Raw genomic sequence first — 71,253 nt, 5'->3', positions numbered from 1 at the left:
CCTTCATTTCACGCCAACACCTGCCCACCTCGTTACCTTGCCAACGGATGCAGAGTCTCCTTTCAGGACCCACACAGATGAAATTGATTCCCTGGTCCATGTGTTGGGCCCTAGGCATTTAGAGACATCCGTGTTCGAGTCTGCCACCCTTCTCGGGCCACCAGCCTCTCTGTTCCTTCGGCTTCTCAGGTGACTTAGTTTTGAGACCACTTTATCATTTATTGAATAGACAAAACGCACCAATGGTTAAAAAATAAAATGAATCATCTTGGGATTGGGAGCCGAACAGTGCAGGCGAGCAGCGTGGACATGTGTACGCACACGTGTGAGTGGGCGAAGGACAGCTCAGCGACTACTAGGAGGGGACACGGTGGGCCACTTGCCACTTGTAGGACAGGAGGTTTCTCCCAGTTTCCAGAGACTTATCTGGACTCTCAAAAGGATTAACAGTGAATAACCAGCAAACTAACAGGCCATTCTTCTCCATAGGTTGTCTTGATTAGACTTCTCGTTGCTGAGGGGGAAGTGTGTGAGGCTAGTGGATGACCTGTAAGAGAGACCACGTCTCCACTTGTCTTGAATCCGGCAAGCCTCTCAGCTGGTAGCGTTTCTTCAAAACTTTATTAGCTGTGTGACCTAACTAGAGATTCGATTACGCTAAGCCTTCGTTTCTTCATCTAGCAACAAAACTAGGCTAGTAAAGATGTGAGGAAGATTTACTGAGATAAGATTGCAAACACTCAGCATAGGGCCTGGCATGCTCCTGATAAATGGGAGCTCTTAATAACCCCAGTAACACAGTAGTACTGAAAGCAGAAAAGGTACCGTGGGGAATACCATGTGGCTAAGATACGGTCTGTGCCTTCAGTTAGCCCGTGCAGACACAACGGAGCCCAGTGACTAAGAGTGAGGGCTCCTTAACTTTATCACCTTTGACAACTGACTTAACCCCTCTGAGTTGGTTTACTCATCTGCGAAAGGCTTAACAATAGCAGTGCATACTTCAAAGCATTGTGGAGAGCATTGCATGAGATTATACACTTAATATTCCTAGCATCGGGTAAGAATATTACCACTTAGAGAGAAGAAATAGAACACTATTTCTGGAAGAGTGTGACTGCATTTTTTGCGCCAACATGCTGGCAAAGAGAGAGCCGTGTGTCAGTCACTTCTAGCAACAGGAGGGAACAGAAGGAGAGAGGGCGATAGTGATATTGTGGAAAAGCACCTATGGATCCTGCCCTGTTCCCTGTGCTAGTGGCCAACCCGAGGAAATCCACAAGGCCGGACGCGGGGATGAGGAGCTGTAGGCACAGGTCAGAGTAGTCGACTGGCAGCTAAGTGCTGGGAGGTGGTGAGCCAGGCAGGGAGGTGCTGGAGTGCAACTCAGGAGTTTCCCTGGGAGGGGATTTGCATGGGCATTTAAATAATTGCCTTTGCTCGGTGGTCCTGGAGCACCTCCAGGTGAGCACCTGCCACTGACCAGGCGTCTGTTTCAGGCAGTGGTACAGGCCTCGCACTCCAATGTGCTCTGTGCTGGGGGTAATGCTCTGCTGTGGCTGTCTTGAAACTCTTAATAATTTTTGAACAAAGGCCCTTATGTTTTCATTTTGCATCAAGCCATGAAATCATGTAGCTGGTCCTGTTACTAAGAGGAACCAAGCCTGCAGGCATTCAGGGGAGAAGGGGGAGAATAATTCCCCTCTGAGGTGGGCAGGAGAGAGGAAAGAAGCTGTCATGAATGAGGATGCATTTTGAATTCGACCATGGAGAATGAGCAGGATTTGGACAGGTAGAAATGAGAGTATGGCTGTCTGGTTGGAAGAAATATGCTGGCGAAGTTGAGAGGTAGAGCAGTCTAGACTGTGTTTGGGGAATGGTAAGAAACCCTTGCGAATGTGGGGCCCCCGTTCCTGAGCTCTGCTGGGACAGCGTGGTGCTCCGTGGGCCCTTCACAGGGCAGCCTTTACTCAAGGCTTTTCTTGGTCCTTTCCTCCAGGTGCCATTCTGCAAGATGCTTGTTCAATGAATACATTAAATTTAGCCGTATTATTCATAGAAACCATGAACCAAGGCAGGGAGGCAGGAGAGGCAGATATAACAAAGAATCAAATAGAAAATTTTCGTTGGAAAGTATGCTTATTGAAATAAAAATGAAAAATACTTCAACGTGTCAAATGGTAGATCAAACACAGACCAAGAAAAAATTCAATCAGGAAGCCCTATCTTCTAACTTGCTCTCTCTCTCGGTCCTTTTAGAACACAGTTCTGTGTGGGGATTTGCACAGCAGGCACATGGTGGAAGCAGAATCCTGACCAGGGTCCACATCCTGTCCTCTGCCTGCTACTCCATACTGCAGTGGTCCTCATTTCAGTCCTTAGTGGTGGGTTTCCCCAAACAGAAGCCTGGAGTGGTCCAGAAAGCACGTTGGCACTTCTAAATTTAGCTATAGTCATACCCTGGCCATGCCGAGGAGAGACAGCATAAAAGGAAAAAGGCATTTTTCTTTTAAGCATCTCACAGTCTCTATCCCCAACCTCATTACCCTAAAATATGCATTTAAAGTTCTATTTCTAGTTTTTGTTGTATTTTCATTTGATTTTCATAAATATTACACTCTGCCACTTGATCCACATGCCTTGATTTTTCTTTTCCTATATAAATGCACCATGGCTTCTAAAAGTTGGAGCTCCCGTTCCTCAGTTAAATGAGACAGAGTTACATAGATAGCTAGTAGGTTTTGTGTAGTCCCAGAGCCTCAGCCTCCTCCTAGGCTGTGTTGCTGTGTGTCTGGGGATTGGTGAGACAGGGCACCACCTGCAGGAGGAGTGGGGAGCCTTCTGGGGCAGAACCCACCTCCTTGAAATAGAGCCAGGATCGACAGGCCTGCCTGGTACTGAAGCCTCCTGTCTGTCACTCAGATTTGTCTCCTGGCCTGGCCCTGCTTTGAACTCATTCTCTGAGATCTGTTAAGAGAAAGAACTGAAAAGGGGCTGTCCCCAGAGGACTTCAGGAAGTTCAAGCATTTCTGTTTTGATGCGTGTTTACAGTCTATAGCACAGAAGAGCAAAGAGACCTTCTCCCACGGTCTGCACAGAACTCCACATGGCCCTGGGTGCTCTGTGGCCTCAGCTGGGGCAGGAGAGGACAATGTCCATCAGTTGGAGTGGTGCCCAGGACAAGGACCAGCAGTTCCTGGGAGCAGACAGCAGTGTCCAGGGCAGGCAGTGGTGCCCAGGACAAGGGTCAGTGGTGCCCAGGGGCAGGCAGTGCACTCTGCAGAAGAGAGGTATGCTCTCATTGTCCCCATGTCATTTGATTGCTGTTAGAAAGTCAATTCCACTCGCTGCAAATAGCTAATATACAGCATATCTTGAGAAGTGAACAGAGAATGTAACATTTAACCAAAAGAAATTTGGAAGCATTATGTTTAAGAAGGAATAGGAAGATAAACAAACGTCCTACTGTATAGCACAGAGAACTATATTCAATATCTTGTAATAGCCTATAATGAAAAAGAATATGAAAAGGAAGATGCATATATGTATAACGGAATCACTGTGCTGTACACCAGAAATTAACACAGCATTGTAAACTGATTATCCCTCAAGGAAAAAAAAAAAAGGAATAGGAAACAGTTATGCAGGAAAGTGTAAAGCAACAGAGACCAGGTTGGACAGAGAGGGACGGGTGGCAGCATTATCTCTTTGTGAAAAATCGGAAACTAACAGTTCAAGGTTGATTTACTTTCTGATGTAATATAATGTAAGTCCACATTCAGTTTGTTATTCCTATGCCTCTGTCCAAGAGCTCAAAGATAAGTCCAGGGAAAAGTTATTGACCAGAGGACCTGGAGGCAGGGCAGGAGGGCACACAGTGGAGTGGATGAGGGCGGGGCTTCTGCTCTAATTCCACCAGCAATGCCCTTCCTTTGATATGAATGATTAATGTTTCCTCAGTCTAACATGAAATGCTGTGTGAGTTCCACTGTGACAGGCCACCTGCTCTGCCTGCTACATCCCACCCGTCAGGTTACCCTGAGCCATAAGCAGGGTGGCTGTCCAACCTTGATTTTTGCAACTACTTCAATTGCTTAAAGGTAATTTGCTAAACATTTAAATAAGTATGATTTAAATTTCAATCCATTCTAACACTTTCCACTCGAATAAATCCGCAAACCAGGGAAAAGTCATCCTTCAGAGCACCTGTGCTGAGTCTGCAGCAGCCACAATGCACCTGGTGTCCCTGATGACACAGGGGCTGCTTTGCTGCGGCTCTTCTGCTCCCCCAGCTCTTTGTACTGCAAAAGGCAATGGCAGGGTCTAGATCCGCAGCTCTGTGGTGTAGGTAGGAGAGGCACATGAGAAGATTTCCAAAGAAGAAGGTGTGCAAAGGAGGAGGGAGAAGATGATGGAGGCCACGCTCCAGGAATGGAGGAAACAGCTCAGTACTGGAGCTAGCAGCCGTTAGGAATGGTCATTCCATGAACCAGAACCATCTTCACAAACATGGGACCAGGGATGACCCAAGCTGTCTCCCTGTATACCCACCTCCATCCCCTACCCCCATAGATTGAAAAAAACCATAGGGTACTGTGCTGATAAGGAGTCTGAGCCCAGGGTCAGTGGGGAGGGTACGAGGGAACAAGCCTGCACCTCCACCAGCACAAGCTGCACCCCCTCAACCCCACCCCACCAGCAGAGGCTGGACCCTGGGCTTTAGTGGTTCTCCAGGGCCTCCAAAGTTCACATACAGAGAGGCTGCTTAATCAATGTGTAATGAATCAATAGAGTATATTGTTTTCCTCTTATGTTTCCCTTTGAAGAAGCCTGCAATTGCTCCTAATTGTCTGAATACCAAATTAAGCCAGTAAAGTCTTCCTCAGTTGAACTCTCTCCCTCCCGTCTTGGTGTAAGTTTGCCCACTCCCTCTCTACACCAGAGACCTCAGGCTTTCCCCTGGAGGGAGGGAGTCCCCGGAGCCCCTGACTGAGTCCTGGGGGGAAGGGCCAGATTGATTCAATCAGTAGGGAGAGCTAAAGTGACTCTAGAATAAACTGGAAACCTGGCAAATAGTCAAGTTTCCTTACCTGACTCCTGTCAGCAGTGTCCCTGTCCCTTCCACAGTAGACAGCGCCCTCTCGTGGAAATAAATCTTCCGAACGATATTCCTTGGTCTGGACTTTCCCTCTGGAGGGTGTTTGCAGTCTGTGCCTGCAAGCTCGGGCTGTGACAGGGACTCTGAGACCAGCCAGCTGGCCAGTGCCCGGTGTCAGCAGTCAGCGTAGGCTGGAATTCTGAAGTGGAATAATGCCACCACTCAGAGAAACAACTAATGCATTTTACTATATGAAATGAAAACCCTTAATACATGTCTTAAGAAGATTCTTGGCTCAAGACTCACAAAACAAATAACCACACAGCAAACAAAAACAAAAACAGACAAACAGAAGTAAAAAGAGGGTAAAACAAACAGGCAGAAATGGGAGAATTTTGCCAATATACAATCAGAAAAATAATTGTAAAGCTATTTCTAGGGGACTCTAAGCCCAGAACCACGTAAGTAGCCTATATTCTTAGTATGCATGAGTAAGTTATTCATTAAAATAAATGGAAAACAGTGAAATGGAAGACAATTCAATGAAGTTTACACTTTAACCATACAGTCAGTACATTCAATAATTTCTACATCTTCAGTATAAAGGACAAGATACATATACAACTTTTGCCAAAGAAACCCATCTTCTCCCTGTCCCCCTATACACATGTCCAAAGGGGAATGTTTTTCCAATGCATGCCGCTGTGAGTCCATCCAGGAAGGACCCACCAGGAACTCGCCAGTCACTGCCCACACTCTCCCTGTAACAACTGGGCCTGTGCCCTGCTCCTCTAGGTCTCCATGCACATTTCTCAGATTCCTCCTTCACGGAACATTCTCAGGACTCAGCCTAGCTCTACCCACTCCACAGTCCCTTAAGCCATCGTTCTGCACTTGGCCATGGCCGTTACACATGACATGAGCTTCAGGGGCTTTCATGCAAAGTGTTCCTTCAGTGCTGGATCTTAGGCTGACCAACCATCATGGCTTGACTGGGACTGAGGGGTTTCTGGAATACGGGACTTCCAGTGCTAAAACTGGAAACAAACAGGGATGAATTGGTCACCCTAGTGCTGGTGTGGGTCACACCAAGTACTGTGTGAGTCTCCACTTTCAGAGCACCAGCTGCAAAAGCCCCATCGAGGCTTCCTGCTGTCTTAGCACCCTGCCAGGTGGCACATTGCAGGTCAGCTCTGGAAGCACCTGTGTTTATTTCTTGTAAGGTTCTGAGGTTGGTTTGCCTTTCCCCCCTTTAAATTTTAGTACTGTTGACCTAAAACAAATAAACTGAAGATATTTCTCCTGCAAAGATGGGTTTATTCAAGATCAGCAGAGAATTGCAATTTGGGGTCTGCAACCAAGGTGAACCACCTGCATGTCTCCACATGGCAAGGGAAGGGGAACAATTTTACAGAGAGGAAAAGGAAGTTGGGAGGGCTGTAGTAACGGAGTCCATGATTTGTCATTGGCTGGATCCCTACCAGGAAAGAAAAGTCTTTCTTCTTCCTGTTGGGCTCTGCTAACGCCACAGGTGAGAGCTCCCTCTTCTGGTCTCCCAACTCAATTTAGTTGAGGTTTCCGTTTATTAATTTTTACACTTTCCCCTTTTGATCAAGACCTTTCTCTGAAAGCATCGCTGAGTAAGAGTCAGATTTTCTAGTTTCAATGGCTTTTTGCCCTTCCCTCAGTGTCAGGAAGGACCTTTCCTGGGTGTGGTGTCTCGTGTTGAAAGGAAAGTGCACAGATTGGAAAGATATTAAGGTCACATTTGAGTAATGAAGAGGTAGGAGGGAGAACTCTCAGGCCCCTTTCTATTTAAAGTCCATATTTTATCAAGATCATAGACCATGGAGATCATCTGAAGTGTTACATCATCATCAAAGATTTGGTGGCAGACTTCCAACAGGCCTGGCCTGCGTATCTTGGGAAAGCCATCTCATCAGATGTTGTATGCTTCAGTTCCTGAAAATCTACTTTCGGGTCACCAGATGTGTGCAGGTCCAGTCAGAGTTCGGCACTTTCTTTAGGTGTGTCACGTGAATCCAAGAGCATATTGCTTGGAGTTTGGCAGCACAAGAGTTGGTTAGCAGAACCTGATAGGGGCCTTTCCATGAGACTGAAGAGAATTCTTCTGGAGATGTCCTTTCCAAGAGTCAAAATCTCTGGGTTGCAAGGTGTGAAGCTTAGGGTCTTTGTCTCCAGGGGTACACTGTGAAAAGTGCTTTACCAAAGCATGGTTATTTTTAATAGAAGCAATTAAGCCTTTACAATATTGGGATAGCTCCCTTTTTATCAATTGTGGGCCAAAAGAAGCAGGAGCCAAGTGTGTTGGATGTCCTGTGACTCTCTCAAAGGGTGAGAGTTTATGAGTTCCAAAGGCGGTGGAGCTGAGATTTAGAAGGACCACAGCAATGCTTTTGGCCAAGGTAGTTGGAAGGCCTCTACAGATTTTGCCAATTCAATCTTAATGATGCCATTAGTGTGTTTGACAAAACCAGAGGACTGAGGGTGGTAAGCACAATGGAAGTGTTGTAAATGCAGCCAAATAGCATAGACTTATCAAAGCACCTGGCCAGTAAAATGTATTCCTTGATCACCATGAAATTCAAGAGGGGTCCCTCAGGTAGGGATAATCTTTTTCAAAAGGACTTTAGCCACAGAAAAGGAAAGCTTGTCTGGAAGGGAAGGCTTCAGTTCGGTATGAAAACACACAGCCCATGGCTAAAATGTATTAATCCATTAGATGGAGGAAGTTGAGTGAAATCCATTTGCCGTAACTTGAGTTGTCCATCAGGCAGTTAAAAATATCTGGGAGCAGTGCAAACAGGCTTCCCTGCGTTGTACTTTGCAGAGGTGAGACAAGCAAGGTAGACACTTTTTTACAGCCTTGTTCATGTTTCCCCACCAATATTGATTCACAAAGGTTATAATTTTGTCAGGAGACAAATGATTTAATGCATATTCAGTGGTGAGGAGTGGGAATTTTAGAATCTCTGGTAGGACTGGGTTCTTAGAGCTTTCTTTTTTGATCAAACCAACAGTTGTTGACTTTCCAATCTGTTTGCCTTTTCTGAGCACGATTGTCAGGCCTCTTTAGCCAGTTTTTCTAAATTATCATTTGGGGAAATATCCGTTTGGCTGCTGTTGGTTCCTTTAAGGGCAGCACCCCTTGCAGAAGTCTCAGCGAGAGGAGTTTCCTTAATTTTCAGAGAGTCAAGCTTAGAATGCCCCAGGATCTTAACAATAGCTAAAACAGTGGGTAAAAGTATTGCATTCAATAATTCTTGAGCATAGGAGCCATTTAAAATTTTATTTCCACTGGAAGTAAAGAAGCCACATTGCTTCTACAACATTCCCAAATCATGAGCTAATCCAAAAGCATACCTAATATCAGTATAAATATTGGCAGTTTTGTCCTTGGCTAAAGTACAAGCCTGTGTAAGAGCGTAGAACTCAGCCTGTTGGGCCAAAGCTGCTGCAGGTAAGGATGCTGCTTCAGCTACATCAAAAGGAGTTGTAATGGCAAACCCAGCACACAATTTGCCATTGTCACCTTTTAAATAGGAAACATCAGTGAATCATGAGAAGTCCAGGTTTCTCAGTGGAATTTCCTATAGATCATCACGAGGAGTCAGGACACGGCTCATCAGTGTTAAGCAGTTGTGAGGGACTTTGTCAGTGATGGAGGGGATAAGAATAGCCAAGTTACAGTTCTAACAATGTGAACTAGGGCTTTAACTAAAGACAAAACTGCTAATGTATATACTGGTAGTAGACACACACTCAGTGTTGCCCATGACTGTGGCATGCTTTAGGGACATAGAATATTTTTAACTTCCTCAGGGTAAAAGGTTAAAAACAGCTCCCATTTTCTAGGACTTTGGGATGCTATGCAGCTGCTCAAATTCTTGGTGTTAATCAAAATTCCTGGTCACTCAACAACGGACATAGAGGAAAGCAAAGGAAACCATTTGGCTGATGCCACTGTGAAATTGGCTGCCCTGAAAAGTCCCAAACTGTTGTCAGCACGACGTTGCCTGCTTACAGAATCAGAGTATGAACTGATTACTAAGATATTAGAAGCCTCACAATGCTCGTTCAGAAGGACTGAGCAAATTGGATTAGGCCAGGCTACACACATAAATTAAAAAGAAACCTCTGGGTAGGGCAAATGGCAGACCTGTCCTCCCTGACCATCTACAGAAGTGTATCCTAGAATATATGCATAACCCGACGCACTGAAGCATGGACGCAGTGATTCAGTGCAGAAAACAGTACTACTGGAAACATCTCAGGTGGCTCACCAAGTACAGCAAAGCCCGAGATCCGCTCTAAAGGTAACCCAGGGAAGCCTGCTCACACTTCCACGGGCCACTTTCTTTTACCCTCAGGACATTTTAAGTTATAGCAAGTAGACTTTATCCAGCTGCCACCATCTTAAGCCCATACATATGTGTTAGTAATGATCTGTATATTCCCTCATTGGATGGAAAGCTTTCCTTGTCACAGAGCCACATCCATGGCAGTAAGTAAAGTTTTATTCGTAAGAAGTACTCCTACTTGGGGCATATCCTCTGAGCTTCAAAGCAATAGAGACTCCCATTTTATTGGTCAAATAATCCGATCTGTTTGTAAAATTTGACCCACCTTACAACACCTCAATTGCACTTATCACCCCCAATTATCAGAACTGGTGGAACACATAGTGGAATAAAAAGAAAAAAAACAACCCAGCTAGTCAAATTTGTTGAGTTGCTCCAGCTACCCTGACCCAAGGCATTGCCTATGGTTTCCTCAACCTAAGGTCCATTCCTGGCTTTAAAGAGCGGTTATATTTTTTCAAGATCATCACTGATAGATCCATGAGGCTTGATGAAGGCATGTACGAATTTGCCCTTATTGAAGGACACTTCTTGGTTCACTGTAAAGAACTCACCAGGGCCTTAAAAGCGAATTCACAGTTTGTGGAACAATCCTTTCACAGCACGTTCCCAGGAGATGAAGACCTACATCAACATAACCTTCAGCCTAATGACTATGCTTACTAGGAACGCCCTTCAACCTCAGTGGAAGGAACACTACCAGATATTGTTAAACTAATCCTCATGCAGCTAAACTCAAAAGCATTGGTCTGTCGATTCATGCTTCTCCTTTAAAGAAGGCCCCCTGCACTCATCTGGGCCTCGCCAGTTTCATGGTGATAGTAACTGGGACATCACCCTTATGATCATCAAGCTGCTCACCTTGCTTCCTGTGACCCTAGCTTCTCTTTTGTAGCAGTTGCTGAGCAGAATTAGGGGATGGTCCCAACTCCCACTAGTGTCAAAATTTCTTTACCAAACCTCAAAACATCAAAGCATTCAACTCTTACAATTTGAGGACATAGTTTCTCACATGGCCCTGATGGTGTAAAGCTTTTATTCAACTGACTCTTTAGTTTGTTATAGTTAACTTGCCTGCAAAATTTAGTACAAGTTCCCTTGTAATTGTGTTGGGAGCCATCGATTCAAGTGACACCTTGACAGTGTTGCTGCCAAATCATGCCTCCCCATCCATGCTGTGGGTGAAACCGGTACAGCCCAACCCTCTCCATCCAGGTTAAGTCGCTTCCCCTACCCTTAGCACTGTGCAGTAATGTGGCCGGTTTCTCTCCAGGGGCATTTTGCACCCACAAGCATATAATAGCTGTGAAAACTGTTACTTACACACACACACACACACACACACACACACTAGGCACTTGGCATTTTAAAATCTCTTCTGAATGCTCATCACTAATAAAAGTGTTGAATAATCAGGACTGAGAACATAGCTGTGTTTGGTGTCAGCTGAGACTACCCCCCTTTCGGTTTGGCATTGATTTATTAATCAACAACATGTTCAACCATAATTAGTGAGTTACGAATCCAACTATATGCTTCTATTTTGTCCCGAAGGCTATAAAGAGATGGATCATCAAATGCCTTGCTGAAAACCTTGTCCATCAGTTTCCTGTTGTCCTAGGTTAGTGACTGTTAGAAGAGGCAGAGGCTTTAATTACCTGACTTAATCATCTAGTCTGGCTTCTCACAATGCTTTCCACAACTGGTATTGGTTCTCAGGAGCCATCTGTTACTTATTTTTATTTTTTTATTTTTTGGCAGAATTGTTCTCTAAATCAAAATCCAGCCCACGTGGAACCTACCTTCTCCACGCTAGGATTAAGTGAGGCTAACAGAGGCGGGCAGGCACAGTCAAGGTGCATTATTTATTTGAGTGTGCACTGAAATTTATCGTTATTGTTGTTTTACTTAAGAGCTTGATTTTTGGTGGCAATGACCAGAAAATGACCTTTTAAAAAAGTCCGAAGTCCCAGGGCTGACTTTGAAGCAGCACAGCACTATTTTCAGTGCCACCTGGGGACAAACATCATGCATTGCAGAGGGGAGGAAGTAGGGGGGAAAATCATAAACTTTGCAAACCTTAGTTAAGCAACATACAGATAATAACTCGCTCCTTTTTGCATATCTGTCCCCAATCCAGGAATTCCAGTTGTGACTTTCCAATTATCCCATGACCCTGTGAAATAGGTACTATCATTATCACCATTTTACAGATGGAGAAATTGAAGCACAGCTTGTAGGTGGTAGAACTGGAATTTTATTCTAAGCAGTTTGATTCTAGAGCATATACATTTTAACCACTATACTACATAAAACCTCCAATTTTGCATCTGTCAGAAAGAATGATGTTTGAAATGTAGAGAATGAACATTGGTAAGACGAAATGGAAGCCCAAGAGGGAAGTGCTGATTACAAGAAACACTTTAACACTTTGAAGGAAATTATGTTTTCTAGACTAGACAAAATCCTAGAGTACTGGAAGGAATATAGAGGCGGTTGCTAAACACATCTGTGGTTTTAAGACACAGAGAAGTAATGAGAGGCTGAAAGACTGGGGATGGGCAATTTTTCCAAAAGTTAAGAACATCTCAGTCAACTTAGGCATCATTTGTAAACACCTAGATGAGAAAGTGCTGGTCCCTAGGACCCAACATGGGCTCACTACGAATAAGTCATGTCAGATGCACCTCATTTCCTACAATAGGCTATTGTGTAAATGGATTTCAACAAGGCCTCACAGCGTAACCTTGTGGCCATGATAAGAAATATGGCTACATGCAAAATTATTTTCATGGCGGTCGATATGACTATGTGCTGATGTTTTGGTGAATAACAACATGGAGAGAGGCGTTCAGTGGCAAAATCCAAGAGTGAGCCTTCAGTTCTCTGGTCAGCACTTTTCTCCACTGGATAAAAATCTTGACGTCTCAGCCGGCACAGAGGACAGACAGCATCAGGTAGGGAGGCACAGACAGAGTATCGGATGGTTGAGATGGGATCCTGAAATATCTTAAAACAGTCTGGACCACTGGACTGAACTGGAAGAGAGGTCATTGAATAGGGATGACTAGGAGGCCCTTCATCCCAAAGTCCTAGTCAACTTCTCCCATGTTGAGAAGTAACCTGGCATCAGCAGCACCAATAAAATTATAACATGAACTACACACGTAGTTTTAAATTTTCTAGTAGACACATTTTAAGAAGTAAAAACAAAACTAAAACCACCTCAGGTGAATTTTAATAATCTGTTTTATTTATCATTTAAAAAATATAGTTTACCAAATATACCCAGAATACTATCATTTTGACATGTAATCAATATATAAAATGATTGAGATACTTTACATTCTTTTTTGTAGTAAGTCTTCAAAGTCCAGTGTGTATTTTACACTCATAGTTCCTCTCAGTTCACGCCAGCCGCATCTCAAGTGCTCAGAAGCCACGTATGGCTACCATATCGGGCAGAGTTCTCACTGATGCTCAGCTGTGTCCACTCTGCCCTCTAATTATGTCATTCTCAGGCTGGCTGCATCAATAGAGTTACTATACCTAAAGTTATAACATTCAGAAGTATTGCTTTCATTTAGTGGAAGGAGAAAGGGTCTGGGCTCTTTGATGTATAAATCACTGTGGAAGCTGTACCAGTGTCCACTGCCTGTGACCGCAGCCTGTGACCTGTATTCAACCGTCAATCATGAGTACTGGAGCAATTTCAGTGACTAAAAGTCTAGAATGCTTAAAAAGTGAACACTCACCGAACTGTTTTTCCTTCTCTGCTTATCTCATGGAGTTCTTGGATATGCCTTTTGGTTCAGGATAGATGTTACTAGAGCTAATTGCAGCTTTTTTCAAAAGACAGAATAAAATCTTCCTTCCATTTCTAATAACAACCAATGCAACTTTTCAAATTGGTTTTAAGTTTCCATATCTTGTCCCCTTTCCTAAAAATAGTGATTTCTGAGCACTAACACCCATCTAGGATTCTGGAATCTGGCAACCTAACCAATAGTGAATGCAGCTGAGGACCAGAAATAGACATAAATAAATGTGTAGCCACAATATGTTAGAAATGCACAAAAGTTCATGTTAAAATGTATCACTCTTCGTTATTTCCATTTTGCAGGTGAGAAAACAGGTTCAGGGGGGTTAACTGGCTTGCCCAGTGTCACAGAATTGAGTCTGATCCCAGGCCAGTCACCCTTTCTGCTTCATTACATATCTCATCGGAATGACATTTTTCTCTGTAGGACTGAAGATCCCATTACCTAGTCTCCCACCATCACCACCTAGACTCCTTCCATACTGCTTATTGTCTCTAAGTGGCAATCATGAGTTCCTGGCAGTTGAGAGCACATTCTCTGTAGACTGCTTGGGTTCGAATGCCAGACCCACCACTTTTAAGCTGTGAGATGTAACTCAGTTTCCTCATCTATAAATTGAGGATAACAGTCCTCCCATATAAACCACCTAATCCATATAAAGCACGTGAACAGAAACATAGTAAGGATTCAGTAAGTATTTTTCACTCAGTAAAGAGAACAAGTTTCAGTTCTTCACATGAAAACTCTATAACACATAGAATCTTCTGGCTTGAAAGGAACTTGCATATTGACTATTACAACTTCTCAAGCCCATTCCTGGACAGATGGACATCTTTAGTCTACTTGGTAAGGAGTGTGTTGCCTTAGGGACCACAGCTCCATTTCGGGGCAGCACTAACTTCTGGGGGGGGGGCATTGTATCCTAGTGCAAAAAGCTTGGGCTTTGGAGCTTGGTTTTAGGATCTTCCTATCAACTCCAGCACCCCACCCTGTTGTTACGGTTTATCACAGAAAGATCTGTGGAACTTTGGTACAAGTCTTTCCACATTATACTGTGCTTCAGAGAAAGGACTTAAAGTGAACTGAAGCTTACAGAGAGGCAATGGTGAAAAAAACATACTTTTTTTTAACTTGTTAATTCATGGCAGTCTGGGCCATGGATAAATAGCAGTTACAAAGCCCCTTTAACATTCTCATTTGTAGCAAAAGCATTCTCTCTAAGGGGAGTTTCTAGATTAGTATGTGACTGACTCTTGAAAAATCTTGGAAAATGGGGTATTAGCAAGTGCAAATAATGATCAAGAGCTCTCCTGGGCTAAGATATAGACGGGAAATGTTGATAATTATTTCTAAGAAATTTTTAACTACAGCGACTCACTATATAATGAATATTAAACGTACAAAAAGTCCACGAAACTCACATATGTATTTACGTGGTACATTTGATTTCCAAGATAGCTTTTCAACATTTTAAATAAGCCTCTTAGTTTTGTCCTCTTCCTTCACAAGGGAACACACAGTTGGATTACTCAAGCCCAAATAGTGTCCTATCAAGGTTACAAGGTGTGCTGATTTTCACCTTGTTCTTAACTGTTTTAAATGGATAAAATTTCCCTTTTCCACTCATTTTTGTAAAATAGGGCAAAATACTGTGAAAAGGCAGTAGTAGCACTGGCTGTTGTATGGCCAAAGGTGGGGCTGTTGCTGGAACCACACTGCTAGGTAGACGGCGGCTCCCACACACTCAGCAACAGCAATTGTTCAACCACATTGGAACAGTCACTCACTAAAGTCATGAGAAGTGGAGTGTGATTTGACTGTATAATGTAGAAAAGGGAAAGAGGCCCAGATGTCAAATATATTTAAGTCACGTACCACGTGAATTAGGTGCCACTGGGAAAAGCAAATGTAATTTGCAACTCTACTACTTAAACTCCTTTTTAGTGCCCATAATAATCTCAATTTCTAATATAAACCAAAGACTTTTTTAAAAAAAGGTCACTTGAGATTGGATATAGGAAAAGTGCTTTCTAAATAGTAAAATTTCCACATGAGATTTTATTATTCCCAAATTAAGTGAGAGGGAATATACTTTCTCAGTGACAATTAGTCTCTGTGTAACCTTGATTCACCTACTCCAATCTCTAATTTTCCTCAAGCTTCTTTCTAGAAGGTGCCAGGGATGTTTAATTGGGGGTGGGGACCGGATCTTCATCGCTGTTTCACAGGTTTGTGCATCCGTCTTGCTTGATGGGAGGACAGCCCAGCTAGCTCACAGGCCCCAAGGAGGGAAACGAGGCTGATCAAGGGGAAGTACCCCAGGTGGGCGTGGAAGAGACAATGCTATAGCTAAACCAACAAGAAACAGGAGTCAAGAAAAAATTAACAACAAAATGTATTTAAAAACAGACTTCTCCAGTTGGCATTTCAAATGAAATAGCTAGCAATTAACTCCAACCCTTTCTAGTGTGTCTTTTGCTCCTGGAGTCCTCTTGCAGCTTTAATTCTTGAACCTCAGGCGGCAGCACCAGACATAAATCCCCAAAGGGAGAGGTATTATTAAACCTTTTGCTGGTCATTCTTTTCTCAACACAAATGGACAGATTCGTAAGCCCTCTTATTCATTTCATGATGATCATTAGAAGAAAAAAATTAAGCCAAACTTGCATATTGAAAAAAAAAAACCACACAAAAAAAACCCGTAGATAATAAATATCGCTGATTCACTTCTTTTAAACAAAGTCCAATTTTATTCACTGTTAATATCCTTGCAGTCCATTGTATACCTTCTGCACTGATCCTTGTTTCAGGAGATGTTTGATACCTGAGGAGAGAATGAACAAATGACTCCATTAACAAAAATGTGACTCCCCTAGAGTTTAAAGTGTGTTCTGTGGAGAGGTGGCTCACAAAAGGCCTTATGACAACCATGGACCTGAACTGAACAAATGACTAACAGTGTCCAACTTCATCGCCAGTGGGTACCATACACACACATCCCAGATGATCCGCTGTCTCTCTCTCAGGCACACGTACCACACATACATCCCACGAACTCTGAGAAAGAGATAGTGAATGGACAGAAAGCTCTTCAGCTGTCTTTCATTCTTTCTTGTCTTCTTTCCAGTTTTGAACTCTTTCACCTCCTTTTTATTTGGGACCCACCAACTGAGCCCTCTTCAATCATTGCAGACTTCACCCCAGGCCTCTAATCCTTCTAATGTAGACCTCATCTTTCCTTGTACAGTTGGGTCCAGCTAATTTGTTCTAAGTGATTCTGTTTCACACCCACACAACCCATCGCTCCCCAGGTTTCAAAGCCCAGTTTATACAGCCTTTTGTAACTCAACAGGATTATTAATATTGCCTTTGTAGAGAGGCAAGTTCATTCCCAGTCTTGTGCTCACTAGTGTCAGTAACTACTGTCACTGTCTGATTTTACTGCCTGTCCTCTTTAACTGCCTTGTTCTCACACTCACATACAACACACACATATACACAAACTTTCCACCCCTCACCTTCTCTTGCTTCCTCTGTTAGCTGTTCTTTTGGAAAATCCACATCGAAAGTGATTATCAAAGAGCCCTTGATGTTGTTGTTGTCAAAGTTGGGGAGCCCTTCCCCTTTCTTCCATAGCTTGGCTCCCGGTCTGGTGATCTTATCCCGGGAAATATGTACCTGGAAAGCAAAAGGGGATGACTGGAGCAGGACTGGTCCTCTCAAAGTACGACGCACAGCGCCCAGTGAGCACTGGTGCCCAGAGCTCATGTCACAGCTCAATAGAGCAGCAGGACCAAGGCCCAAGGGAAACATCACTGGGACAGTGCAGGCCAAAGAGAAGGTTTTCAAAAGGAAGAGAACCAAACATGTGAGAAAGTAAGGCTTTCGCCAGTGGAGCCTGTAAGAATGAGACTGCCAAAGGCTGAGCAGCCACCTCCAGGGTGCTGGCGGGGCGGTGGTGCTCTCACCGCTGGACATTCAGCGGCAGAGTGAGGAGCGGAGGCGCTGTGATGCCTGAGAATTTAGTCCCTGTTCCTCCAAACGACTCAAGTGGCTGAAGTAATCTCAAAACCAGCCACACGGAGGCTTTGGAAGGACAGGAAGCAGGAGAACTGCTCTGCTCACCTTGTGACCATCCAAGTGAGTGATATCCATATCGAAGCCCACTAGGGACTCCACGAGGGAGATCGTCACATTTGTATATAAGTCATCTCCTCGCCTCTCAAATATTGGGTGCCTAGAACAGAACGAGGTAAAGATCATTAACTTCTGTCTTTCTTTGGGAAGAGTTCAAAAAGTTTTAGAAAAATCATGGAAAAGGATGAGTGCCACTCTTTCAAACAATAAGCATTTATCAGATGCTCCTTTCTGTGTAGTATTCGTCAAGACTACAAAGTTGCATAAGATTTATTAAACCCTACTCTTAAGGAGCTTACAATCAGTGGAAACCGAAGCATGTAAGTAAAACTGCATGTAAGTAAGATTCTGGAGAAGAGAGAAGGGCAACTTCTGGCCGCGGGGCTGGGGAAGAAGGGCATCTGGGACGGATCAGGAGGCTTCCAGAGCTGGGCTCGCAAGGCCAGGTCAGCTCTGGAGAAGCAGATGAGGCGGGTGCAGGGAAGGACAGGGATAGGGTGAGAAGGAATTCTGGCAAAGACAAGGACTTGAGAAGGTACTGAGTTTATTCAGGGAATAGCACCTGTTCCAGTTTCTCTGGGAAGTGATGAGAAAGACAAGGTAAGTGAGGAGCACTGGGGAAAGATCACTGAGATTAAGGAGTGCTGTGAGGGCCCTTGGCACCGGGGGCCCGTTTCTCCATATTTAGGTGGGAACCTTGTTTCAGTGAATCCTTAGAAGCAGACACATCACTGGTTTCCAAAGTGGTCACAAGAGACAAATAAGAAACAAGAAAGCTTGAGTCCCAGGCAAAATTCTTACCTAAGCAGCACTTCAGGCTGAAGAGAAGCCAACCAGAGAAGCTGCCCAGCAGCTGCAGATTAAGTAACACCAGGTCCTTTCTACAGAAGAGGCTCCCATTCTCGTGTGGGGCTGTATTTCCTCAGTTAAAATCTCAGGTCACCTTGTCTGCCTCTCTTTCACAGCTCCTTACCTGTCTCATCAATGCTTTCTTTCCAAATTATTTTGGACTTAAGTCCCCAGGAAATTAAAAAATGGGCTCAATCCTTGGTTCCAACCCCAAATTTTCAGTACTACTATAAAGTTACAAATAATCATTTAGGGTATTAAGAGCATAAAAAGGGGTAAAAAGTCTGGAAGTGCCCTGGTGGCTCCCCCTATTTCTCCAGTCTGACTCATCTGAAAAGCAAGTGCTGAAGAGAAGGCCTCTAGACTGCGATCACTTACTTGACAACTTTGATTCGAAACCGCAAGTCTCCTGGTTCGCCATCCACATGAGGCTCACCTGGTCAGAACAGGTTAGAGCACACTGTAAGTCACACAAGTCAAACACTGCCGATCAGTTGAGAACTGGCAGTTGAGAGAATTTCTTAAAGCCACCACCTAGCGTTGACTGGCAAGTCTACCTGTGAGAGCTGTGTCTCTACCTGGTTATATCAAGTTTCAGATTATTAGTAAGGATCACCTGTGCAATAAATAACTTGACCTACTTCCTAAACAAAGAAATGATTCACTAACTTCCTGACCCTGATGTTTTAAAGCTATCTTTCTTGTAGAATTTTAAATTTAACCCCAAATTGAGGTCTGAGAGCATCTTATTAATGCTAACTAGAGTTCTATATCCTCTTTCCTTGCTGAATTAAAATTAATGCATTAAGTTGTGAACGTACTAAACTTTGGTATAACCAGGGCTACTTGACAATAACCTTTGGCCATGATATTCCAAGGATAAACAGTAATGCTACTGCATAAGGTGACCAACCACGATGGTCATAAACGGCTTTCCATATTGTAAAACTGACTGAAGTGTGCTGGAAATGACATATGCATTTGCAATGTGGCCATAAGTTATGGGGTGAGGTGGGGTTGGGAGGTACTCATAAGCAAGCAGAGAACAGAAAGTTATGGTAACAGAACATCAACATCAGTATTTTACCTTCTCCAATAAAGGGGTACTCCATGCCGTCTCTCACCCCAGGTTCAATTTCTACCTCCAGTGTTCGTTCTTCATTCACCAGCCTGAGACAAAGAGAATTTAAAAAGAAAAACAAATGAAAATACAAATCAAATTCCAGATATAGATAAAGTTTTATCCACTCAATCAGACCTTTTTCTTGGAAGATTATCCTGTATCTTTGGATGACAAAGCCATCTGGTATTCACTTACACCTTCCCTGCCAAAAGCCAGGGCAAAGCTACTACGTAGCACATAATCATGCATCTGCTGACTCTAAAAAAGCCCGCAGTAGCCTGATTACTTTGAACTGAGTGATGAGTAACAGAGAACACTATTTGCACTTATATAATTGTGCACCTGTAAGGGCAGGGTCATGTTTACCAGAAACTCTAGCAGGAGAGTTTATCCTGATTTTTACCCCTGAGCCCACAAATAACTGAGCTAGTTTTGATATATATATATATAACTGAAGGTCCAATTAAATAGCTGTACTTGGAACAGAATCAGCAGGGGGAAGGTAACAGCTCAGTGGTAGAGTGCAAGCTCTGCATCGTGCACGAGGTCCTGGGTTCTATCCCCAGTACCTTCACTGAAAAAAAAAATTAATCAGCAAGTAGTACTTCTCTAAACTGAAATGTCAGCTGGACATACAAGATTGTGCCAATAGTCTTGTAGGAAAAAGGAAACATGAACATTTTTGTTAAGTATGTTCGGAAATAAAGGGTACTGCTTACTAGTTCATAAACATAAAAGCAGGTATTCAGAAGAGATACTTTTGGAAAAAATTAAAATGTACATTTCTTTGCTCTATGTTCCTGTAGAACATGGGGGAGAGAGAGAAGGATTGGGGGAGAGAGAAGGAGAAAACCTAGATAAGGACCGTTGGCATTTCATTGCACCAAGAAGATTATGAAAGTGTCCATCGGGAGGCCGAAGATGGCGCTTTCACTTACTTGACGTTAGGACATTCGTCACAGACCACCTCCTGGGTCATCTGGAAGCGCCCGGGGCCCAGCTGGGTGGTCCGCATCTCCTGCCGGCAGTTGCACTTCCGTTTGCCAGGGGCCTGCCTTGCCACGGGTTTGTTTCTAACCACCTAGGAAGTGCACAGACAACATCAGCTTCCCTCTCGTGACCCATGGCCCTTGGTTTCCTCACCTGATTGGGGACCTGCGCGTACCCGCCTTTCTCTGCCACGTTATCCCTCAGGGAGACCCAGAGCTGACAGTCTGGGAGCTACAAATCAGCCCCACACAGGAGTGGAGCAAACGGACCTTTAACTGACTCAGATTCTAAAGCTGGAGAGGAGACAGGGGAGTAAGAAAGGACTGAAGACAGTGTGTATGGGATCATCATTTCTACGCCACAGCTAAATACTCTGGAGTTAAAGTAGTCTGCAGAATTACTATCTCTTAAGAAATCTGAGCTGTGTAAAGCATAAGCCCTGGAGAACAACCACAGCCTTCAAAAGCTGGTGTGGCTCCCACCCTGGGATTAGCCACTATTACCCTCATGAAAACACTTCCTTGTTTCAGGCAACGCAATCTAGGAGTGCGTTCCAGTGTGGTCTGAATTCAGGTACTTGAACGCATGAGAAGAGACACACGGTCATCTCTTTGTTGCTGATTGCAATCAGACATTCTAGACATGTGGAAACTAAAATACATGAAGAAATGTATTCCTGTTTTTGCCTGTTTACTTAGTCAAACACCTAATCACAGGGCACGTGCTCATGCAGAAGGATGACGTGAATGCTTGGAGAAAAATCCCTTAAAGCTTATCAACATATGAAAGCCCAGGTCAACAGAATAAACAGCACCAATAACAGTCATTATAGCCAACACATCATAGCACTTACAATGTGCCAAGCAAGGCCCTAATCACTTTTATGTATATGAACTCACTTAATCCTCACAACAACTTTATAAAGTAGCTACTGTTACCATCTCCATTTTACAGAGGAAGTAATGCAAGCACAGAAGGGTTCAGTGACATGACCAAGGTCACATAACCAATGCATGGCAGAGCCTGGATCCTAAACCAGGGAGTCAAGCTCCAAAGTCCATGCTTTTAACCACTATGCTCACTCAAGGTAATTTTTTCTTGAAAAGACTATGCCATGGGGTCATTTAAATAGCAAGGTCATGTACATCCTTTACAAGAACTGGATTAAAAAGGAATTTGTTTAGGAGCATGCTGAAAAAAAGTGACACACATTGTGTATTAGCAATGACTGCAGCCAGTAGGTCTGGAGGAGAACAAGGGAGATGAATCTTTTCCTCCACCTGAACAACCTGTCCTGTGTTTGAAGGTGAGGTGGCCCAAATATCTTTAATGCCCTTTCCTCCCATTTACACTGAATAACAGTGTTACATGCCACCTGCACCGTCTGCAATTGTCTAGTCCTCTTCTGTCAACTATTCACAGCACAAGCCACAACTAAGAAGAAAATGCTTCTTGTCAAGATGGCACATATGCATAGGTTATGGGCGATCTCCTCCAAAATCCTGGAAAAACTCTAAGAAAACATGGATTCCAGGAAACAATATGACAACACAAAATTGGTATGAAACTCCTGAGATACAAGGCTGTTTTGAACTGGTATGTGATTAGGTGGTGATGATGTTAAAAAAATAAAAAGCAGTTGAAGTTCTGCTCTTCCCTCTCTCCTGAACTGCCTTGGGCCAAGATCTCTCTGGCCCCTCTCCCCAAAAACAATACACTGCAGACACCAAACAAAAACAAAAACAAAAACACTCCAAGAAGACAGACAAATAAAACACCGTTAAAAACCACTAGGCAAGAGCTGGCCCCAATATGTTCTACCAGGGAAACAGAGTTGCTAATACCCATGGGGAAATACGAGCCCAAAGGCTAAAGCAGCTAGACACCCAAGGAGTCCCATTATCTCTTCTGCCTTCCAGCAAAGACATCAGACTGGATAAAACATATATTTTAACCAAATTTATTAGAGAAGACAGACCAAGAATTTAAAATAAGTATGGTAGCACTTAAGGAGATAAAGGAAGACATCAGCAAACTGAAATAGATTAAGAAATAATATAAGAATCAAGTAGAAATATTATGTATAAAAATGCGAGTTGAAAAAAAAATACAGCCGGTGGGATATTATTAGAATAGCTATAGCTGCAGATTGAAGCAGTGAGCTGGAAGACCAAAATGAGGCATTCTCCTATAAAGAAGCAGGGAAGGATAAAGAAGAATTTTTTAAATATTTAAAAGAGAGTTAAGAGCAGACAGAAGTAGAAATGTCAATAAAGAGAATTAAATATTTGAAAAAATTATGGCAAAATTAAAAAGAGATGAATAACTTCAAATTAAAAGAGCCCGGGGGGAGGGTATAACTCAAGTGGTAGAGGGCATGTTTAGCATGCGTGAGGTCCTGGGTTCAATGCCCAAGGCCTCCTCTAAGAATAAATAAACAATAAATATACCTAATTACCTCCCCCAACAAACAAATAAATAAATAAATAAGTAAGCGAGCTCAAAGTTTCAGTAGAAAATACAGGTGAACTGCTTTCTGATTTTAGGGTAGAGAAGAATTTCTTAAACAAGAAGCCAAAACTAATCATAAAAGAGACTGGTAAATTTGATCATATTAAAATTAATTACTTCTGTTCATTTAAATAAATCTTCAATATAATGAAAAGATAAGCTACAAACTGTTAGGATATATTTGTATCACATACAGTCAAAAAAAGATTAATACTAAGAATAAACTTTTTTTAGAAATCAGTAAGAAAAGGGCAAATGAAAAATGAACAGAATATATGAATGGCCATTTCACAAGAAAGGAAAGAAATATGGCCAATAAATATACAGTAAAGATGTGTATCCTAATCAAAAATGCAAATAAAGACCACAATGAGATAACATATACCCATTTATTTATTTATACCCATTTGATGGGCAAAAATTGAGAAGTCTAATAATTCCAAGTATTAGAGAGGTGGCAGATCTGTGGGATCTCTCATTGCTGGTGGAAGTGCTGGTACCAAATAATTGAGAAACATTATGGTTCTGTCTTGTACAAATGAATATCGGTTTGCAATTCCAATTCCACTCTTACATACATCTACCCAAGAGAAAGTCTTGCTCATATATACCTGGATATATGTACAAGACTTCATAAAAGCATAGTTTGGCACTGGAAGAAAAAAAAAAAACAAACCTAGAAATAACCTACATGCCTACTGATTCAATGTGCTCACAATGAAATTCTATTCAGTAGAATTGTAGCTATAAGAAATAACATGGATGAATCTCGGTAATATTAGAGTGAGTGAAAAGGGCCAGCCCCAGAAAATATCATTTTTACCAAGTCAAAACAATAAACATAAACAATGTATTATTCAGGTATTGGTATATATGTAATACAACAAACAAATAAGAGTACCAAGGGAACAATAAAGACAAAACTCAAGATGTTAGTAGTTACCTCTGAAGGGAGTCAGGGGAATGGAATAGGGAAGTAGCATGTAGGCAGATGTAATTCCTGGTATTGTTTTATTTAGTTCTTGGGCTGAGTGATGAGTTCATGAAACAATAAAAGTGTATCATGAATCAAGGATTAGGATTAACTCAATCCTATATACCTGACCACTCTCCCACCCCTAAAAGACAAAGAAGGTACCCAGAAACCTCTTGTTTTTATTCACAACACATTCTGGGAGTCAATATGAACAGCTGTATTATTTGGACTTACTTCTACAAAATTTCCTGCATACACTTCTTCCAAAGTGACATCTAGGTCTACTATAATATCACTTCCTCTTGGAATATTTCTGTCTTGCTGGCGAGGGGTTCCTCCAAACATGAAACCAAAATCTCCAAAAAAGCTGTTGATAAATGTAAAATGATCAGGAAAAGAAATCAGAGTTCACATCTTATAATTTTAGTTTTATCCACACTGATAAAATATTGTGGTCTACCAATGAGCAAAACTGAAAGACATTTTTTATACATTGGAGTCATACATCATACATAATTTTTAATTTATATAATATCAGCTATATTGCTGCCTACCACAAAAAATTTACTTTTTAATATTGTCCAGACACAAGGTACGTGTGTGCATATATACAGTATGCCAAAGAATTCTAAGTTGGGCTTAATGAATGAAAAAACAATGTTTCAATACTGACAAATATCAGGATATAATGGAGATACTGAGAAAAAGAATAGTGTATATAAACCTATGTATTGCTGAACCTAATGATAATTTTGGACATACGTAGTGTTCATCTTTATGTAAGCTCTTTAGAAACTAACTCTGGTGAAAGAAGAAGCTACTGCTCTGTAGAAAAATCTTGGGTACATAATTAAACTAAAAAAGCATCAGCCTTAGTAAAATTCTAGATCTTAAGGAAAAGGAAGTTCTGGTCTCTAAAAGACCAAAATTAATTTTTGTAAGTAACAGAAGCATCACTTTGAGCTTCAGTGATCTTTCATTATATAGGAGTTTTAATCTTATTAATATAAACAGTGACCTTTGATTGTACAGGAGGTCTAATCTTAATGTTAAATTTTGGTTATTAAGAAACCTCAGATGAGGGGGAGGGTATAGCTCAAGTGGTAGAGTACATGCCTAGCATGCACAAAGTCCTGGATTCAATCTCCAGTACCGCCTCTAAAAATAAATAAACCTAATTACCCACCCCCTCCAAACCGTCCCCCCCAAAAAACAAAAAGAAACCTCAGATGTTAGCATAGTGATGATGACAACTATACAACACCCCCTAAAAAAAACACCAATCTTGGTGAATGGATTCCCCAAATCTTTTTTTTTTTTTGAGGTATAGTCAGTTTACAATGTGTCGATTTCTGGTGTACAGCACAATGCTTCAGTCATACATGAATACAGATAAATTCATTTTCATATTCTTTTTTACCCTAAACTCTACAAGATATTGAATATGTATACACTATTTATGTTTATCTATTTTATATACACCAGTTTACTGGCTTACTTCACTTAGAATGACATTCTCCAGAGCCATTCATGTTGCTGCAAATGGCATTATTTTATCATTTGTTATGGCTGGGTAGTATTCCATTGTATAAATATACCACAGCTTCTTTATCCAGTCATCTGTCGATAGACATTTAGGTTGTTTCCATGTCTTGGCTATTGTAAATAGTGCTGCTATGAACATTGGGGTGCAGGTGTCTTTTTGAATTAAGGTTCCCTCCAGATATATGTCCATTGCTGGGTCACATGGTAAGTCTATCTTCAGTCTTTTGAGGAAACTCCATACTGTTTTCCACAATGGCTACACCAAACTGCATTCCCACCAACAGTGTAGGAGGGTTCCCTTTTCTCCACATCCTTCTCCAGCATTTATCATTTGTGGACTTTTGAATGATGGCCATTATGACTAGTGTGAGGTGATACCTCACTGTAGTTTTGATTTGCATTTCTCTGATAATTAGTGATATTGGGCATTTTTTCATGTGCTTACTGGTCATTCATATGCCTTTACTGGAGAACTGCTTGTTTAGGTCTTCTGCCCATTTTTGGATTGGGTTGTTTGTTTTTTTCTTATTTAGTCGTATGAGCTGTTTATATATTCTAGATTCCCTGAATCTTAAATAAAAGCAGAAAGGGTGGAGGAGGAAGGAGCATGGGCAGAGCTTTTTCTTTCTGGCATCCCTGGCTATCACTTTTAGCTGCCAATGGGTTCAAACAGGACACTTCCCTGGTAGGCTAAAGCCACCAGATCAATCCTGGGGAAGAGAAGGATTTCCTAATCATATTACTCACACATCTTCACAAGTCCTGAAAATCTACTTGTCACTCCCAAACACTAAATGAGGGAAGCTATTGTATGTAACAGTCATTATCACTGCTTTTGGGGAAAGGTTCCTCTTAGAGAATCTGAAGAAATCAGTGCATCTTCTCCCTCATTGAAGTGCATATTCAAACAGTTTTTATTTGTAACTTGATTTGAAATCCTAGATCAAGATCTCCTATTTATGCATCATCAGGGTATATGAAAATTTAAATGCTCAACAAAGAGGGGCTCAGAGAGCAGGAAGGAAAGATGTTTATTATTCCAGCCACTCAGCACTCCCAGAAAGTCAGGCACAGCAAGAGATAAAGAGCCTCTACCCTAAGTCCTTCCACCAGTGCTGATGATCATAATCATCCCTGTCTTATTGATAGGATGAAAAAGAGGCAGTTCTGGGGATGGGAGGAGGAATTTCTCTCTCTCTGCTTACAAGAATAACTTTGCTCATTAAATGGTTTGCAGATTCTAAGACAGTGAGGAGACAAAATGAACTGGTTTCCAATACATAAACCCACCAATACAGTCAGGGTTGATTTGACTGATTTGGTTGGCGAGATGGACAGCCCTTTTAGTGCTACCTGCCTTTTCTGGAGCTTTGTGAATATAGAGGAGAATATTCCCTCAGAAAGGATGATAAATGATCTTTTAGTCAAGGATCAGCTGAGATGTACTCTTCATCAAAAGCTTCTGAACAAAGGAGCAAGGATAATTCTTTAATAATCACTAAGTGATCCATTTTCAGACACTAATACCTTGCAGGTGGATAAATTACTTACTGTGAAAAAATGTCTCCATGGGAGCTCTGATGCCCATCTTTTAATCCCTCTTCACCATAAGTATCATACTGTTTCCGTTTCTCACTATCTGACAGAACCTGGGGGCAAAAGCAGTGGAGGAAAAGATTATAAGCTGGTAATATTTAGTTAAGGTGCAGTCACATTTATGTTTCGGTTGTTTTTCAAAAAATGTTTTTGCTTTTATTTTAAACTCTGATACTGTGTATACAATTTTAGTACAATGCATTATGTATGGTATTAAGGCATGTTTATAAAGTTATTTTTATCAGACTAAATTCTTTGATGCAGTGTTCATTTCTTTTAACTTTCCAATTGCTCAATTCATGTTTTAATTTAAATTTATCAAAACTCACCTAGTCACATAAACATCATATTTGAGATTAGTGATGTGGCTACGAAGGTGAGAGCAGTAACAGAAAAGAGGTGAGATGAATTCCTCAGGTTTACTTCCCATGCAGCTTGACTCCAGGGCTTAAGCTGTTAACCATGATGCTTTATTATCTCTCTAGACTATAAACTAGGACAGGACTATGATGGATTGTCACTAGTGCTAGAAGCAGTAAATGAGGACAGCCTTCAAGTTTGCTCAGCCCTGCGTGGTCATACCATAACCCCTGATTCGCCACTACCACACACACACTAAGCAACTGGCTGGTCAAGGGAATCAAATGATAGGTCTCTGGAAAGGTCTACACTCTGCTGTATTTTCATATTCCCTTTTCATTCTTTTTTTTTTTTTTTTGGTATATGTAGACATCAATTTGTGGAAGAATGCTGTCTACCACATACAGTTCATAACCCCTTGAGTTTGTACTGCAGAGAGTGAAAAGGGATACTGTTCTATGAAGGATGCTCAAGGTCAATTTCACCAACCTGAAAAGACTTTTTGAAGTTTTAATGGTTCTAGAAAACTATATACTAAGTCATAGGTATATGCTTTCTCACTGGGAACATTCCATATATGGAACTAAAGAATGTAAAACAAAATAAGCTTCAATGTTCTTCAAAATTTGCCTTCCAAAAGTAAGCTTCCCATCTATTTAGAGCATTCTGGAACACATGCATAAATATAAATTTGAAAATTGAATAACTTTATGCTGTTTGATATTCTTAAACTCCTACTTAGACAGCACACTGAAGGAGAAAGTATTTCAAACTCATACTTGTGCTGACACAGGAAAAGAAGTTGAAAGTAGAAGACTTGTTGACTCAGCAAAAGAAAGGGAAGATCTGACTGGCATGTGTAAATAGGACACATTTTTGGCTCAAGGCCTGAATGATGCATAGGAGCCACAGCAAAAATCTATTAACATTTAAGATACATTTAGAAGGATAAAAAGAAATTCAGCGTATAAGAAGAGAATGAACATTCTTAAAAGCAAAGACAAATGGGTTAGTCTAAAAGTGACCAGAGAACTCAACTAATGCCACTGTGATAGACCAGGTGAAAAAAAAATTTTTTTTGGTAAATATTCTAAAAAAAGAGCTCCTTTGGGGAAGCAGAAATGAGCAGAGTTAACTTAAAAACAAAACAAAACCCTCATTATTATGTGATCTGGATTTCCAATATTTTTACTTTCAAGTATACTCCTCTGTTCTTATCTTGGCAAAGAAATGAACCCCACATTTGGGTCCATAAGAAACACTTCAAAATCCCAAAACAAAGGGTATTTTTAAGTCAGCTTCTTTTTGGACATTGAAGGCTTCTGTAATAACTGCAAAAACTGCCTTTAAAGTTATCTATTATCATTCACTTACTCCTCACTTTTCTTCTAAGGAATGCAATTTTATTCCACGGTCCTGGAAGCTTTTTTTTTTTTAAGAAAAAAAAAGTTTCTTAGTTGATTGGCCAACCAATCACAGAATCTCAACTAATTAAAATGCCAGCAGGAATCTCAGCTCAGTAAAGAAGACAAATTTGTATTCACAAAAGACTCTTCAACTTTACTGGGATTCTGGGATTCTGATTTGTGAACACTAATTGATCTAAGGAAATAACACAAAGAAAAAAGAAAATTTGAACTAATGACTAAAAAGGTTCTTAGAATTAAACTACAGTCACATGAATGATCTATGTATAACCTGCCTAGGTCATGGCTAAACAACACAGTAGAATCTTTAAAGCACATGGTAAATTCTTAGCAATAGTTTCCCTAGAAAATACTTTTGATTATTGAGTTCCTAGCAAACAATGGGAATATGTAAGAAATACAGTGTAAAATATGGAAGCCATATTATCAACAAGAAACAAAATGTTACATACAGTAATTTAGGAGGGTCCACTAACCCTCTCAAGTTTATTTGTGGGCCCAAGATTAGGAATTTCAGTCCTATAGGTGTTGAGAGAAGAAAGAGAAACCCCATTAATTCTAGGTTTCCCCTGGGTATAAGTCACTGTTTTAGTTTATGCACTTTTTTAACCTAGCAGGCCTTGGATGCCTTCTTTATTTTTCCACTACTAAAATATTTTCCAGATTTGTTTCCTGCCTTCTTATGCTACAGGGATTTAATCTGAATTCAGAAGTTGTAACTCCCTGACTTTTGGAGTCAAATTAGTTTTTTCTGTGCCCTTTTAGAAAATGGGAATATATGGGAACTAGAATTGATAACACTGTATTGTATAACTAAAATTTGCTAAGAAAGCAGAACTTAAATGTTCACACCAAAAAAAGAGAGAAATATGCAGTGATGGATTAACTAGATGGGCAGAATCTTTTCACAGTGGATACATATATCAAATCATCATGATGTGCACTTTAAATAGCTTACTATTTTGTTTATCAACTGTTATCTCAATAAAGCTGAAAAGAAAAAAAATAAAACCACAGATCTATTATTCTATTTCTAGGGGAAAGGTGAATTGCAACACATGCAAAGCCACTAACTTCTAAATTAATACATAAGACAGATTATCAATAGCTTATTTGTAAAATTTTTTCACCATAGTGTTCAAACGTTCCATGTATAATAGTTTTTCAAATTGTAAATATTTTATTAAGCATTCAGTAAATCTTGCTCTGTGATGTTAAAAATGAAAGAAAGAAAGAAAGAAAGAAAATGGGAAGAAGAAAAAGCCAGTTCTATTATATTTCATGGTGTCCTACTGAAGATTAAATGACACACATGAAAGTGTTTTGACCTCTAAATTAGAGGTTGCAAATTCAAACTACAGCTGTTTTCTTTGATCTGCACATAAAAGAAAATTTTAAATTCAATTAGTCACCAACATTTTATAATCAGGAGAATTCAGAAAAATTTATAAAAATCTGGATTTCCACTACTTTCAAAAGATTAAATGATTTGGCAACACAATGTCTGCATTTCTATACAGTAAAAACTGGCTGGGGTGGAATAACAGCTGCTCCCTTGAAATGAGGCAAGAGGTCCTCAGTTTGTCACTCTTCAATCCCTGCTGACTGGAGGTAGAATATGGAGGTAGAACATCCACCCTCATGTTCTATCTTATATCTGCCCTGCACGTTATTTGCCTGGTCCTCACAGGTATGTGGATTTGCTATCCTCACTTAGATTTTGTTTCTGTTTCTGGCTCCAATGCCCGAGTGGACTGACTGATGACCAATCTACTTATTAATCTACCAATCCCTCTGTCTTTAATTTTTTCCAACATTAATAAGACAAATGCTGATATGAAAAGGGCAGGAAGTTACATCTACTAACGTTAATGTACAATATGGCATCAAGTACTACTTTTTTTTAAATGGAGGTAATTGGGATTGAACCCAGGACCTCTACCACTGAGCTATACCCACCCCCCATCAAACACTACTTCTATCTACTGTCCGTTTTTAAAAAGAAGTGACCTGAAAAATGGGAGTGTTACTCTGCGTTACATGGTATTTTCTGTATCTGTAGGTTTTATTAATACCTTTTCCTTTTTCTGACTCACCTCATAAGCAGCACCCAGATCTTGGAATTTTTCCTGTGCTCGTGGGTCATCAGGATTCCGGTCAGGATGAAGCTGCAGGGCCAGTTTCCTGTAGGCCTTTTTAATGTCCTTTATAGAGGCACTGCGAGGCACCCCCAAGATCTTATAGAAATCTCGCCTGGGGGTAGGGGGGGAGAAAGCGGATACTTCATTAAAGAGTTATACATTTTTAAAAGTTTTTATACATTTTAAAAGTTTGCATAAACATTTGGGTTTGTGTCTGAGCAAAGAGGTAGAAAAATGAAAGTACAGATGTGACACATACACACAAAAAAGAATGACTAAAAAGAGAATACGCCAGAAACTATAATGAGTCTTATATACTGAAGTAATCATGAGAGGCTATGTACTTTTTGAACAATGCTAGAATTATTCAAAACATCTGTGGTATTCTTCTCTTAGAACTACCTTCAGTCAAGAAAATCATTTTCTTACTTTATGGTCACAGGTTATTTTCAACCAAGAACCAAATAATCAAATTAACTCTTTTCTCCCCTATTACTGACTTCTAATGACTTTTGATTACTTTCAAAGGTCAAATAATCTCAAAAGGTGATTTTTTTTATTCAAAAAGATTTTATCATTTTAATGTTCTAATAGTATTTTAATATATAAGACTTATTACAAATTCTGATGTATTCTCTTTTTAGTCATTCTCTTGGAATGTTAAAGATGAAGTGACTGAAGTTAAGTTCAGAGGTTAACAGAGCAGTTAAACCAAAGCCCAAATAAAAGCCTTAAAGAGAGAATAACAGCTACTTAAATGTATGAGTTGTGAGGGGTTTTGCTGAAAGAGAGATAAAATATTGATTCTGCAGTCACTACTAGCAGTTATACTAGTTTATCTAAGTCAACCCTTAATTAGAGACAGCTGCTGAAATCCACATGCAGGCACGTATAAGTCTCAGCAGCTGCAAATATGCATATGGCATGAGCTAGGAGACAAAGTGGAGGTCCACTGACCTCATTGCCAGGAACTATGCTGGAACCATATTAATCAAAAAGGGAATCTCTGCAGGAAGGGCCAATGGGAAGACAGAGTAAGACTAATACACTTTCAAGGCAGGGACTGTATCCAACCCATAGAAGACACCAATAAATATTCATTGAATGAAATGAATAAATAAGCATGCTCACAAAAGTCTTTTCCTTTTGCCAGTCACGTTAGCCAGCAGAAATTTTTCTGAAAATGCATTCTCTCAACCAAGGGGATGGGAAAGTTGTTCATGATGGAGACAGTGTAGTAGTGACGGTAATTTTAAAATGCAGTGGGGAAAAAATGCATTGGGGTATCAAGATTCAGGTGATGTAAGACAGAACATGAAAAAAATTAATTCATAAGCTCTTAGTCACACTTCAGAAAAATTATTTAAACATTTTATGTATAAGTTTTTAAAATTATCACCCACAAGGGGTTCCATGAGGATTAACTAGGTGCTTTATCCTCCCCCCCAAAATCTGCAGAAACTTGACATCTCTTGAGACGAGAACTAAAGAAATAAAAAGGTTCACTAAAGCTAATAACAAAAGAGCTAACTATATAAAGAGTGAGGCTTCCTTAGAGTATACTTACTATATAACTAGTTAAGTAACAGCTGAGAAAAATACAAGGAAAAGATGCCTGGCATAGCTCAGCATCAACATTACGGTTCCCAAGAGACTCCTTTACCAAAGACTGAGGTTTATGGCTACAGTATTAACAATATGTATGACATTTTATTTAAACACCTTAAGGTATGCATTGCTTTAAGCGCAAAAAGTACTACAAAAATATACTGAAAAAAAAACAACAAAGCATTACCTAGGAAAGTTAATTTTTATTTTAGAAGTTTAAGACATTTCACAAGGTAAAAAATAAAGTTTAAGCATATATGCACAAGGGAAAAAAACTTTTAAGAGAATAACAAGCAATTAAAGTTTAAAGCTCTGCTAGGTAATGCTTTCTCCATTCAGAACAACCTATAAATTGTCAGAAGCTAAGACATTACTACTCCTCACATTTTAAAATGAGCCTGGTGTACCATATCTTGCGGTCACCAGGCTTATAGCATAGTGGATCTTAAAGGTTGGACAAAGTCTCAAGAGTTCAGGTGGCCATAGTTCCTTCAAATAAGTGGCACATTATCACCCTCATGTCACAGATGAGAATTTAGGTGTTCCTTCAAGGTCACATAATTCATAAGCCGGGTGGGGGTGAGTGGGCTAGAATCCCAGTCTACCACCTGTTTCCCCAGCTCATGATACCCTTCAGCTTCTCAAGAATGCTTCATGGGGAGAGACAGTGAGACATAATGGCAGCTTAGGCTCGGTATCTCAAGAACCTGAGAAGTACAAGGGCTTTCCAAAGGGTCTGCCTTGCTCCCTCAGTCCAATTTCCTTCAGTCCCAGCATGGCTTTCCTACCTGCCCCTCACTTCCTCACTTAGCCTGGAATCATAACTTATTCACTTTAATGTCAGCCCCCCAATGGCTCGTGGCAGGCTCAACATTGTATCGTCTTCTCCAGCTCAGCTGCCCCCCCGACCCCACGTTGTTTGGCACTGCATCCAACACTTAAATTCTCCGGGCAAATCTAGCTCTCTAGGGCATCTGGATCTAATCTCCTCTCACTCGTGTCACCCACTGTTCTCTCCACTCCACTAGCCTGGCCCATACTACCCATTCCTCAGTTCCACTGCATCACCACAGTAACGCCCCTCTCCACTCCCGGAGTCTGACAATGCTCCCTCTTCCCCCCAACCTCCTCCCCAGCCAAGATTGACTTAAGTGCCCCGTGCCCGCGGCTGCCTGTTTCTCACCCGGCGATCACGGCCCCGATGAGGTACAGCAGCAACAGGCAGAAGGTGCCCAGGTTCTGCGGGGCCATGGTCTCTCCGTGCCGGCCCCTGTCCCCCGCACTCCTCACAGCCTCCGCCGCCGCTGCGTCGGCTCGCTAGCCCACCCGGCCCTGAGAGGCCGCCTCACTCCGGGGTCTCCGACTTGGTCGGGAGCGACAGCTAGCCTGCGCCCTCCTCTACGAGTCCACTTCCCGGGAGTCCCGACTCCCGGCGAGAGAAGCCCCCAGCCGGCTAGAGCCAATCGCTGCTCGGGACATCACACGCGGTCGGTGCCTCACAGCCAACCACCGCAGTACACTTCACCTCCGAGGCGGCGCGGGCGGCCAGTTAGGCTTTGGAACTGCAGCCGCAGCTCCCGGCCAATCAGAAGGGGAAACGTCAGAGAATCGCGCCTCCGCAGGAACCCGCTCAGCCCCGGCATCTGCCAGTCGTAGAAAATTACGTAAAGATTGGTGATGGGAAAAGGTTCCAAGAGCCGGCACCAGCGGTACACTACACGGTTTCCCTCCGCCCGCCTCCTCGGACTCTCCACCAATCACGAGGCTCCTTCTCCAGCACTGACCAATTGCGGGAGGGAGATTTTATCTGGATTACGTCTCTCGGAATTTCATTCATATAGAGCTAAGCGTTGGACGCTCTTGGGGAGGGACGCTGACGAAAGGGGCGGAGACAATGACTCCAAGCCGACGGAACCGCGAACTCATAACTTAGATATTATTTTGTTTTCTTCTAACAAATCCAGGAGAAAATTGTCTCGGTTTCACAAAGAAGCAGCCTGATGAGGACAGGCCGTGGAAGCAGACTTAGGTTGGGATTCAGCTTCTGTCACTTCCTAGCGGTGAGAACATGTCTCCCCTCTCCTTGCCCCTCGCCTGAGCCTGTCTTTATCTACAAACTTGAGGCAAAGCATTTACTGGTGGTGTTGAAACTTTTAATAGAAGAAAATCTGTAAACCGTATTGCACAGCGTCTGGCACATAGTAAGCACGCAAAGAATAGTAACTATTACTATAGTTAAGAAGAGAACTCTGATCCCCATCCCCACTCCCAACTACTTCTGCTCATTTTAGTAAACGCACCACCTAATTGTTCATCACAAAACCCTAGGTGTCTCCCTTGATTTCTCTCCTGAATCCCCTATCCAGATCTTTACCTTTAAACCATATCCTGAATCTGTCCACTATTCTACGTTTCCACTACCTCTCTGGCCAAGTCACATCATCTCCCAGCTGGCAAGGCCCTCCTAACTGGTCTTCTTGCCTCTACTCGTTAATATCTTAGTATCTCTTTTTCACCCCGTACCCTCCCCCAGCCATGCTTTTTAAACATATCAGATCATGTCATTCTTCTGATTTAAAGCCTCAGATGGCTTTTCACTGCACTTAGAGTAAGATCCCAACTCTTTATACTAGCTTATAAAAACATTTCTCAGTAAAGCTGGGGGGGACCCCCAAAACCTTATATGATCTGTACCCTCATCTAGTATACTCCTTACCATGTTCCAGCAAAACGTTCTAGTTGTTCTCTCTCCTGAAACGATCTTCCCTCAGATCCTAACATGGGTGACTCTTTTTAAACTTAGATAACAGCTTAAGTTTACCACCTTATAGAAGACTTCCCTGACCAACCAATCAAAATTAGCCCCTACTGAGTTCCTAGTCTTACACCACCATGTTTTATTATTTCTATCCCTGCCCGCCACACTCACACACCTTGCAATGTCAGTTTCATGAGAGCATGAATTTGCACTGTTATGTTCACAGCTGCATAGATCAGCATCTTAGAACAGAGCCTGCCACCGAGTAAAAGTCACTTCGATTGTGATCTTCGTGCACTGGCTTATTTGTCAGACCTCAGCTCAGATTCGTAGCATATCTGAAATTATCCTATTTTATTTCCTTAACTTATTATCTATTCTCCTTATTAAAATATACACTCCAAGAAAGCAAGGACCTTGTCTATTTTGTTCACTACTATAACCCTAATGCCTAGCACTGTGCCAGGCACAGCGCAGACGTAGGAGGTAGGCCAGGTTACTACTTTCAGGAAGATGCCTACTGGCGGTGGGGGCGAATGCCACGTAAAGGAGGAACTAAACTGCATTTTATGGTCTTATTTACCTTTGTTATCTCTCACACCGAGAGAGGCCATAAACGAATTAAGAAAGCAGGAAATGGCCCAAAACCATGAAATAAGAGGTTTAGAGGAGGGAGTGATGTCTTCTGCGGGGTGAAATCCAAGAAAGCTTCTGAAGGCGGTGACATGGCGGAAAAGCTGAGTTAAGGAGCTAACCCTGGGCACTCTCGCTTCAGACAGCCTGAGTTTTTATCTTGGCTCTTCTCTTGCTGTGTTACTTTCACCTAGTTTCCTCAGTAAAACAAGTGTACTGAACTTAAAGGGCTCTTAGGAAGACTGAGGTAAGATACGTAACGGTGCTTCAAACAGTACTCAGCCCAGAGCAAGCATTCTATAAATGTAAACTGTCATTATCATTTATTATTATTGATCAAAGCTTGCTGACCTTCCCAGCAGCTAGTGGCTGACCACAGTTCTGTGGAGCAATATAAAACGTGCTACCACCGCGAGCTGAAAGGCGCGACACCATAAAGTGGAGGGGTCTGACTCTAGGTTCCGGCTCAGAGTTACGCAGACCGCGGAAGAAGTACTCGGCCACTCTAGCAACGTGGTCCCCCAGTTCTCAGTGGTGCGAGGTTTCGCGCTTGCGCGGTGGGCGGGCGGTGGGCGGTGAGCGTGGGGCGTGGCGGCGCACGGAGAGGCGCGGCGGAGCGTCCCCTGCCTCCGCAGGTAACCGCGAGCGGGCCGGCGCCGGGGAGGTAGAGGTGGGTCTGTCAAGCTTCAGGCTCCGGCTGGGGAGGCCGCCTTCGCTCTCGCCAGGTCTTGGGTCCGCTACGCAGCCTGTCAGCTGGGACTTCTCTGTTCCCGAAGTCCGATCGGGGCTCTCTCGGGCGGCCCACCCCGCGTCAGATTCCTGACCGCGTCCTACCCACGACAGCGGCCGAGGTGGTGGCGAAGCATCGGGCCTCCAGCCGATCTCCCTGTCTGTAAAACTCGGATCCCGATGCATCCGAGGGCAGCTTTTGAAGACGGAAAGAGCCCCAGTTTATGTTTACGAATTTAGCCTTCTCGAGTTTGGTGGTTAGAATAGAGGGTTCATCCCCGAGATCTGGCTTTTGATCGTACACTTCAGGGACAGGAGGTCAGTACCTCAAAGAGCAGCCTGTTTCCATTTGGGGACGAACTAAGATCTTCCTCGCCGAACTTTCATCGTCTGGTTTTACTCAGAGCCACGCTAAGCCATCCCTAAGTTCAGAGACAGCTGCCATCTGCCCTCCCACACCCTTCTTGTGGCTTCATGCTTCCATGTTCCTTCACCTGACCGTTACATGGCCGCTCATTCTGGTAATCCTCTTCTGAATTCATTCCCATTTTTCAGATTCTCCCAAAACTGGGTTCCTAGAGTACGTTTGTAAGTAACACAGTTCTAAAGTCAGATTTGAATTCTAATTCAGGGTTCTGCCAACTCAAGTATGTGACTTTGGGTAAGTCCCTTAACTTTTCTAAGCCTCAGTTTTCTCATCTGAAAATAGGGATAATCATATTTATCTCCAGACGGTTGTGAGGATGAAAGGAGTTGAAGAACACAAAATATTGAGAGTGCTAACTAGCACTTAGTACTCAATTGATGTCAGTTATTTTCTGAATAGATAATTCCCCAAAGAAGTACCATTTTCTTAGAGTCAAATGCGAAATATAATAATAGCATAAAACACTTTTCATCCAGTCATCTAAGGGAGGTTTTTAAAGTGATGTTAATGCTAGGCATGTTCAGTGAAGACAGTACTTTAATCAAGTGATAGTACAATTTGCTACAACCATTTTGGAAAACAATGGAAATATATGCCAGGAACTTCAGACATGTCAGTTACTTTATTTCACAAATGCACATCTAAAGCTGAACATTTTCTGAGAAATAATCATAATGCAGAAAATAAGCAGAAAGATGGTAATTATAGCATTATTTATAATAGTGAAAACATTTAAACTTTTTATAGTGGAAAATTTTAACATACACGAAAGTAGAGTAGGTGAATGGACCCATGTGCTCACCATCATCCAGCTTCAACAATCAATATTTTGCCTCTTGTTTTTGTAAAAAATTTTAAACTTATGAAATGTCTGAAAATAGAACAGTCAAATAAACTGGGGTACATATATTTAAAATGCTGTGAAGCTTTTAAAATAATACAGAATATATGGTATTATCACAACTATGAAAATTCAAAAACTAATATCCAGTCTGTGTAGAGGAAAAGACAGGAAGGAAGTACAGTAAAATATTAGTTCCCCTTTGGTGGTGGGACTGTGGATGATTCTCTCCCTGTCTATTTTTAGGTGTTTTTATAAACATTCCATAAGAATCATGTATTGCTGTTCTAACAAACAATGAACAAACTAAATCTAAAATAGTGTACCTTAACCAAGGACAACAGAATATGCCAGAGCAGGCTCACTGTTACAGAGAAAAAAGATGCTTTAACTTCCCTTGATCTATTTTCACAGCCTATGTTTACATGAGCATTCTTATCTGCTATCTGGTGCTAGCGATTCATATTGAGCTCATATGGTCAGCTAATCCAGCCAGATCTTTAACCAACCATCCTCTGTGCGTAAGTGATTAGACTTTGAAATTTTGTTCCTCTTATTTTGACCAGCATTTCCCCTCAGGGTAGAGCAGGATTTCCAGTGATAAGATGGCTTTTCTTCCCATTTCTTCTTTTCTTTGTCCTGAGCAGGGATCCATCTCATACCTCCTGCATTTACACACTCTTCCTAAAACAGCCACTTGGAACAATTTAAGTAAGATAGTTCTATCACAAATTTTTTTCCTGCTCAAATGGATTATAATGAGATCTGACCAAAAATCTATTCTGCTTTTGGTTGGTGAACTGGATCCAGTTTTTAAAACGACATAGTACATTTAAAAACAAGTTAAGGGAGAGGGGAGGTTATAGCTCTGTGGTAGAGTGCCCGCTTAGCATGCAGAACTTCCTGGGTTCAATCCCCAGTACAGTCATTAATAAATAAACAATAATGATAAAAAGATAATAAACCTGATTACCTTCCCCCCCCCAGAAGAAAATAAATTAAAAATAAAAACAGTTAAGGGAGAGGTCACCTTAAAAGAAAATGTGTAAATGAGTTTTGTTTCAGATGAGTTTGTGAAGAAACTTTATTTCATAGGTATGCAAAGAAGCCTTTTCACACAGATGTCCTTAGAGATAATATGGATCAGTCCGGAGTTCTCCTCTGGGTGAAAGCAGAACCCTTTATAGTGGGCGCCTTGCAGGTCCCCCCTCCATCCAAGTTCAGTCTTCACTATCTCAGGAAGATATCCACCTATGTGCGAACCCGGGCCACAGAGGGAGCTTACCCACGCCTGTCCTGGTCGACGTGGAGGCACATTGCATGTGGGAAGCTGCAGTTGGCTAAGGATCTGGCGTGGCTTTACTTTGAAATATTTGATAGTCTTGCAGTAAAGACACCAGAGGAGCGTCTGGAATGGTCTGAAATTCTGTCCAACTGCATGTCTGAGGATGAAGTCGAAAAGCAAAGGAATCAGGTATGGATTTATATGTATGTGTATATATATTTGTGTGTGTGTTTAATTACTTTGGGAAATAAATTATTTTAAGTTTTCATTCTGGCTGAACAGTGTGCAGTTGTGGGTTAATGACCATCTGATTCCAAAGCACTATTTAAGTTTTAGCAGTTCCAGTTTGGCAATTTAACAAATTAGTCCTTACTTAACAATTGTTACTCATCTACTTTCAAAGCAGTAATGTTCCAGGAACCCTGTAATTGGAAGATGGAAATATTTTCATTGACATTAAAACTATTTTGAGGTAAGTGAGCATCTGCTATGTGCTGGGATTCAAAGACGATTAGAACAGCAGCTCTGACCTCGTGGAGCTCATAGACTAGCAGGGGAAGCTGGTGTGTAAAAAAAAGTGCTACTTAATTGTGTGGCATGTACAATAAAAGTATGCATAAAGTACAGAAATAGAACAGAGAAGAGAATGATTAATTCTGGTGATGAAGAAAGACTTCACAGAGAAAGGATATTAATCAGGGTAGGCTAATTACAGTAACAAGCGATCCCAGCATGTCAGCAGCGGCGCCGTAACAGTTTCTTTCTTACTCATGTGGCAGTCCAGCATAGGGCATCTGGATGCATGAGCTTCTAGGCTGCTGTCATCTAAGCAGTGACTCATGGACCTAGGCATCTTCTGTCTTTGGGAGCCGCTTTATTATTAGTCTGCTTTGCTGCAGTTAAAAAGAAAACAAAAATGAAATTCCAGTGGCTTACAGTAACTAAGATTTATTTCTTGCTTATTTTACATGTAGGCTGCACCTTAGCTATGGCTCTCTTCCAGGTTGTGGCTTAGCTCTGTGTGTCTGCCCATTTGGGGACTCAAGCTGAAGAAGCGGCTCCTGTGTAGGTCACGTCTGTTCTTGTGACAGAAGGGAAGAGCAACAGAGCAGGAGAAAAGTCTTGATGCCTTTTAAAACTTTTGCTCACATGTGATGTAAACTGCAACTGCTTTCATTCCACTGGGTAAAGCTTTGTCACAGGTCCATGCTTAGAATCAATAAGATGGGAGGTAAACTACTCACAGGAGGTAGGGAAATCCCATGGCCATGGGTAGGGCCGTGTAAGCCTCTTGGAGGATGGGGAAGTGAACAGTTGCAAATAGAATATGGTTTGCCCCAGCCATGCCCACTAGGGCCTGAGTCCCTCACTTCCGTTCCTTTGGGAGAGTTTTCAGGAGGCTTGAAAATGGTATATGTAAATCCACCTACATTCCATTGATTATAACCCAGTTATACCATATCCAGCTTCAAGGGAGGCTGGGAAATACCATCTAATTGTGTGCCCAGGAAGGAAAGATACTTAGTGAGCATCCAGCGAGTCTCTGCCACATGGGGTAATATCTGAACAAGGTTTTGGAAATTGTAAAAAAGTTTGGCAAGCAACCAAGAGAAGGGCATTAAAATTAATAATTAAGCATTTATTGAGTGCCTGTTATGTGCTAGGTACAGCAGTGGATGCTGTGGATACAGAGAGGAATCAAACCAGAAGCCCCAAATTTTTTGAGTGCTTACTATATACTAGTTTCCTTACTAGTTACTAGGAATATAAAAATGAAAAAGACAAGGATCTTGTAGTCTCATGGGGGGTCAGGTATATGAAGGAATAATGGTGATATAACAGATAATTGTTTGATGGAAGTATATATAAAATCAGAGAATTATGTTGAGTGAAAAAAGCCAATCCCAAAAGGTGACATACTGTATGATCCTAGTTATAAAACATTCTTGAAATGACAAAACTATTGCGATAAAGAACAGATAAGTGGTTGTCAGGGGCTGAGGAAGGAATGAGGGAGGGAGGGAAGGAAGAGGGGAGTGGGTGTGGCTATAAAAGTGCAACATGAAGGATCCTTGTGCTGGTGGAGGTGCTCTGTACCGTGACTGCACCATGTCAGCACCCTGTCTGTGCCCCGTGTGATAATTTTCCAAGATGAGAAACTGGGTAAAGCGTGTGTGGGATCTCTCTGCCCTTACAGCTGCATGTGACTCGACAGTTACCTCCAAAAGTTTAATTAAGAAAGTAAAAATTTTTTAAAATATGTAGATTCATGAGGTTCCACACTGACAGTTGACTAAATAGGTCTAGGTGATCTTGAGAATCCGTATTTTTGAGTTCCTTATGCACAGTGAGCTTTAGCCAGGTTGGGAATCAGGGTGAACATAGCTGTAGTCCCAGCTGTATTACTTCAGTTTTTTGCCTCTCTTGTGTGCATATGGGAATGGGTATCTGAGAATAATCCTGAGCGTCAAATCCTGAGCTTCAAACCACACTCTTCTTCAAATAGAAAATGACTTATAAACATCTGTCAGGCCAGTAGAATTTTTTTTTTTAAAGTAAAATGCCCTTTTAAGAATTTGATGAAAACCTGAGGCCTACTCCCTGCCAAAATGCATAGACACCAAAAAATTACATACAATTTCAGGTGTTGCACTGATATCCTGAACTTTCTTGATAAGTTTGTGATTAGGTTAAATTAAACTCTGTGTCTTGATTAAATTTCCTTCTTCTTTTCCTTCATCTATTCGTTTGTTTATTCAAATTACTAAGGTGTTTTTTAAAACTGTAATTTTAAATTTCTGAAATTACATACTTTAAAAAAGTATGTCCCTCATCCTTTCCACTTCATCAGTTTTGGGAGAGAGTTTCTACAGCCATAGATGCTACATAGCTTTCTGAGAAAGTAAGTCACTCCAATTTAATTAGTTTTAGAAACTCCTACATCTGGGTATCAGAGACATCAAACGCTAGCAACGTTTCTACATTTGTCTTGTTAGGATCAGCACATCGTTGTGAATTTATTTTACTGTGTCTTCTTTGTTGTAGACTAGTAATTGATGTGGTTTTAGAACATATGTTCATCATTTATTTTCTTTTTGGACAGCTTTCAGTGGACACCCTACAGTTTCTGCTCTTCTTATATATACAGCAGTTAAACAAGGTCTCCCTGAGAACATCATTGATTGGAGAAGAGTGGCCTAGTCCCAGAAACAGATCTCACTCTCCCGACCTCACTGAAAAGTCCAGTTGTCATAATAAGGTACTGTTTAAATTATGGCCTCTTTCTCTGAAACAGACAATTTATGAGGGAGATGGTTTGCCTTCATTAAAAATTACGTTAGACTATTTATATAAGCTAGAGATTGGCTGGCTTGTTTTGTCTGTTTTGCTTTTTACTTTTTTTCCCTAATTATAAAACAAAAGCAATATGTGCAGTCTTAATCAAAATAGAGAACTGATTTCAATTCCTTTAGCAACACAAAAATCACCTAAATGACTTTCAGGCAAATCATTCACTGTCCTCTTATTAGCATTCCCATTTTTGCAAATGTTAATGAATTTGATTACACATGATTTTAGGCAAGTCAGTTAACTTCTCTAGCTTGGCTTCTCTTCTCTAAACAGGGATGATAATGCCTATTTCTGAATGTCTGTGAGAATTCAGTAATATGTTAGCATGACATAGCATGAGGCTTGTTGAACAGTGAGCACCAATATATGGTGGCTTTAGTTTGTCCTATAGCATGACCTCTCCCAGCAACTGATTAGACCAGGGATGGACACTTGACCTGAGTAACCCATTCCTAGGTTTGTGTTTGAAATTGGCCTGATCTGAAATGATGACCTGGCCCAATCAGTACCCCCAGCAACTGAAGAAATTACCAGTTGGCGATAGGTATTTGAGATGGTAGCTCATGTGACTTTGGGACCAGAATAGCTACCATATCCATGAGTGATCAGGAGTTAAGAGAGCTTAGAAACTCTGAGGTAGGAAGAAACTCTGAGAAAAACAGAATGGAACAGATATGCAGAGAGGCCTGAGAGAACCAGCATGGAGATGGCTGTCCAGTTCCAGTTCTGATGAGGCCTCCCTGAATACTTCAGTTTGGGAGATGACTATGTGTCCCCACAGTAAAATTTCCCTTTATTTTAATTAACTTGTATTCCCTGTGCCAGTGAAAGTTACCACCACCCATACCTAATTAGTTGTCAAGTCTTATTGATTCTGCCTCAAAAAGAACTCTTTAAAAATTTCTTTTTTTCCCCTCTTTTATAGGCCCTATTGTCATTTTGGTTTTGCCTTGATTTCTGTAATTAGGTCCTACTTGGTCACCTTGCTTTGAGTCTATAGTCCACCTACTACACTGGACTTTCTAAAATGCAGATGATTTACATCTCCTGTCGAAACTCCATCAGAGAATTCTCATTGTCATTGTTGTTCTCATCTTGCACCCTTTGGCACCTTCTCAGGGCCTACCTCCTGCAGGGCAGGGGAATGCAGTAAGAGGGAGGAAGAGCAGATGAGCCGTGGATAGCTCTGCTTTGACATGTTCTTTGGTATCCAAATGACAGTTTATTAAAAAGAAAGAAAGAAATAGCTGTTTATAAAATAGTTTGAAAGCCTCTGGCACACAAAATGAAGTCCAGCTGTCTTAGCATTTCATACAAGGTCTTTTGTGAATGGCCTCTGCTTACATTTTAACTTCACCTGCCACTTCCCAGCACACTTCCTACACCCCACTCAGAGCTTCCACTTTTCTGAACACAGCAGGTAATTTTACTCCTGTGCGCCTTTGGATATTGTTCCCTAGACCCACAGTGCCTTTTCCCTTATCTGTTTGCATAACTACTGACGTCAGTCAAGGATCTATTCAAACAATGCTTCACTAAGGTTTGTTTTCCTTGAGTTCTTTGTTACTCTCATGTTCATAGAACATCTTAACAGATCTCTGCCATAGGTTTTTATCTCATTGTGTTATAGTTATTGGTTTATATTGGCATTTCACTATGTAGATCCTGAATTCCTTGAGGACAGGAACTTTATCTTATTCAATTAGCATAAATCATCACTTAACATTGCTCATACCCCATAATATCTATCAAATGAATGAGCCAAATTGTTGGAACATCTGCCAACTCAGTTTATTCCCAAAGTTGTAACTTCTCTTAAATCTGGTTACTATAAGATCAGTTGCCTTGTTTCATCCAGTGGAATTTGAAATTCCTTCTGTGATTTGAGAAGGTAAAGAAAGAAACCAACTGCTACATGAAAGGAATAACTGAGATGGTTATTTTTATGTTTGATCCAAAACTTTTAGAATATTAACTGTGTGACCTTGGGCTAGTTTCTTAGCTTTTCTGTATCTCCATTTCATTGTAAAGCGGGCGTAGTAATGCCATCTGTTATATGGCTGTTGCTAGGATTAAATATGTGAAAGTTTGTATAACAGGGCTTGGCACACACTCAGGGTTAGCTGTTAGTATTACTTTTGAATTGGCTAAGGTAGAGAGATAAGCTGTGTATACCTATCACATGCACAGAAAATATGAGGTTTATATTGCCATCTTACTGACTTTCAAAAACACGACTTTTGGGGAGATGAGGCAAAAGATAAATACAAAATAAATAACATATAAAAGTTTTTAGGTCTTCGAGAATCTCTTTGTTCTGTTAAGAGTGCTTTCCTTTGATATTTTTTAGAACTGGAATGATTACAGTCACCAAGCTTTTGTCTATGATCATCTGTCAAATCTCCTTGAGCTGCTTTTAGATCCAGAACAACTCACCGCATCATTTCATTCAACCCACAGTAGTCTAGTCTCTCGAGAAGCTGTCATGGCACTCAGCTTTCTTATTGAAGGGACAGTGAATAGAGCCAGGAAGATATATCCACTTTATGAACTTGCACTGTGGCAACCACTGCATGCAGAAAGTGGATTCTCAAAGACCTCTAAGACCTTTTCTTTCTGCAAGCTGGAAGCCTGGTTGAGAGCCTGTTTGACTGGGAATCCATTTGGTACATCTGCTTGCCTCAAGTCTGGAAAGAAATTGGCTTGGGCTCACCAAGGTATTTATTAATATTTTAATCTATATTAAGTTGAATGACAGATTAAGGGACCTCAGAGAGTTGGTGTAAAGATGAAGTTCTTTTTAGCTACACAGACACATTGGAAATTCAAATTTATAGTAGAGAGAATCTGGCTTTGGTTGCAAAGGTATCTCTTCCTGATAGACCAGTGATGGCTAAAGGGATAGGTTCACGTACTATATGACTTCCTGGGGCCCAGGTATAAGTTTTAAGAGAAGAGGAGCCCAGATAGAGGTTAAAAGAGAAGTAGGTGCCTACACAGTGAGGCAAGTGCCAGGCGAAATTAATGGGGGAAAGAAAATTAGAATATACTTCCACAGTCTCTGAATTTCAAAGATAAAGAAAAAATAGGTTCCATGCAAATGTAAAAAAAAACAGTTTTGTATCAAATTTTTATAATGCAGAAAACCAGAAAATGGCACCATCTACAGAGTGTGGAGCAAAGAGATTGTGATCCAAGTATTTTATATCCAGCCAAGCTATTGCTCTAGCATGAGGTCAGACTCAGATATGTAAGGCTCCTATAAATACATAAGAGATACTAAATAATTTTTGATGTTGATAAAAGAATGTAGGTGCAAGTAAGTTTTTAAATTTTAGGGTAGGAAAAAGAAGGGCATCTAACCTCTTAGGATTATACAAAACTATGATAGATATTAGGATGACAGATAATTTTTATCTTTTAATACTAGTATTTAACATTTTTTCTGCAATAACCATGTTTTACTTATCTATAAAACGGAAACAGTAAGAATTGTTTTAAAAGAAGAATAACACACTATATGACCTCTCCACATTTAACCAGTATCTCTTTACAAGAGTGTCCTGATGGTTTGCAGGGAAGTACAGTCTGAGAAGGCAATGACATAAAGGCAGGACTGAGTTAGGAGGGCAGCCTGCACAGATTTTTTGAGTGTGAGTTTGTGCAAGGCACTGTGTATGAGAGGAAGACGTGCTTTCAGTTAGTAGTATCTTGGGACTGAAGACGTTAACCCGAGTAGAATTCATGGAATGACACTGTAAGTAATTTAGGAGGGATTCAAATTCAGTATTAATGGTAATTTAAAGAGATGATTTAAAGGTTGGGATGATAAATTAGGGCAGGTTGGAGAAGATATTTGAGTTGTGCCAGCTCTGCCACTTAGTAGCCATATGACCTTAGGCACGTAACTTGAAGAGTAGGCATGGAAAAATCATAGATATATAGGCAATCTTGAGTGGATTATAGGTTTAAAAAATTTTTATAACAAAAATTTTTGAAATACTGCAAAAATAAGGAGATGTAAAGAGAATAGTACAGCAAACATCTCTTTACCCAACACCCAGATCAAACATTTTTTAAACCTCACATGTATCTAATTTTAGATATGTAGACATGTAGACATGTAACCTCATGTGGCTGATTGTTTTCCTTTGATTTGAAACTATCTCATTTATTTCTGTTTGTCTTGAATAGTTGAAGGGACAACCAAAAGAGCTAAGATTGCTTGTAATACTCACGTGGCCCCTCGGATGCACCGCATGGTGGTGATGAGCCAGGTTTACAAGCAGACATTGGCCAAGAGCTCAGATACTCTGGTGGGGGCACATGTAAAGATTCATCGTTGCAATGAATCTTTTATATATCTGCTCTCTCCCTTACGGTAAGCACAGTCTTCATAGTGTTCTGACGTTGTGACATTTTCTTTGGCCCAGGGTTGATCTTTTCTCCTCCCCCTCCTCTCCCTCCCCCTCCTCCCCCCTTCTTCTTCCTCTTCTTCCTCCTCCTCTTCTTCCTCTTCTCCTCCTCCTTCTTTTTTGCCATCAGATAATAATATTGTAGTCATATATTTTTTATCTTATTCTTACTCAGAGAAATTTCTCTCATTTTTCAGATCTGTGACAATTGAGAAGTGTAGGAATAGCACCTTTGTCCTGGGCCCTGTACAGACTGCTCTTCACCTCTACAGCTGTGACAACGTCAAAGTCATTGCTGTTTGCCATCGCCTATCCATCTCTTCTACCACAGGTTGCATCTTCCATATTCTGACACCTACACGCCCACTTATTCTCTCTGGGAACCAGAGAGTAACGTTTGCCCCTTTTCATACCCATTACCCAATGCTGGAGGACCACATGGCCAGGACCGGCCTTGCTACCGTGCCTAACTATTGGGACAATCCCATGATCATGTGCAGAGAGAACAGCAGCACAAGTGTCTTCCGACTCTTACCTCCATGCGAATTCTATGTATTTATTATTCCCTTTGAGATGGAAGGGGACACAACAGAGATACCTGGGGGTCTTCCATCTGCATATCAGAAAGCACTGGGCCAAAGAGAAAAGAAAATACAAATCTGGCAGAAAACTGTGAAGGAGGCTTGTTTGACAAAGTGAGTATTTTCTAGAAACAGTAATTTGTCTTATGTGAAACTGCATGCATGGGAAGGTAGATTAATCTGCACGTTTATAGCTGTGCTAAAATAATAAAAAAGACATAGTATGTCATTTGTTAGGGTCAGTATTCCAGGCACATTTGGTTGAGGGATAGGAACAAGTGGATACCCAAGTATTAGACCCCCTTCTTTTAAGAAGCTTAAGTTTAATTGGCAGACACAGGGCTTAAATGAATGAAAGAGCATATATAGACTATGTCACATAATCCAATACATGAATGGATTGGTTTTAGTTTTCAATTTACTTGTCTGCACTGTACTGGTGGTTCTCAGGCTGGGTTATGCATCAGGATCATCCAAAGAGCTGGTTAAAAATACAGGTTTCCTGGCTCCACCATTCCACAGACAGACTCCCCAAAGGTGGACTTTTACTGCTGGTCCCTGGATTAATGCCAGTTTTTGTCAAAGTTTTCCTAATTCATGGTAAAATATGAAATAAAAGTATAGTGTTTAAAATAAAGCTAAATTTGATTAATTTAAAATACTGTCTTTTATTCTGAGATTCTTTCTTTCCCACTTTGGCAGTTCTAGAATACTTTATTTTTAATAACATGCTTATGATAGTAGGTGGATATGGTTTATTATGTCTGCCACAAATTTTATTTCAATGGTATTGGTCTTTAAACTCTAGAAGCCAAGAACCACTGTATACAAACCATGTATAAAGATTCAGAAAATATCAGTATGGGTAGTCAGGGAAGGTTTATGGAAGAAGTAGAGCTTGTGTTGGACCTTGAAAAATGAGTGAGGATTGGGTCGATACTTTTAACAGCACTAGAGGAGGAGATGTGGAAGCAGAAGCAGACCTTAGGTAGCCTGGAAATCAGTTGCTGAAACAGGATTCTGGGTATGCGGTAGTGGTATTTAAACTTGGTTGGGTAGACTGAGCCAGATTATGTAGAATCTTGAATAGCAGGCGATGAAAGTTAGATTTAAGTGGAATTAAGTAGCAAGAGCCATAAAAGGGTTTTGAACAATGAAATGAAGTTCAGAAAGCTGTTTCGTTTATTCAGGGACATTTACAGAATGCCTACAATACACATACCACTTTATTAGATGTTATGGCAGATTAAAACATGTGATTGGTACATATGGAGATCCTCTGGTTAGATTTGAAAGAGGGCAGTGAGGGTGGTATTACAGGAGTCTAGGCTAAGCAACTGGACTAGAGTGGAGAGAAAGGGGGTGGAGACCAGAAATACTTTGACAGGAAGCAGGATTTGGTATAAGATTTTGTAAAAAAGACAAAAAAATTAAAGATGACTCCAAAAATTAGAGTCCAGTTTAGAAACATTTGACTTATCAGTTTTCTTCTGAACAGAATAGCGCATACAATTTAAAAGTAGACGATGCTCAGAATAAGTAGTTATTGTTTGCACCAGTGTTTTGGTATTTAATTAAACTTTGTTAGAGATTTTAGGAAGGGAAACTAGAGACATTATAGCACCAAATGGTAAAGGATTGCTTCTTATACAACATTGTCCAAAGGGAGCTGGAGCTACCTTGAAAAAAGGGTATCAAGTTCTTCTGGTGGATGTTTCCATGAAGTCTCCTGTATCCTGATAATGCCTTGATCATTATGATCCTTTCCCTTAAGAATGAGAGAAACTTTTACTTTCATAATTGGATCCTATTTGCTTGGTATTCGTTTTCTTTTTTTCCTGATTGTCATTATCTTGCAAAATAGCATCCATTCCAGAAATATTTTCTATTTCTGACAATACCGAATTGCTCTTTGATATGTAAGTAAAAATGCTTATTTTAATTAGCTCTCTTAGTTTGTTAGATTTTAAAGTTAGTGTTCTTCTTTTGGATAACTGTGTCTATATTGTAGTGGAAGCTACTCTGACTTAGGAATTAGTACTGACCGTGCCACTTGTTGTGTGACATTGAGTGTGTCATCTGACCTCTCTGGCTCTTAGCTGTACCATATATGAAGTATATTTTCTACCTGATGAGATTGATATAAAGGTTTAATAAGATAGCTTATAGTAATGATGCACGTATAAGACAGTGTAGTGGTGTGTGCTGTACAGTGTGGAATAGTCTGAGTATAAGGCACCCTTGTTTAGTGATGAGTTTGTGAGACACATCTTCTGGGTGAGATTGTTCACTCAGAAGATCTGAGACCTAACCTGTTAGGATCACCTGTATTCTAAGAGAAATAGTAATTGGAAAAAGGCTTGATCCAGCCGTGCTATTTTCTAGATGCATTCTTGTGGCTTTGTTCTCATCATATAGATGAAGGAAGGAAGTGTATAATATATAGTTACACAGCTGCATTTAGAATCTTTAAAACAGTTGCTACCTGCCCCAAATTATAAAGATCAGTAACAGCCACAACTCACGCTTTACCTTGGAATCCGTTGTGCTAATACTGCTGTTATTCGTTACAAACATTCCACCTGATTTGTATCTCATGGACTGAGCCACCAGGATACTAATACTACAGACCAGTCATTCTCAGCTTAGCAGAATGATGATGATGACTATAATAAAAGGAAATATGTTTTGAGCACTTATTATGTGCCAAGTACTATTCCAAGCACCTTCTGTGTGTTAACTTGCTTATTCTTCATAACAGTTCCCTCTCACAGATGAGGAAACTGAGAAACAGAGAGATTTAAGTAATTTCCCCAAAGTCACACAGGAGCCAGCATTCACACCTAGTCAGCCTGTTTCCAGAACCTGGGCTCTTGGTGTCTTTATTGTTTTCTGTGAGCTGTTGTTATAAATAATGTGATCATTATAATAATGTGATCTAAAAATGGATCATGAGGAAAAACATTCTTTTAAAGCAATTCTTTTGGTTGAATGCTTCTGGTATTAGGTGCCTAGATTTTCTTACACATGAAAATCTTGTATACATGTACAGAGTCTGGAATGTGGCAAGGATTTAAAAAATGTTGACTCTGAATAATAGCATATTCAAGTGGTGAGATCCATGATAACACTAGAAACAAGGAAAAGCATGCAATTTAACTGTGGGAATACAGGAAGACAGAAGAATTACTGACCAATTTGAAAACGAACTGCCAATGTGATCTCTTAAAAGTGATTAGATTATGCCATTTCCCTGCTCTGGCCCCTCTAACGGCTCTCCATGGAATAAAATCTAAAACCTTGTGGTACTTACCAAGCCATCTTTGCCTCATTTTCTGCCTTTCTTTTCCTCATCCACTGCCCTTCCGCCACACTGCAATCTTCTTGCTGTTAATGTGGTCATTGCCCTCCGGTCAAACACCACCAGGAACATATCTGTAGAATAAAGTTAGATTTTATTACTCATTATAAGAATGGAGAGAGCTAGTTTCATTTCCATAAAAGCATGTTTAAGGAACTTATAATTGGATTTTGGCTGTGCTAGATGATTTGGCGGAGGGTTCTGGGAAACAGGGCTTTGTTGTGGGTTGGATGCAATCTGAAAGTGAGGGTAATTCTGTGATTTGGTATCTTAATAATTTTTGTATCAAAGACGGGAGGAATAAAGGGGCTAAAGCTATCATTGTAAAGAAGCAGCAGTCGCTCATTAACCTGGAAGGGTGATGTTAAGTCATTTTTATGGTTTGGACCACAAAATGTTTTTGTTTTTGTCTGGACCTGAGATGTGACTGTGGAGTGATTTTATTTTTGCCTTGATCTATCATCATCCCGTAGGGCCCTTGTCTAATGTTGGTGTGCTGTGGAATTGTTGATGTTTGACAGAAGAACACCACGGCCAGGCCAGATCCCGGCTACACCCAGGCCTAGCTGATGGTGCTAACTTCCTAGCTTCTGGAAGTTAGCACCATCAGCTAACTTCTCTCTCTTCTCCTGAACATGTTAAAAATCCTCTCACTTTAGACCTTTGCACTTTTTGTTTCTTCTGCTTGGAATGTTCTTCTCCAGATATTTATTTTACTTAATCTGTCATTTCATTCAGATCTCTGCTTGTGTCACCTTAGGCTTCTTCTGTCCATTCTTTTTCTAAGTTAGCATTCCCAAATTCTTGATTTCCTTACCCTGCTCTGTCTTTCTCCAAGGCATTTATAATTATCTAAGTTCATGTATATTCATTTTATTCATTACCTATCTTCCCTACTAAAATATACAGTCCACAAGGAGCACAGACTACATAGATCCCAGTGTGAAGGGCGCCCTCTGGAGTCGTGCAGCACAAACCTGCCCGGAAACAGAGGCCTTTTCTCTTCGCTTTACATTTATCCCCATCGGTCAGAACACTGCCCAGCATCTCTTGGTCCTCAGTGAATATCTGTTGAATAACCACAGTATAACTAAACATATAATTACTGAGTTTTTACAAAGAGGGAATTGTATCTGAACAATCTTTTTTTTTTTTTCGGTGGTGGTGATCAAAATGGACAGAACTGAACAGAGCAGTTATTTGGAGAGATCAAAGGGAAAACAAGAAATAATTTAATGTTTATCCAGTTAAAGTATTTTATAACCACTTGGAATAAAATTAATATGAATTAGTGTTCTTATATTCTTTTTGTTCTCAACTGCAATTTTAGGGATCAAAGGAAGCAGTTCCAGGTACTTGTGGAAAACAAATTTTATGAGTGGTTGATTAATACAGGACATCAGCAGCAGCTGGACAGCCTTGTGCCCCCTGCAGCAGGCTCCAAACAAGCAGCAGGATAAGACTTCCTCATCAAAACACCGGTAGGCATTTATAACGGAGATGACTTAAATTATTTTGGGGAAATCTTTTTTTACATACCAAAAAAATACGGAAAGTTTGTTTCTGACCACTGCTAATTTTTTTCCCGTTGCTTCCACCAGCATATAGATTTTTACATACTCGTTTACCACATTTTATAGTGAGAAGACCAACCAAAATATTCAGGTGGAGCCTGTAGAATTATGAGCAAATACAATAGCCAAATTTCTCTTTTTTGCCTCTTGCCTGTCATAAGTTGTACTGTCCAAAGTTGTACTGTACTTCCCCATACATAGTTTTAAATTTTGTGCCTTCTAACACGTCTCCTCTTTCCCATCACCTCACAATTAATAAGTTATACATGAACCAATTAATAAATCAGCTAATCTTTGTCAGCTACACATATGAGCATTAATAAGTTACCAGAATTAATCCAAATGAAGATCTGAATAGTGAACTCTAGGAGACCTACAGATTCAACAGAAGAGAACATGGATACAGAAACATTTACTGGAAGTTGTTTATTCCAAATATGTAATTTTTTATAGAAATCTTTTTGCTATTTTTAAGTACTTTAAAGTAACAATAGAAAAACAGACAAAGAACATAAATAGGTAGCTCACAGAAAGATACTTATAAACACAAAGATGCTCATTTTCACTTAAAATTAAAGAAATGTAAGACTATTTTTCATCTATCACATTGGCAAGGATCAAAAACATAGTATACGACACTGATAAGACATTTCACTTGCTGCTGGGGAAAGCGTAGATTTGTGCAGCCTTTTTGGAGGATAATTTGACAAAATCAAAATTAAAAATGCACACGTTCTTTAACTTTGCAACTTCACTTCCTAGATTTATCTTACAGATACACTCATGTATGTAAAGATCGGCTTAAAAGAGATGTTCATTGTAGCATGGTTTGAAATAGCTGTAGACTGGAAACAAGCCAAATGCTTCTCAGTAGAGGGCTGGTGCCTAATGAATAATCAGTTCAACAAACATTCCATGCCGTAGAAGGCATCTTTAAAAAGAATGAAGTATATATCTGTAATGTGCTGATATGGAATGATCTCTAAGGTGGGAGTCGGGGGGTGAAGGAAAAATGTGGAGGGGGTAAAGTGCTGCCTTGTGTGTTTGAAAAAAGGAGAGGGATAATCATAGACATTTATATGCTAATTATGTGCCTTAAATTTTCTGAAAGGATATAAAGAAATTGTAAATGGTGTTTGTCTTTGAGGGATGAGACTGGGTGTCTAGGGTAGGAGAAAACTTACTCTTAATTTTTATGGCAATATAATTCACATACCTTAAAACTCAACTTTTTTAAAGAATTCAGCAATTTGGGTTATATTCACAAGTTTGTATAACCATCACCATTAACAAATCCAGAATATTTTTATCACCCTAAAAGTAAACCCCATACCCACTGATAATCACTCCCAATTCCTCCAACCCCGTTATCCCCTCTGCCCCCTGGTCCCTGGCAACCACTCACCTGCTTTTTGTTGCTTGATCTGTCCATTCTGGACATTTCATATAAACAGAATCAAACAACATGTGGACTTTGTGTGTGGCTTCTTTCACTTAGCATAATGTTGCCAAGGTTCACCTATGTTGTAGCATGTGTCAGTACGCCATTCCTTTTTGTGGCTGGATAGTATTCCATTGTATGGATATACCACAGTTTGGTCATCAGTTGACGGACATTTGAACCGCTTCCACTCTTCAGCTCTTGTGAATAATGCCACTATAGTTACTTCCGTGTACAAGTTTTTGTGTAGAGAGATGTTTTTATTTCTCTTGGTTATACTATATGGAGGAGTAGAATTGCAAGGTCATATGTTTAACTTCTTCAGGACTCACTGAACTCTTTTCCAAAGCTGTGTAAACTTGTTCTTTATTGTTTTCTTTATATTGTTTTCATTTTTAAAGTGTATTACTTTTCATAAAAAATAATTTTTACAATATTTAGTTAGTAAGTGCTGAAATTAAGAATTAGAAATCTAATGAAGATTATGCAAAGGAAGTGGTAACTATAAGAGGATAAAATTTTAGTTTAGACTAATCCCTGTAGCCTGCTACTTTATGTCTATGTGTGAATTTCTTTTCTTCTATTCTGAACTAATGTGACTGTTGGAAAAAAAGAGTATAAACTTTTAACTTCAGATATTTTATCACTCTAAATTATCATCTGACCTTGATTTATGTGATTTTATGAAAAGAATTTTTTCCCATGTTTGCATGAAGGCAATAGAAAAAAAGTTGTTAGCATTATTCTTTTTTATCCTCAGGGCCCTGGCAACATGAGGATGAGTGGCAGATGGCCACATGTGGAAACTAAATTGGGAAGGTGCTCCTGCTGCTTAAGAGACTTTGGAGTTTTGTTTGTTTTTTTTTTCCTGTTTAAGACCTCTCCTTAATTTTCCTTCCATTCTTACTTGTTACTGTTTACACTGAATTTTAGCTAAACTTCTGACTATTGTAGAAACATACTGTTTATTGAACATCAGAAGGCTCATTTTGTGATGCTGAAATGAAGACGTTGATGAAGGCTTGTATATATGTTAATGGTATAGTGACTGAGTATAGATTTACAAGTAAACTTCACATTTTAATTTGTGTAATGAAAGGGTTTCATCCTTTCTAGAGTTAAATAAGAGTTTTATAGTTCTTTGTAGCTGTTTACAAAGGAAATAGCTATTCCTTTTAAAAAAAGAATTGGAGTGAAAGTGTGATTTGTTGGCATAGAAATATAGCAGAAGTTTTATACAAAGATATTTTAGCCCTTAAAGTATGCAGCAATGAAATTGTGTGAAATCTTTATTTTTTAATTTCATTTTCTGCTTCAAATTTCCAGTAAACATTCTAAAAAGTAATTTTCTCCTTTTGATAAAAAGATAAAGCTTTACTTTTAAATTTAGAAAAGGTTTCCAATGTCATTCCGTGATGTTATATCAAAATAAAGTTTACATTTGGTTGAGAAAACTATGTTCTTTAAGATAAAGGAAAACAATAATCAGTTTAATAAAATGAATCTGATTGCTGATAAACATTGTTTCATATGTTCTATGGCCATTTAATTAGTAATTATATCAGAAGGGTCTTGATCTCTTATTTCTAAAGTGAAAATTAACCCTCAATGTATTTTAATTCTAATTGGAGTTTTTATAGTTTTTATTTTAAGGTGAAATTCAAGCAAGCAGAGTGTCACAGATAAACACTGGAGTAACAGAAGTATATTTTGGAAATTGCTATTGGTTCATAAAATTAATGGTATTAATTAGATATTTTCTTTAAAGTTTATAAAGTTCAGAAAACTAAGCATATACTTAATACTTTGTTACTCAACAGTCTTCATATCAAGGCATGTTTATCATTTTCTGAACTGACCATGATATATTTTGGGGCATCCCATTGATAAAAATATTTCCTGGAGGCCTTGTTAGTGGGAAGATGAGGAAGTTGGACTTATAAGAAGAATATATGTGACTAGGAAAATTAAAATGGAGAAGAGCCGATTTGTTGTTTCTTTGAGTTTATGTAAGATTCAATCTCATTCCTAGAATCAGAGGTAAGTTAAGTGCCAAAAACTGTTCTCTACACAGGTTCCAATATGATATCATGCCAGAGAACTGCCACCTAGCAGGTGGCAAGTTGAACTTAGATAAACCTTTGCAAATTCAGAATTCCCACAGTAGCTTTCTGTCTCCCCGGCTGCACACTGTAGCACCCTTTCTTGTTGGATTAGAACTTTGTGTGTTTTGAAAAAATATGAAACTTAACATTTTCAGGAATGAGAATTCTTACATGCCTTTTATCCAGACTCACCAGTTGTTAACATTTTGCCACATCCAGCTTACCACTCTCTATATATAGTATTATTATTTTATTTTTGCTCAACAACTTAGGAGTAGGTTGCAGACATCTGGGACCTTTAACCCCTATATACGCTAGCTTGTATTTCCTAAAATCAGGCATTCTCTTACATGGTCATAGTACAGATGATTAAATTCAGGAAGTTTAACAGTGGTACAATAGTATTATCTAATATACAGTCTATATTCAAATTTTTCTATTCATCCCCAAAATGTCACTTGTTGTGTTGTTTTTTTTTTTCCGAAATACAAGATCATGCATTGCCTTTGGTTGTCATGTAAGTTTTGTTGCTTTGGAATATATATCACTTCTGTTCAGAGTTAGAGAGTTGGTTTTTTGACTCATCACCTGCAAGCTCTTTTGAAGGAAAAAAAAAGGCTTTAGGGGTTTCAAGGTGGCTGCTTGCTAGAAAACCAAATTGCCCAGGTAAGAGGAACTTTTTTTGTTTTAATTTTGAAAAATTTGGCTGGGTTCTGGTGTATTGACTCAGCAAAATCTATAATGCAGCAAGGCTTGGTAAGCATTAAAGGGGGTACTGAAGCTTTCCTTTATTTCATAATCCCGATTGTTTTTCTAGAAACCATCAATAGCCTCTAAATGACTGACTCAATTTTTGGATCCTATTCTCATGACTAAGCAAATGTTTGATTTGAAACCAGCCCAGTATAAATGTCTCTGTGCCTCTAACTCTCTGTAGCTATTCCTGGAGTTCAGCACTGGGAAAACCAATCTATGCACTAAAAATGTCTAAAACTGGAACCAAGGTAAGTAAATGGTCATGCTGATTTCTAGCCTACCCACTTTCTTTTCACCTAATGCTACACTGAAAGAAACATGGAGAAAAACAGAAGCCTGGAGGTGAGTATGATCACGGTTAGAAGGCTAGGATTAGAGAAAATATTAAGAAATGCTTATTGTATTTCCCACTTTAATAGAATTACCAAAGAGTTTATTAAGGGTTTATCTTTATGTGTGGTACTATGTTGAATATTGTACATGTATGTAATGTGTAAATATCATCACATTTCTGCCTTCCAGCAACTAATCTTTGAACTTCCACAGGAATAGGACATGCACATAAGAGGATTATGTGGAGTTAAAAACTTAGTATTCAATTAAAAATTTGTCTTGTGAAATCTAGCCTCAACCATTAATATTCTAGAAGGCCAAAGTGGATGGACCAGTCAAGTGAATTAAATCCTACATACCCGCTTCGTTCGGCGGTTACGCTTATCCCTGTCCCCAAATGCATTGCTTACTTGGGTTAGGAAAATTGCCTCTGAAATACTTGATTCACTATTGTTGGACTAGACACTGATTCTCTTCGGGAATGAGGGACTATACCTTCATTCTCTTTTTACTTCTTCCACTGACCATAGCTCTAAAGCAAAGCCTTTGGTGCCTGATATTCCTCCCTAACGTTCTACTCTGAAAATGTTCAAAACCATTGAATCTTAAAAGAAGAAAGGTGTTGAACGAATACTCGTATGTCATTTACTTATGTTCTCCAATTGTTAACATTTTGCCATATCTGGTTTCTCTCTGTCTCTCTTTTAACTAAATCATTAGAAAATAAATAGCAGACTTTGTTATACTTTTGCCTGAAGTATTTTAGGCATGTATATCCTAAAAACAGGGGTATTCCCTGTGTAAACATAATACCATTATGTCCCCCAAATTTATCATAAGTGTAATACCTAATATTCAGACTCTATTCAGATTTCCTTCAGTTGCTCCCCAAAATGTGCTTCATGGCTGGCTTTTCCCCTGCTGTGGAATCCAGTCAAGGATCACACATTGCATTTGGTTGTCAAGTTTCTTTGAACTTCTTTTTGTTTGTTTTAGCCTCTTTCATATAGAACAGTTCCCCTATTTTTTGTTCTTGTTCTTTGAGACATTGACATTTTTCAAAGTCCAGACCAGGTGTCTTATGGAAAGTCCCAATATCTGGATTTGTCTAATTGTTTTCCCATGTTTAGATTCAGACTAACCACTTTGGCAAGAAATATACGTAGGCAATATCAGGTACTTCTCAGTGTATTTTTTCAGAAGGTATCTCTTAACTTGTTCCGTAATTGGTTAGTGCCTGATTTTTCTTCCCATTTGGAAAAGAGAACTAATAGTCATACTTGCATCCAGAAGGTTTGGGGAGAAAAATAAGACAGTGTTCTTTAGTGCTCTGAGGTTTTTGAAAAATCCCATGAAATGCCATGAAAATCCCACTAAAGAGAATCTGAAATCCTTCGAGGGATGTCCATGTGCCTGGAGGGAAGACTCTTAGAGAACATCCCCCACTTTTTAAAGATTTCCAGACTAGGAATAGTGTAATCTCTTTTATTTCTTGTAGCTGGGCTGTTCATTTAGTTAAAAACTGTTGCTGCTAGGCCAAAGGAGATAGTAATTCATCTCTTATTCTTCCTCTTATTGCTTCTCCCTTTCTCACTATCTTGCTAGCAATTTAATCACAGGAGTTATGGGCTTGGCAGAAGCAATGCATTTTACTAAGTTTGTTTTTGTTACCTCTGGAATTCTCAAGACATTTTTCTCTCTGCTGTATTGGATTAGTAGGCTATTTTTGAAAACATGAACTTGAAAATTAGAGGAATTTTGTAACAACTTCTAGGAAAGTCTCCTGCACATTTCTTAGCCTTCTCTACAAAAATTTTTGCCTGAGTCCCAACCTCTCAGCTGACTGTGAAGTAGATTTCATGGTCCTTCTACAAATGGAAATTGAGTAGAGCTGCAACATTCTCTGGGTCCTGAGATTTGGTCTCAGGTCTCCCACCACAAGAAGTGCTTGGCCCTGGAACTCAGTAGTGGTTCTGTGGCAACACTAGGGCTTTGTTTCTACTGTGGGATGATTGGCTGGTCTGCTGGAAAGGTGGACAGCAGGGAAGAATCATGTGTGTTTCCATTTCTCAGATACTGAAGTCAGTCAGGTAAATGTGCAGAGGGTAGTAAGTGTGAGAAACAATGAAGGAAGAAAGCTGATATTAATTTCCCTTAGCGTATCCCTTGCAAAGCCTCTTTTTTGCTGAATAGTTGGCCAAAAAACAAAGGTAAATTGACTTAAGGAGTTTAGAATCTATCCATTCTTAGAGAAGTTACTTTGATTTTCCTAACAATTTTCCCACAGGTTTTGGGAAAAGCCTTATCAGATCCAGAACAGTCTTGTTCCATTTCTAAGAGTAAATGGTGTATGTTGAACAGAGCTAGCTGTGCAGGCAGTAAGACAGCAGAGGGAGATAAAGTAAAATAGAATGAACCACAGATTACTAACCAGGAGTCTGCACTGCTGTCCACTGGTTTGCCTGCATCCAGCTTGTAACTAGCTAGTGACCTTGGGCAAATCATTTAACTTCTTTATCTGTAACAGCTGTAGCTTTTTGGCAATCACGAGCCAACTATTAAAATTATTTTATCAACACTGTGCTGTTGGACCCTCAGAACAACCCTCTGCAGTGGACATCGTTACCCAGATTTAACTAGTGGTGCTGTAATTTTGTTTTCTCATCTGTAAACTGGGGTATCACGTACCTGTAAATCTGTGCTATGCTAAAATGGGAAGGGGAATGGGAAGAGATGAATATGGAAAGGGAAGAAAGGAGGTGAAGTAGGTGATTTAGGGGTGGGCAGGGTAAGGAAGCTTTTCAGGAAAAGGAAAGAAGAGAGTTGAGAGAGACAGGAAGGGTAGGGAGGGAAAGATTACAGCTGAAGGAAAGAACTATTAGTAGGTTACTATCTAGAAAGACTCACCTGGGGTAGAAAAGAATGAGGTATTATTATGCCTGGCTGCGAGTCATTCCTAACTTTCTTCTGCTCCTTCATTTCCTACATCTAGTTAGTCTCCTCATCCTCGTTTCTGTGACTGTTTCCTCATTGTTCACATCGCAGTTGCCTTTGGTTGGCCCTCGGCATCTCTCACCTCGCCCAGAGCAACCAGCTATTTCCAGGCTCAAACCACTGCCTTATTTCCCACATCACCCCCCGAGGGATCCTGGCCTGGCTTCTGGGTCCCTGGGGCTTTATTTCCTAACCCTTCACCGCATACTCAACATGCACCAGGCTTAATGAACTGCTTGTCCCATTGGCCGGGTCCTTTCACTCCTTTATTCCTTCATACAAGCTGTCCTTTTGTCTCTGCCTCTGGAAAACCCTTACCTACCCCTCGACCCTCACCTCAGAGATCCTCTCCAGACTCTGACTACCTCTGCTGCTTTCATCTGAAATGGCTGACTTGGTTTTTCGCCTTTTAAACCGACTGAGCTAATTAGCCACAGGGTGGCGGCATCACACCAGGGACTTGACTGCTCGAATGAAGGACGCCTGTGATTGCAATTCAAATTCTAACCGAGCATGGATCTTGGCTGTGGAGTTCTAGGACAAGAAGGGACAAACTCTGTGGTCCGTTTGGTCTAGTGGTTTTCGGAAACACTGTCGTGAAGCCCTGAGAGTTCCTGGGAATTCTGTCACCTGCTTCAGACAAAACTTATTTTACAGCCAGACCTTTGAACCTAGTCCAGTCCTTTCATTTGCCAAATGGGAAGCTGGAGCCCAGAGAGATGGCTTGTCTACAAGGTGGCTTGTAGTAGGGCTGGCTGGAGAGGGGCAGCTCTGGAGCCTAGCCTTAGTATTTCCCATTTCTCTGGCTTGCAGAGTTCCCAGTGCCGTCACAGACCTCACAGGTCTCACAGGTTTACCCCAAACAAAGACTGTGGTGAAACTTGGTAAGAGTTTGAAGCAAAGGACATTCTTGCCTTGTCATTTTGTTACTTTGCAACCTCTCTTGTTGGCAATACAATAATAATACAGAACATAGTATGCTATATTTTTTTTTATGTCAGTATGTTTTATAACCATCTAAAATGAGCTCTAAAGCTAAGGTCAGTGTCTGCATTTGGAACTCACTCATCTTCGTCCAGCTCTTGTTGCGGGTTTGTCAAGCACTGGACACAGGGTTCCGTAGCCTAAACAACGCTTGGTTCTTGCCTTTGGAAGAAGTCTAGTAGGAGTTGGTGGGAGAGACAGATACACAAGTGGAAAACTCATTATATAATGTGATAAGCACAGTGAGGAGGAAGGCATGACCTTGAGCCTGAAACTACTGGCTTACAGCAGAGCACTCTTCTACTTTTTTCATTTTAAGCCTTCAGAAAGTACTCATGCCTGTTGTGGACAACAAAAGTTGTCTCCCGAGGCACACGTTGTGAGGGAAGGGAGAACTGTGTATTTTCTCCTCAGGATTGAGGAGGAAAGAATTTCTAAAGTGGAGAACGTGTTCTTAATTTTCACTTTTCTATAAATAAAGCCACCCAGCCCCTCAGATCTTCGCTTCGTCTGCCCTGTCCCTCAGATTACTTTCTTTGAAGACAAAAACTTTCAAGGCCGCCACTATGACAGCGATTGCGACTGTGCAGATTTCCACATGTACCTGAGTCGCTGCAACTCCATCAGGGTGGAAGGAGGCACCTGGGCTGTGTATGAAAGGCCCAACTTTGCCGGGTACATGTACATCCTACCCCGGGGTGAGTACCCCGAGTACCAGCACTGGATGGGCCTCAACGACCGCGTCAGCTCCTGCAGGGCTGTTCATCTGGTGAGTCTGGGGCTGGGGGGCTTGCGCGCTCTCTTCCCCCAACCCCTCCCTTCTTTTTTAGCTTCTATGTAAAAGAGTTTTCTTAAGATTTTCCTACCTCTCAATGGGTGGTTGTCCCTTGTTGGCTGCTGAAGCTTCAATAAAATTTTAGGTCAGTTCATCACAAGACTGAATACACTAATTCTTTCCATTGCACTTCTGCTACCTCTTGCATATTTTAAGGAATTAAGTTTTTCTTGTTGGAAGTCAGCTATGTCAGTCAGAGCACAGTGGGGATGAGCGTTCAGATCATCCCACTTTCGAGGTGGTGGGTTCTGAAGCACACTGTTCTCCGAGTTCCTGGCCCGCTGTGTAATGGCTGCTGTTCATTTCCCGCTCTGTTTTTTCAGTCTAGCGGAGGCCAGTATAAGATTCAGATCTTTGAGAAAGGGGATTTTAATGGTCAGATGTACGAAACCACTGAAGACTGCCCTTCCATCATGGAGCAATTTCACATGCGAGAGGTCCACTCCTGTAAGGTGCTGGACGGTGCCTGGATTTTCTACGAGCTGCCCAACTACCGAGGCAGGCAGTACCTCCTGGACAAGAAGGAGTACCGGAAGCCCGTCGACTGGGGTGCGGCGTCCCCAGCTGTCCAGTCTTTCCGCCGCATCGTGGAGTAATGATGTGGACTGGGCCATGACCTTCTTCCTAGGGGCCAAATGCTGGCTGGCCTGTTCGTCCAAAAAAGCATCATAAATAAAACAATTGGCATGCATTCCACTGTTTACTGTAACGCCTCTCCTTAAACACTTTTAGGGACCAGTAAAGTAGCACCCGCCACAGCGGGCAGTTACACGAAGCAGCTCATCCTTCAGATTACCCATCTATATCTTTGTGCCAAACAAAATGGGACTGCATTAAAAGGTTAGAAAATCATACTGTCATGTAGTGGTTCTTGTCGCTTACGGTTTGTGTTAATCCAACAGGGACAATAACGACAGCTACCATTCAGTGTGTGCTTTCAGCATCCCATGGTCTCTTCCCAACAACTCTATAAGAAAGGGGGCTTCTCTGCATTTTACAAGTAAGGAAACTGAGGCCTAGAGAAGTTAAAAACTTGCCCAAGTTCAGCAGCTGGTGAACGGAGGAGCCAGGATTTGGTCCAGGGTATTTATGTTCCAAAGCCATTTCAACTCATTCATTCAGCACGTACTGGCTGGGGACCTGTGTGCATAATATAAGTTCAAGACCCTCAGAAATATAAAAGGTAGGAAGGGGCCCCCTGAAGATATGACTGAGGAGACAGATTACCTGTCAAGAATAGTAAGTGACTGAGGGGAGAGTACAGCTCAGTGGTAAAGTGCGTGCTTAGCGTGCATGAAGTCCTGGGTTCAGTCCCCAGTACCTCCATTTAAAAGAGAAAGAATAGTCAGTGAAAACAGGGCTATTACCTACAAATAACAGAGCCATAATTCCCGTGAAGTCCCTTATTGAAGATCCAGAGACTCCTATGTCCTTTACTTCTCAATATTAAAGTTCAGTTTCTCTGTAAAAATGAAAGGATATATTAAACAATTTTCCCTACTTTACAAAAGTTGACATGAGTTTTACTGAATTTTACTTACTTGGAGTAACCTCTGAGATTCTGTCTATTGAACCTTGATGAAGAGGAGAATGATGAAGGAAACGCAGAATCACTAGGAATATTCTGTGAGTGTCCGAGTGAACCCGGGGATATGCTGAATGCAGCTGTTTTAATTTAAAAGATGGCAAAGCTCCTCTAGGAGTGCCATGCTCTAGTGTGTGGTGCATGCTTTCCCCCAAGCATTTTTATTCGTTTTGTTAAATTCCCCTGCCTTTTGTCATTTTGTCTGTTTTGAGTGAGGGACCCTGAGGAAATTGAGTGAAAATAAGAGGGACCGACGATGAGCCGGGGAGGAGGAATGGGAGGCCGCTCGCTGAGCTGCAGAGAGCTTGGACCCCGTCACCCTCCCGAGACGCTAACTTTTCCGTCTCCAAAACAAGCGAGTTGAACCAAATGTTCGTTCAAATCCTGTCAAAAACCAACATTCTCTGAAGGCCAGAAGGAGCGCCCTGAGGGACTAGCTGATGACCAAGGATGACTGACACTCACTGTTAGAGGCACAATTCCTGGAAGTGACTCAGAGATAATGCCCCTCCTTTTCTGCCGAGGAAACTGAGGCAGTGGGAACAGTGTGTTAGGGCCAGTCTCTCCTCTCAACCCCACTGCTGCTGTGTTCCAGCCTGTGATGAGTCGGCCACAGTCTGTTCAACACAACCAGAAAAGCAGTTCTGGCAGCAGGAGGGGAAAACAGGTGTCAGGATGACTAACCACAGCCTCAGAGAGAAAGACGGCTTTTGACAGATAAACCTGAATTATCATTTTAAGACATTAGATGCCCTTTGGTTCATGCCCTGATCCAGAAAGAGATTGCAACCATTCTCCCCAGCTGTAGATACATCAATCAGCTTGCACTTAAAGGGAATTTTATGTGCAACTGGTATTAGAGGTCAAGAACTTTTGTGTCTATCAGTCAGTCCCAGGTCTGGGACAGTGTTCTGCCATGAGAGCAAGAAGCCAGCATCCTGCCTGTCAAGCTTGCCAAGAATAGCACCTGGGGTGTCATTTAGAATTATCTTCCTCTACCTTTTATTGTTTTGTTGCTCCGAAATGGGGGACTTCAAGAAAATTGGGCAAAAGCCAATCTTGGACCATTTTAGCTCTGCTTCCCTCCTGAGCATTCCTCTGAGACAAGTCACTGACTCCCAACTGTGGAGCCCACTTCCTCAAAATGCAGTATCAGGGACTCCTATTTAAAGTCACCAGGCTATGGTTGCCCGCTTAAATACAGGACAGTATGTCTCAAGTATTGGGGTGTAAGTACAGTATATGTATATCCTAAGTATTTGTCTGAAATTCAAATTTAACTGTGCATCCTGTATTTCATTTGCTAAATCAGTCACCCCTATATCTGATCAGCAAGGCAAGTTACACGTAAGTGACAGGGGGCTAAAAGCACAGACAGCAGTGCAGGCTGTGGAAACAGGACAAATGTTCCACAAAAGGGCTTTACATACAATTTTTTAAAAACACTGGGAGCCAACAAAATGTGTCTGCAGCTGGATTTGGCCTGGGGACCACCAGTTTCCAATCTTGGCTTGTTGGAGAGCTCTGAATATCAGGAACTGATCCTCACATTGAGGCAGATTTGCTCCCTGTGTCCCTGTAACTGTCGACCTGCGATCCTAGTTCCGCTTTCCACCTAGTTCTTCGTCCCCAAGATCGCCCGTTAGATATTCGAAGATCCCTCCCAGTTTGCCTCCACACTCTAGCTGAACAATTCCTAGTCCTCCCAGTGTTTCTCTCCTGGCCTGCTTGGCTCCCAGACTCCCCACCCTGGTGCCTCTCTTCTGTGCGGATCACAGATTCCCCCCCACCCCCCCACTACACTCCCCACCCCCGTCTTGGCTGCAGTCTAAGGCGAGCAGACTACATCCGGAGGGGATGTTGAGTTCTTTCACCCTCCATTCTCAGATATATGCTGTTCTTGACTAAGCTCAGATCTTCTGACTTCCTACCAGTCCTGATATGGGCCCGGTCACACTTCCCCAAGAGCTGGCATTTCAGTTCAAGGACTAGAGAGTTCCTGTCCCCTCTGAGGAGTTAGAAGTGGATTCAAATCTTGTCATTTGCCCATGTTAACTCTAAATCTGATAATCTAACATGTATAACCTCGATTTCCTTATTTGTAAAACAAACAGAATACTTACTTTGTGTGAGATTATATATGAAAAATGCATTTCATGCATTGTTTGTAGTAGTTATATTCTATAATGCCTGTGAACACCGAAGAGCAAACACTAAACTAGTTTTTCCTAAAAGAACTACAGGACTAGGTTTCTGTGAGTCTCTGGTCACAACATTCTTGTCAACTAACCAATACATAACCTTTTTTGTGCATTTCTGTTTAAAGACACCTTATTTAATGTACATTGTTGATCCATTAACACTGAACTCACAGCTAACTCATGCCTGCAGGAAGATTATCTAACACGTATTTTCTCTATAAGGCACATCACAGCCTTCTTGTGCTTAGGAACACTGGAGAGCATTTTGGCACTGCCTTTGCAGGTGATTATATACAGCTAAATCATAAACCAAAAGGACATGATGCAAAAAACATAGCACTAAGCACTGCAGAAAGGACTCGTTTCTAGTTGAGAGCTGAAGCAAGAAGGCCAGAGGGTTGGACCTCTACTGGGAATGGGCACATTGGGTGCCAAATTTTCACTGCTGTGTTCATGTTGGTAAATGACCTAAAAAGCACCATGAGCAGTGATTTGGAGATTACAAACAAATTTTAGTGAGTGGGTGAATTCATGAATACAAAAATCTGTAATAACGAAGATCAACTGGACTTCCCACCATGGCCGACATGCTCGTACCACCATCTCCTCAGCCTTAAGGACCTCTGTTACCAAGTTGTTCTGTTTTGTTTTTTTTTTTCACTTGTTTAGCTTTTTCATACCTCTTTCTGCGCCCCAGTTGTTTTCAAAAAGCATCTCTGCATTTTTAGCAGATGCTTCATAGTCAGGAAGAAATACAGCAGAATCATCCAACCCATCCTTTTGCCTTGAAAAAGAGCCACCTTTCACAGGAGTCTGGCTTTCTCTTGGTTTTCCCATCTGCCTCCCTTCTGGTTCCAGCTGCCACGAGTTCCCATGGCCAGCAGGGTCCTCCCTAGAGCTCACACACATCCCCCATGTTTTCTCACGTCTCAGTTTCTCTTACTTGGGGTCTCTCAGGCAACAGAGGGCAATGAATCGCCATGCTTTCCTTCCAGCTCTTTGGCTGACTAGCCTTTGGTACATCCAGGAGAGAAAGATACCTTGTGGGTGTGACTCCCAGACACCTCCCTCCTCTACCTCTTCGCTCAAGCCTCAAACTTCAAAATCAGGGAGTTTTATACCTGGAGGGGCTGGGGGCCTTCTCATTCACTGTAACAACATGGTGAGTTGGGGCTTACTAACCCCAGTTTACAGACAAGGAATTCAGGCTCAGAGAGGTTAAACAATGTGTCCATGGTCTCTGGTTCCAAAGTTCTGGTTCTTTCCACTGTACTGTGCAGTTTCTGCTTCTCAACCTTCACAACACAGAACCAGGGTACTCTGTCAGTCACAGCATCTCTGCATTTTTAGCAGATGCTTCATAGTTGGGAAGAAATACATCAGAATCATCCAACCCATCCTATTTCTTTTCTTTTCTTTTCAAGGAGCTTTATTGAGATTTAATCCACATACCATACAATTCACCTGTCCCAAATGTACAACGCACTGGTTTTTAGTGTATTCACAGATATGGGAAATCATCTCCACAGTCAATTTTAGAGCATTTTTGTCACCTTAAAGAGAAACCCCGTCCCCTTTGGGGATTACCACTATTGCCCCCCGCCCTGAGCAATCAGTCATCTACTTTCTGTATCTATATATTTGCCTATTCTGGATATTTTAGGTACATGAAATCAGATAATATGTGGTCTTTTGTGACTGGCTTCTTTCACTTAACTATGTTTTCAAGAGTCATCCTGTTGGATCACGTACCCATGTTTCCTTCCTTTTTATGGCCAAATAATATTCCATTGTAGGGATATGCCGGATTTTGTTTGTCCATTCACTCGTTAATGAACATTCAAATAGTACTGCTATAAACGCTTGTGTGCATGTTTTTATGCGGGCATGTAGTTTCATTTCCCTCGAGTGTATATACCTAGGCATGCACTTGCTGGGAGCGTGAGCTATTTCTTCTTAAATGCTGGGAGCCTGTGGGGACCTGAAGCCCCACAGCCCTAGGTTCAGTCCTAACTCTCCCGCTTTCTAGTTGTCAGATTTCAGGCAAACACATCTCTCTTAGTCTTAGCTTTCTTGTATGTGAAATAGAGATAATTACACCTACTTTCTGGTGGTTTTGCTAGCATTAGATGAGCTAGTAAGAGGAAATTCCTAGTCTAGAGAATGAGCCAAAGGAGCAGGTACTTAATAGAGACAGCCATTCTAGAATCTCCCACATACAGAATCCCTGCTGGAGGAGGCACAAGAGGGGCTGTTGGTGCTGGAAAGCTTGGGAACCCACGGGCTGGTGGTCTCTTCAGCCCCTCCCCTCTTTAATGATCAGTTATAGGTGTCTGTGAGTAACTTTATGAGCACCTGCCTGGCGAGCAGGTGGAAGGGGCAGTGGGCAGTGGAGACGAGGCAGTGGGGGGTGGGGGTACAGGGGAGCAGAGAGCTCTGTGCTGCCGAGGGGAGCAGCTAGCGCACAGAAAGGGAAGTTAATCTCTCTCATTTCACTTCTGCCAAGCCTCCTCCTGCCCCTTGGGCTTCTCTTATCTCGGCTAAATGATCTCATTTCCTTTCACTTTGGTGAAATGGTTTCTTGTTTCCCCAGCATCCGTGTGGCCCTTTGTGAGTCAGCAACCACCGGGGCTCAGTACCCTGGTTGAGCGGTTCTGGAACTGATTAGCTCTGAGGGAAATCCTGCCAGCGCTTTGTCCCTTGGGAGCGCAGTGGGCAGAGATTTGTCCGCATTGTTCACGCCCCACCTCCCTGAACAGGCCACATTAGCCTGCCCACTGAACCGTGGGGCCGGACAATGGTGGGCCTGGCCGGACTGCTGACCTCCACGGTTCTCCGCACACACTGGATGCTTTGCCCAAGCCCCCGGGAAACCAGATGACCCTGACTGGCCTGGTGTTCCAGGACCCGGTACTCAGGACAGCAAGAGAAATCTTCAGACTGTGTTCTGGTGATCAGGGGGAGGGGGCTTCCTGCAGGTTGGTTGTAAACTAGAAATAAAAATATCTCAACCACTAACGAGATTTTGGGACCTCCTCTAAAGCCAGGGGTCCTTGAGGTGGTGAGGGGGTCACATTCGATGGCTGTGTCTCACAGCCACATGGCAGCAGCTCATGTCTGCAAGTGCATATTCCAGAGTTTATAGACCTTTCACATGCAGTTCCTCATTTGCCCCTCACCCTGGTTATGTGAGGAAAAAAAGAGAGTCATTGTTATTCCCATTTTACAGGTAAATAAACTGTCATGGAAGGGCTCTGTGATTGTAGGCATTATTATAGACTTCTGAGGCCCCCACATCAATAGCAGCCCTTTGGAGTAACAGAAATTCATGCCAAAAGTCTCTCTCATAATATGACATTTTAAGAATGCCATTTCTCTTATTTTTCTCAGAAGTATAATGTATAGTTTCAGAGTAGGTGGCTCATACAATGTCACATAACGTTAGCGAAATATAAGGGAGCACAGGAGTGCTGGGCTGGGGAGGCACATGTGAGTACCTGTAAGTCCATATCAGAAAGACAAAGAGAGATGCTTTTTGTTTATCCATTGTTTTGTTTTATCTCCTGCCTGTCTGCCCTCCATTCTTCTGGTTTCCAGCTGGGCCCTGTCATACTGGAAAGATGCGTTCGGCAGGTCTAGCAAACAAAATGGAGGCTCGATGGCTTATCCTTCCGAAATATTCCCTTCTAAGCAAATCCAATTTATGAAAAGTTTCCAGTGTGCAAAATAAGGCAATTAGGAGAGAATATTAACTTAAAATGGCTACCAATGGGAGTCTTTTAAAAATTCACATTTAAAGTTTCAACAAAAATTCAGTGCTCATAGAAGGTTTACCATAGAAGAGTTGTATGTTAAGTGAGAGGATCTGGGTGGCAGGAGCTGAGGTTCCCAGACCCGTCAGAGGAGATGCTTGCAGTCTGACAGTCTTATCCTGTCCCCTGAAAAGAGGACCCCTTCCCTGCTTTGGGGTCTGCACTGACGAGGAGACAATCCATCACACACAATCTCCAAGACACAAAATGTTTTCTGTCTTTTCTGTCTAAATCCCTGTCTTTCTCTGTCTCTGTCTCTGTCTCTGTCTCTGTCTCTGTCTCTGTCTGTCTGTCTCTGGTTTGTTAACCAACTGAGTGAAACGCAATTACAGGGGAGGTTCCCTTGGTCTGAAATGGACCCTGTAGCCCAGAGAAGAAGGAGGAAATCACCACCTCTGTCTTGAGAAACCCAGGAAAGAGGATGTGATTGATTGATTTACTTATTTACTCATTTGGGGGGTTAGCCTCATTAAATTCACCCTTTTTAAAGTATTTGGTTTGATGAGTCTTGACACATGTATACAGTTGTGTGAAAAACAACACAATCAAGACATAGAACATTTTCATCACCCAATCAAATTCCTGTGTCCCTTTGTAGCTAATCCCCTCCACCCTCCCTGCTCTGGCAACCCCTGAGCAGCCTTCTCTCCCCATAGCTCACCTTGCCAAGAACGTCACAGAGGTGGAACTATGCCGTATGCACCCTTCTGTGCCTGGCTTCTTCCACCCAACCTAAGTCTATCGAGAGCCAAGTTGTTGTGTATTAGTCATTTACCTATTTTTCATCCCTGAGTGGTGTTCCATTGTATGGATGTATCACATTTTGTTTTACCATTCACCAGTGGAAGGAAATTGGGCTGTTTCCAGAAGTCATGCTTTGTTGACAGTTGCTTCAAACCACACAGAGTGGGTATCCAGCCAGAGAAGTTTCCACAAGATAACCATACTCTTTCCCTTCTCTCTACTCGGGTGATATAGTTTGGGGAGGTGCTTAGAACTGCCTGGAAATCCTGAGTTGGCAAAATGACACGCAGGGAGGGGAACCTGCCGGCCTCAGCTCCCTGGGGACCTTGACTGTATCCATCATTATCCGTTCAGAGGGTCTAGTCACCAGCTGGTAGTGCTGGGCCCAGGTCCAGCTTCTGCCCCATCCGGGCTCACAGGCTCACAGGTGGCCAGGCTGACCCAGGGGAGGGCTCACCAGCATTAGCCTCCGGGATGTGAGAGTGGTGCATGGGAGTAGGTTGCCAGGCCCAGGACTGGTGGGAATAGCTTCGTTTAGAGTTTCGAAATGTTTAGACATCTGGTGAGTGGGCCTGAGTTTGCACTCTTGCTCCAGGCCTGCAAATGTTAACAAGGGCCCGCTCCTGGTTGTATCTGGGGAGGGCTCCTGGGAGCCTCTCCACACACTCCCTAAGCCAGTGGCCGCGTCGGCACCGGCGCCCTCTAGCGGTTCTCAGGGACAAATTCTGTATCTGAAAGTTCCTGCTCTGCCCGCAGTGTAGCTTCTGAGCTGGGAGAATCTTACCTCATTGTTCCATCTGGTCTGTGACTGACAGCAACTGTCAGGCCAGGAGAAAACAACCCATGCTCGGCAGTCCTCCTCGGTGTCCCCAGTCCGCTCCCTCACCCACAGCCCACAGCAGCTCTTTCCTCCTCACTACCCTCCAGCCCCCACCACATGCCCC

General features: G+C 41.3%; 3 protein-coding genes across 10 annotated transcripts; 2 read left to right on the top strand and 1 right to left on the bottom strand.

The window, feature by feature from the left end:
* Nucleotides 1–15,678: 15,678 nt before the first annotated feature.
* Nucleotides 15,679–34,017, bottom strand: DNAJB11 (DnaJ heat shock protein family (Hsp40) member B11). The gene is made up of 10 exons (XM_010976147.3): nt 33,748–34,017; nt 30,912–31,068; nt 26,984–27,081; nt 24,122–24,254; nt 20,349–20,491; nt 19,375–19,457; nt 18,666–18,723; nt 17,427–17,538; nt 16,820–16,979; nt 15,679–16,125 (listed from the first exon to the last, which is right to left on the bottom strand). Exons 1-10 carry the CDS (start codon nt 33,813–33,815, stop codon nt 16,061–16,063), a joined length of 1,077 nt encoding a protein of 358 aa, XP_010974449.1. The 5' UTR covers nt 33,816–34,017; the 3' UTR covers nt 15,679–16,060.
* A 583-nt stretch (nt 34,018–34,600) lies between these two features.
* On the top strand, nt 34,601–55,479 carry TBCCD1 (TBCC domain containing 1). Of its 8 annotated transcripts, none has more exons than XM_031452785.2 (9): nt 36,597–37,205; nt 38,367–38,473; nt 39,048–39,426; nt 42,341–42,496; nt 44,939–45,305; nt 46,783–46,969; nt 47,201–47,698; nt 52,276–52,426; nt 54,721–55,479. In XM_031452785.2, exons 3-8 carry the CDS (start codon nt 39,091–39,093, stop codon nt 52,403–52,405), a joined length of 1,674 nt encoding a protein of 557 aa, XP_031308645.1. In that variant the 5' UTR covers nt 36,597–37,205; nt 38,367–38,473; nt 39,048–39,090; the 3' UTR covers nt 52,406–52,426; nt 54,721–55,479. The 8 variants fall into 8 exon arrangements, with proteins under 8 accessions (XP_064349695.1, XP_010974454.1, XP_010974450.1 ...); XM_031452792.2 differs by lacking the exon at nt 36,597–37,205 and adding an exon at nt 37,221–37,345; XM_064493625.1 differs by lacking the exons at nt 36,597–37,205; nt 38,367–38,473 and adding an exon at nt 34,601–34,624 and having other exon boundaries at nt 39,333–39,426.
* Nucleotides 55,480–55,529: 50 nt separating this feature from the next.
* On the top strand, nt 55,530–62,819 carry CRYGS (crystallin gamma S). Its single transcript, XM_031452849.2, has 2 exons — nt 55,530–61,901; nt 62,291–62,819. Exons 1-2 carry the CDS (start codon nt 61,731–61,733, stop codon nt 62,561–62,563), a joined length of 444 nt encoding a protein of 147 aa, XP_031308709.1. The 5' UTR covers nt 55,530–61,730; the 3' UTR covers nt 62,564–62,819.
* Nucleotides 62,820–71,253: the final 8,434 nt, after the last annotated feature.

The sequence above is a fragment of the Camelus dromedarius genome, chromosome 2 (assembly GCF_036321535.1).
Source record: "Camelus dromedarius isolate mCamDro1 chromosome 2, mCamDro1.pat, whole genome shotgun sequence".
NCBI classification, from domain to species: Eukaryota; Metazoa; Chordata; class Mammalia; order Artiodactyla; family Camelidae; genus Camelus; species Camelus dromedarius.
Note: the sequence above shows the minus strand (reverse complement) of the source record. Positions and strands in the feature narration are given on the sequence as shown.

Bases quoted from the DNA above. Each gene is read 5' to 3' on its own strand.
- DNAJB11 (XM_010976147.3), bottom strand. From the start codon at position 33,815: ATGGCCCCGCAGAACCTGGGCACCTTCTGCCTGTTGCTGCTGTACCTC. The intron at 27,082-30,911 runs GTGAGTCAGAAA...TTTTGCCCCCAG, and splicing joins ATCTGGGTGCTGCTTATGAG to GTTCTGTCAGATAGTGAGAA. The intron at 20,492-24,121 runs GTAAGTCCAAAT...TGCACTTCCTAG, and splicing joins ATGCAGGAAATTTTGTAGAA to GTGGTTAGAAACAAACCCGT.
- TBCCD1 (XM_010976148.3), top strand. From the start codon at position 39,091: ATGGATCAGTCCGGAGTTCTCCTCTGGGTGAAAGCAGAACCCTTTATA. The intron at 45,306-46,782 runs GTATTTATTAAT...TGTCTTGAATAG, and splicing joins ATTGGCTTGGGCTCACCAAG to TTGAAGGGACAACCAAAAGA. The intron at 47,699-52,275 runs GTGAGTATTTTC...CTGCAATTTTAG, and splicing joins AAGGAGGCTTGTTTGACAAA to GGATCAAAGGAAGCAGTTCC.
- CRYGS (XM_031452849.2), top strand. From the start codon at position 61,731: ATGTACCTGAGTCGCTGCAACTCCATCAGGGTGGAAGGAGGCACCTGG. The intron at 61,902-62,290 runs GTGAGTCTGGGG...CTGTTTTTTCAG, and splicing joins CCTGCAGGGCTGTTCATCTG to TCTAGCGGAGGCCAGTATAA.